Genomic DNA, 72,089 nt, shown 5'->3' with positions numbered 1-72,089 from the left:
GAGAATCTAGGTTAGATTGGATCTCATTGATAACACTTTTAAGTTCTGCCAGATCAGCTCTCATTTCTTCCCTAGAGAATCTGTGTTGCTATTAATGTTTTTCTCCATCCTAGTTATTGTCTATGTAAGTGTTACCCTGAAGTCTTTTTCCAAAATCTTGCTTACATCCAAATCAATTAGTTCTGTGGCAAAGTTCGCAGTCTTTGAGTATTTCCTTTGTTGGGGGTTCCTCCTCTTAGTCATTCCATTGCAGAGGGAATATACAGAGTCCAAATTATTGACCATAACCCAAGCAAGATGCTTCTGTTTTATAGACACCTTAGAGTTGTTGGCTTTTTTTTTTTTTTTTTTTTTTTTTTCAGCCTGTCTTCTGGGGGAGGAGACTCCCATGCTGTAACTCAACCAATTTTGAGCAGAGTTGCTCTGCCCACTGCAGGGGACAGTGAGCTAGGTGATAACTGATTTGGGGGCCTTTTGTTCCCAGGCAGGTTCCCCTGGTGGCTTTCTGCATCTCTTCTGAGAGTCAGAGCAGAAGTGACTATATCCAGACCTCTATCTCATAACAGAGAGGTTACAGCCTGTTCTTTAGTATGGACTCCAGGCCACAATGTCTTTTTTTTTGTCTGTGCTGCTAAAACCCGCATTGTCCTGGGTTGTGTGCTGCATAACAGCACTCCCAGCCCTTACTTCCAGATCCAGGCACATCTCTGCCCTTTGTGTTTCTAAAACTGCCAGCTGTACCCAGTTCACATGTGCAGCCCTGCAGCTTCAGGTTTCAGTCTGGGGGATTGCCCTAAAGTTTTTTCCCCAAGGCTACTGGTCTGTGAGTCTGTGCCCCATTCCCAGTGTGGGAGGCTTTTGTGCGCCCAGGGCACAGGATCCCAGAGGCTCCCTTCCCCTTTCTGGTATCTGTCCACAGAATCATGGCTCACCGCTTCATACCTCAAAGCCAACCACTGGAAATATTCTGTTTGTAGAAATCTAGACATCTCTTCTTATATCTCAGGCTGATTTCATGGATGTTCAGAGTGGTCTGGTAGATATCCTGCTCAATTCATGGGACCAGTTGAAATAGAATCCCCTACTCCTCTACCACCTTGCATTTCTCTCTCACAAAATACTATCTTTTAATGCTATTTCATATTTTATAAGAGAGTCTACATGTGTTATTTTATTCAACTTCAATAATATTCTAGGAACAAAACCAAATTATTTGTGATTTATATATAAAACAAACACCCAAGACAGGTTAAGCAATGTATAAAATAATAACTAATATTTTGTGAATGCTTAATATGTTTCAGACATGTGCTAAGCATTTTATAGACATAAAATATTTTATCACAGATATTTCTCCATATGTTCCCATTTTATAGATGAGGAAACCAAGACTTAGGAATATTAAGTGGTTTAGAGTCACAGTGATTATGAAAGGACAGAGCTAGGCTTCAGGCATCCTCATCAGCATTCAGAGACCAACCTCTCCTGAATACTGTGTTTCCTGATGATCAGTAACTTAGGCCCTTGTGACTCAAACCAATGCCTTTTGTGAATTGGTGCCCTATATTAAAGTATGGTTTTTATTTAAAAACAAATGAACAAACAAACAAAAACTTAACTAATCCTTTGGTGAACAGTAACAATATTTCTTTTAATAGTGATACAATTTTTTTTTTTGAGTTCTAACATTTAGAGCTATGTGTTCAATTGTGAACAATGTGTTATTTCCTTATATGGCCTTTGCTCGGTGCCAGTGTTCTTTTGTTAGTATGAAGATGGAAATATGATTCAGCAGTAAGTGTACTCTGCTAGGAGTCAATTGTTGATCTCTGGGAATGGTAATAACTATAGTGTTGTTTAGTGTATTAAAAAAGAATCTTAAAATTTTAAATACAAGTGAGGAAATGATGTGTTTTCGAGAAAACTAAAGCTAACCTTATACTTGAAAAGCAATTTAATGTGATCAATTTACCTTTGCAACAATACTCTCTAAGCTATAATGTGCTCCCCTGATGGTCTCACAAACTGTACATTTGACATGCAGTTAACAGACTGCTGTTGCTGGTATTCAAATAGCAGAAACCAGAGAGGCTGTACTGGGAATCTACTGTAAGTTTTCTATTCTGGTTGTCAAGCACGTCCTCTAATTGTTTATTCTTTTGACCACCAGAAATTGCCAGCAGAATTCCTTCATTAGTTTTATGCTGTGGCCATGCAACCTTCTTCTACCTGAGTAACAGAATAGGCTTTTTTCTTTCAGTGGAACAATTAGACTTAGAAACAGAAGACAGAAAGGTTCATGCCCTAGTTCTGCCTATAGTAGTTGAGTAATGGGAGAATGCATTAATCTTTCTTTAGGTCACAGTGCTTCTGTGATCACAGTTGAACAAACCGTAGATAGACCAGACAGGCAGAAGAGAGTCCCAGGCATAGAAAGATGCTGTAAGGGAGTTTGTTTATCTGGTTTTCAGTGTTGGGTATCAGAATCGTTCTTGCAGTAATCAGTGACATATACCATGCCTAAAATATAAATATGCCTGGAGATGATCCTTTACCATCTGACTTTAGAATGCCAATAAGAATTGTTTGAAAGTGATTTTGTTCACTCTAAGGGATTAGTGAAATTATTTCTCCCACCTCCTCTCTCCCTCTCAACCAAGATAAATATTCTGTTCCAGTTCAGACAAGATTTCTGAAATTATCCAGGTGTGTTTTCTTATTTGTTTGTTTGTTTGTTTGTTTCATTTTATTTTGTATTCTGTTTCAATTCGTACAGAAGTATATTGTGGACATTTGCTGATTTGCATTTTCAACATCTATCCTTCTTACAACTGATAAAAGACAGTGATTTTGCTTTGGAGGACTTATCCCATTAGATATGGGGCAATGGGACCATTAATCAAGAGACTTTCACTTCTTCAGCCAAAAGGCCCATGATCCAAGATGCTAGAGTCTCTCTCTTTAAAATTTGATTCTTTAATCTGAGAACCAAAAAGAATAAACATGGTCAGAGTTGACTGATCCTGTTGGTTGTGCCCTAAAGAGATTTTTTTTTTTTTCATTAGTTCTCAATTTCAGATTCCTGTACTGCTTTTCCTGAACTATTTGAGCTGGTTTTTAAAAATCAGTTTCTTTAATTCTATGTTCTACCCCATATCCATCCTCTAATGCCTTTAGCCAGCACTGGTTCTGTTGCCTTCCAAAGATTCTAACTATATAAAAATACTTGTTCATCCACATCTACCTACAATTATATATGCCACAAGGGTACCTAAGAGAGTTCTCTTTACATTTGTCTGTCTATCTCTCCCTGCTTCTGTGTTCTGGTTTTGTTCTGTCCCTGCTGCTATTTTGGGGAAGAAGACTATATCAAATTTTTAGGTCTGTACTGAACTAATTCTTACACTGAAAAGAAAGCATAGCTACCATTACTTTTTGTGAATCATCTTGCCTTATACCTCATCCAGGCAGGTTGTCTATTTGTTTCTCTCCTGGAGCTGTGTAGGTTGCAAAGTGCTTGGCACAGTCTGGTTGAGCCATCTTAAATGTTTGGTAACTCTCAATCACTTTAAGGGTTGTGATAAATTGTTAAGGTATTTAAGCCAAGCCTGAAGATGACAAGAGAAGTTCTCTAAAGAGCTGGCAGAGTTGACTGTGCCACTTTAAACTGTTAGATGTTTTGAGCACCTTTGAGTGCATTTTATCCTTGTTGCTGCTGGACAAATAGTATTAGATGGGAAGATTGGCTTACAACTATAGTAGTGCTCTGCACAGACTGCCCAAACATGGGACACTGACATGAGGAGATTCTTAGAAAAAGAAAAAAAAGAGAGAGAGAGAGAGATTGATGCACTGAAGAGAAACTGAGTAATATGAAACTAACAGATCTTTTTTTAAAAATGCCATAGTCCTGGGGATAAAAATATATGTATATAAAAAATATATGTTTATAAAAAATAAAAAATTAAAAAAAAAAAAATGCCATAGTGTATCTATATTGGAAATCAAAAGAGATTCTGAATGCAAACAGAATGATAGAACATAAGTGGAAAGTGGACTATTATTAAAACACTTTCCTTTTAGCCATAGTTGCTCACCCAGGAAGACTCAATAGTCTTAGACTCACACTTGAACACGAATAACATGGATTTATGCACCCATATGTGTGCAATAATTTTCACAGGTGTGCTGGAATAGTTATTGTTCAAACAGTCTAATGTTAACACTCGAAAACTCAGGAATTTCCCTATCTTCTCTGGTAACTTCAAAATTTACCTTATCATTGATATATCAGGTAATAAAAAGGTACTTTTATTCATTCTTGGCCCTCATGATATATTTGGAGGTTTAGGGAAGAAAATCACGTTTTAGAAACACATTTCTTTAATACAGGACAGTTCTTTGTTCTAATTTTGTGTATGGGCTTTCTTTATGTTTTCTTATTTTAAATTATTACTGTATTGTCTGGAAAAGCAAAGAGTAGATAATCTATAATTGACTGAATTTTTCAATCCCTCTCGCATCTTGCAGAAATATCCTCTTGTGTTTAAAATTAAATGTAACAAGTTATTGGGGAACTAAAGTCAGGACTATAACACACACACACACATTGTGTATATATATGAAACACACAAACACACACTAACAAGCTAACAGCTTGTTAAAATAACAGACAAAAGTGAACTTCCTAAAATAAGGACAAAATTTCATAGGGATTCTGTGTTAGGATATGTTTGAGGCTTTATCCAGAAAAATAATACTGAAAATATAGATAATTTTTTTCTACATTTAGCAAAATCTGGGCTATAATTAACATTTATTAATTTGTAAATATAGACTTGCTTCAACAATATATATGTATTTTTTTTTTTACATAACTTTTTAAAAGATTTATTTATTTATTTTAAGAGTAAGAGAGAGCACATAGAGTAAGGGTAAGGGAAGTAGGAGAGGAAGAAGGAAAGAGAATCTCAAGCAGATTCCCCACTGAGTTGGGAGCCCAACTCAGGGCTCAATCTCATGTCCCTGAGATCATGACCTAAACCAAAACCAAGAATCAGATGCTTAACTGACTGAGCCACCTACGTGCCTATTAAGCAAGATATATTTTTTAACATTTAGACAAAATAGTATGATATCTTAAATTCAACTTTGACTTTTGCAGCAACATCATAAAAAGGATCAATTTTTCAAAACATATCAGAGTATCATCATTTTTTCCAAGAGCCACTTTTTATGCTTTAAGATTCAAAGCATTATCTCTTGAAGCACCTCCTTGATATTCTCTTCTTCAGTTGTCTTCAGTGGTTTACTGGCTTAAATCAGCCTGATGTTTCTGTCAGTGGCTCTGCCTGTGATTGCAGCAGTTGCTCCAAGATCACGTGCACTTTGTTACGTACATTTTTATTAAATTTTGTTCTTTTGCAGTTTTGAAATTTTGCATATATCTGGGTTTTGTATTTAGGTGTATTTAACTTTTTACAGTGGAATAAGAACTAATGTTAACCTCAAGCACCATATTTATGCTAATATTAAGAAGGATGGATGCTTGAATGCTTTTCCTTCCTTTGAGAACTAGAAATTATAGAGATTGAGGTAATAAATAGACAATACTCCATTTAAAACATTGAAAAGTCACTCAAGACTTAATTTAGAATTACCCTGAATTATTGAGTAATGCTTGAAATTAGCCAAAGGAATTAAGAGATCATGAACTGAATGAAATTTCCATCATTCTTTGCCATTGTTGATAAATCTCAGTAAAATCACAAATATCTAAATTAGACTTATCATACTAAAGAATTTAAAAATGAAATAGCCAAGTTTATCTGAATTTTTGTTTCTAGCCTTAAGTAGTATCTTAACTTTATGATTTTTCTTTGGGTGCCTTGGCTATTAGTGATTACCTTAAGCTATAGAACCACATGATCCACTTTTTTTTCCCTGTGGACTTTTATGGCATGATGATTTCTAACAACTATTTGGGTAGGATGAAAGAAGAAAATAAATGAACAATCCTTCAGAATTTGTGACACAGATCAGAAACAATAACTTTTCTTTATATTTATTGTTGGCGAATCTTACGTCTAGTAATCACAATTAAATAGTCTTCCTGACTGCTAGTGAAAGGAATGATTTATCTTATACTTGGAGTATTAGTTGTCAGTCACACAATTAATCATACTATGCATTTAGTTTAATAACTGTATTGAATGTAATGAGAGCTTTGTTTTTAAAGTTCTAGATAGCCATGGTCTGCCTATATAATTTCTAATGTAATGGACTGGAGAATGGGATGAGTATCATATGTCACTGATGTCTTTCCTAGAAAGGACACTATTGCCTTTTTCTCTTTTCCTTATTCCACTCGCTTCAACATAAAGTCCACTTTCACATTCCTTTCTCTTTCCTGCATTTTCACTCTTTCCATAATTTGCTCTTTTTCTCTTTGTCTCTTTCATATTAGAATTTGTCTTCAGTTATTGTTACTATTTTAATGATTGTCAATATTCTCTTAGAGTGGGACCATGTATGAGTTGGTCAGATGTAGTCATGTCTAGTACGGCCAGGCACTATGCTCAGTATATTTACATTTTCTCTTACAACACAGGACATGGGTATTAACCCCCATTTTATAGATAACAGGCAGACATGGAGAACTAGACCATAAAGCTAGTGTTAGGGGCACCAGAATTGAATCCAGGCAACCTAGCTGCAGTTATGATATTAACAACTATGCAATGGAGGTTTTCATAGAATAAAGAAAAAGGTTATTGTTAATTCCAAAGGTTTTGCAGTTTAAAAAAATTATAATGATCAGATATGAGCACAATCTTAGAAAATGTCACTTCCCATAGATTTTAGATGGTTAGAAAAGATGGTCAGTTGACCTTCTTGACTTCCTTTGCTCATTGAGAACAGCAGTAAAGGCTTTCATATTTTACTTACTTATTTAATATTAGGAGCCTATATAAACTCTTTATGGGAATTTTCAAACTAGTCATTTCATTTAGGCAGACAAAAGATGCAGCTGAGAAATCTAAATATGTATTTAAATGCAGTGAAATTATAATTTTTTCCCCTAAGTAAGACTTCTATTATTCTTCTGGAATTTCTCTTTTCCAAAGAATGGCCCTTTTGTTGGTGAAACTTTCCTGAGTTATTCATTGACAGCTGCAAAACTGCTTTGCCAAGTTAAAAATAAAATCTGTATTTTGAAAGATGCTTATTTGTTAAACATGAGATGATTTATTTAGTGCCTGTTTATAACAGTTCTAGAAAGATGTAACTTTAGGAATATATTTTTATCTGAAATCACTATTAAGAGATCATTATGTTCTTTCATGTTTAGGATTTTATTCTCTTATTTTTGTACTATCCTCTTCAATTAAGCACTGACAAAATGGTCTTACTTTTTTCTTTTTTGTTTCATTCTCCTCGTATCCTTCTTTACCAACATCTTCTCTTAATTCTCTACTGTCATTTAGATGATGATCAAATGAAAATTATCTATTAGACACCAATTAAGATCTCAAAGTGATGGTTAAACCTTTCAACCTGCCATTTGCCAAGCTTTGCAGTGCTGACTTACACAATTTCATATTTCTTTTCAGAATAAGTCATCTTACTATATATACAGTATAGTATAGTAAAGTAAGATGATGGTAATATTCACCATTACTTTCTTAGAGCTTAAGATAGCATGGGGAGAAAATCAGGAAATTTTTAAGTAGTTATTTAGTATAGAATGAAAAAAATCTATGAATGAAGAAATTAATGAATGAAGTGCTCAACCATTGACCTCACTACGTTCTGCAAAGGTATTTTTGTTTGTTTGAGCTGCTTCTAAGATTTCTTTCCTATTATTTTTTACTCTCTCATCCTTCAGGCTGTAGCTTGAATGATCTTTACACAGCATAATATATGCAAATTGAACATATTTAAGAGTTTTCATTGAAATATAAGCAAATTTTGTTAATTTTCTATGTATTTTTAAAAATTCAGATATAACACTCACTGAATATAATGACATTCTTGACAGAGCACTATATATCTGAGATGGATAAAAACGGAATAGAGAATGTCTAAGATTTGGTCAAACATTTGTCCCTCTGGCAGACTAAGAGGTATATACAACCTTAAATCATGTATAGAACCTCAAAAATAGTTACAACTTTCTTACTACATGTACTTGTCTAGATTTAGAATGGTTGCCACAAGATTAACTTGTTTTGTTTGGAGAATTTGGGTTTATTGAAAAATCACACTGAACTAAAATTTAGGGTAAGTTTGGTCCTGGAGTAGATATAATTGATGAGTTATACCAGCCTTTTCTGGGTTCTGTTTACCCACAAAGTAGCCAAGATAGCATGGACAGATGGTTTCCTGGGTGATAGGGGAAGGAGTGGGAAAGGGAATAAAGGTCAACAGGTCTGATATGGTGATTTCATCAAATAATCAGTCTGTTCTTGAGTCACTGATCTTAGATGGTCAGTATATCTGGGGTGATGAGTAACTCTAAACTGCCCTATGTGTGTGCATTCAGATTTATTGAGCCAGGTGGTATCCTGAAACATCCTGAGTATATAGACCATATAGACCATTATAACCAAAATGGTTGGTCTCTTGAGATTTAAGTAAATCAGATTGTTAGTGTGTTCTTGCCAAGCTAGAGCCAGAGTATGATTGGGTTTGCTGAGTTTATCAGTAAAGGTTGTTATCCTGGCCAGTCATTCTGAACTGATGAGAGTATTGACCATACCAAAGTTTCTCTTACATTCTTCTTGACACCTAGCTGAAATTTTGCTCTTCTACTTAGAATGAAACATTAGGTTAGAGATAGAATTGTTTATATATGAACAGAGACCCAAAAGGGCTCCATATTTGGTCAAGATGACCCCCACTCATCTAACTCCACCACCTAAGATTGGGACAGAAATAGATGTAGCCTAAAATGAAATTGCAGCTATGTCTCAAGTTTTCTGTGTGGTAGGACCTCTTTTCACCCTTCTCATACCTCCTTCCCCCATCTCTGAGCCTATGGCAATGATGTCTACAGATGTGATACTCCTGCTTTTGTGATATGAACATCTAGCATCTTCTACTTCCTTTCCTTGATACTGAGGCTAATGTGATTCAACAGAACCTGTTAAACACAAGTTGCTTGGAATACGAAGCCCCTTAACCTTGGTTCTAATCCGTTCTCTGCATTTTACTGCCTGACTGACTTAGGGAAATAATATAAAATATCTTAAGCTGAGTTTTATCTTTTGTGAAGTGGGGGGTAGGATAGAAACTTTGGGTAAATGGTAGTTTAGATGACTCCTGTGTCTCCTAAGAAGGCATTCCTGAGAACCTTTATGCTGCTGAGCAGCTGGCAGCACATAATAGGGCAGGTAACTCAGATGAGACCAGTCTCTGTCTCATTGCTGGTAGAAAGAGTAGGCATGGGAGAAGAGCCTGAGAGGAAAGCATCCAAGACCCTCCGGATCAGTGTTGCAAGATTCAGCAGATAGCTTGGTCTGAAGAGATCTCGAATCTGGAGTGGTACTGAGGGGTTCACATTGATATATTTGTGTTCCTAATCCTTATGGTACATGAAGAATTAAGAAGAGGCTGAAATATGAAACAAGTTCATTTTTTCCCTTGAGGCAGAAGCCTAAGAGGAACTGGGAGTCTTCTGCTTGTTGACAACCGGGACTGACACCTTGAGGCCTTATATCAGCCAGCTCACAAGAGTTGAGACATTTGCACTTTTATATTTCACTGGAGATCCCTTACTTCAGGTACCCTAAAAGGTACCTGAGACCCAATAAGCAGATAGGTGATAATAAGATATATTCTAACAGGGATCCAGTAGCTATTGAGAGGAAGAATAAACAGAATACCCCGAACAGGTTGTATCTAATGTATCTGAGCTACAATAGAAAAAACATAAAAATGCAAACCAAAACTTAAAAATTATAATTGTGAGGGCACATAGGGAGATTGAGGCAAAACTCACTAAATATTCCTATGCTATATATACTATATAATCAATTCTGGCCAATGAATTATAAACAGTCATTCCTAGACTAAGGCAATGAAGAGCTGATAAACTACTTTCATCTTGCTCATTTCTTGCTACAGTGACCTTGGGGACCCCTTATTCCACATGACAACCCTATAAAGTAGAGGAAGACCATCAGACATTATTGAGTTGCAGCTTGTGGAAGAACAAAAATCCAAAACTGAAACTTCAATTATATTAAGCCATTGAGATTTCTGAGTTTGTCGATTATATGACAGAGCCTAGAGCTTCCCTGGCAAATGCTGACATTCCCTCTTTGCACTGAGTGGTGTTGCTATGTAGCTTATTCTCTTATTTAAGTCATTTGAGAACCAAACAATCAAATCCATAGATAACTGAAGGACATTAATATTTAGGATGGTATGAAAGTTCTCTTGACTCCGAAAGGCAGATTTTATCGAATTGCCTCTCAAACTTTAAAGTACATGTGAATTAACTAAGGATCTTGTTAATTTTCACACTGTGATTCAGTACCTATGAAGCACTCTTAGAGATTCTGAATTTCTAGCAATCTCCCAACAATGCTAATGTTGCTGACCGTTGGGTGACACTTTGAGCAGCAAAGTTTTAGGAGATATGTGGAAAGGTGGTCACACATGGTTTCTCAAAAGCCTGGCAGATAGATAATACTTTGGACTATTATAAGACTTCAGGTGGCAAGACTTAGGCTGGTTTCAATGAAATTGATATGATTAGCCTCATTGTGATCGCTTCTTCCTCTTCTTCTCCCTCCTCTCACTTTTTTTTTTTTTTTTAACAGTTTTAGCAGATGAGAGTAGTTGAAAGCAAGAAGTATAGTCTGAGTTAGAAGCAGAGCATCCCGTTGAACTTGCCCTGTTCCCATATTGGTCTTAGTGCACCGGGGGGGGGGCACATTTTCTGAGTCTGAAGTTCCTCAGGGCAATATCATGAATGAAATATTTAACTTGAAGTATAACTGAACTACCTCTTAGAAATTTTAGGAACCCATTTCAGTATACTCAGCAGTTCAACTAGAGTCAATGAAGTACTTACTGTTAGCTCTGTGAGTATGAATGACTACACAGTCTGGGAAAATTAGATTATTCCATCATTTTTTACCATTTCCTAGTCACAGAGAGTCACCATTATTGCAGCAATACTACTGTATTAATATTTAGTATATTCTTCCACTGTGGCAGACATTTAATTACTAAAATGCATGCCCATTTTTTGGTAATTAGTAAATTACCAAAAATTAGTAAATTAGTAAATAGACAGAAAATTCTCCCTTTCACTTATTTAAAACCTGGTGTTAAGTCCAGAATTAGGAAAATGGTAGTGATCTTTTTATTAGAATGAGTCAAGACTAGCCCCTCTAGTAAAGCCAGGAAAAGATGCAATTTTTTTAAATCCATAGTCTGAAAAATGAAGGGAAATCATTTTTAAGTTCTTTGCTTTGTAGAGAAATACACAGAAATTAATATTGTCAAAAAAATCTAACAAGGAAGCATTTATGGTCTTTTCCTTTTTGAATTTTTTCTACCATTATTCTATGTCTTCTTGAGGATTTTAAAGCATTTTGACATATTTTTGCAAACTTGCTCTCATTACAGTCTACTTATATTCATCAAATCACCAGTGATTTTTGTGAGTTCAACTCACTTTTTACATAGCAGATATCTGTCAGGTCATGGATTTTGCTTTAAATCAGTTAGCTCTGATTCTTGGGTTTTTTTTTTTTTTTTTTTTTTTTTTTTAAATTTTTTATTTTTTATAAACATATATTTTTATCCCCAGGGGTACAGGTCTGTGAATCACCAGGTTTACACACTTCACAGCACTCACCAAATCACATACCCTCCCCAATGTCCATAATCCCACCCCCTTCTCCCAAACCCCCTCCCCCCGGCAACCCTTTGCAACAACATGGATGGAACTAGAGCATATCATGCTTAGCGAAATAAGTCAAGCAGAGAAAGACAACTATCATATGATCTCCCTGATATGAGGAAGTGGTGATACAACATGGAGGCTTAAGTGGGTAGAAGAAGAATAAATGAAACAAGATGGGATTGGGAGGGAGACAAACCATAAGTGACTCTTAATCTCATGATTCTTGGGTTTTTATTCTGTCTGAGATGTCATTATGTGGTATATGAAATTTTTTAAAAATTCTGGAAATTGTCCCATGGACCATGTATATATAAATTTTAAATCACTACACCTGAGTTCAACAAATGTCACATTGGTTTAAGTTTTTTTTTTTTTTAATTAAATTAAATCTGACTGTGAAAGTCTACCTGTGGGGGAGGTAAGAATGTCAAATTTGAATCTGGAGTAGTCCTCCCTTCTACTGAAGCTTGTGCAAGGCTCTAAAATATTTAGAAGATGACCAGAAAATGGGAGGAAAAACAGTTTCTGAGGAATTTTTCTCTTTCTTTTTTCTAAAACCATACAATACATTTGAAAGAGAAAATTTCAAGATGTTCGCACTTCTCTTAGATACAGATATTCTTGAGTAATTAGAGCCTTGGTATTGCCACTATACAGAAATTTCTCTCTGAAATTATGTGACACTTCAAAGTTCTCTGAGTAATAACTGTGGTGAGCATTATGAAGGAATTCTAACCCTCAAAAAACATATTTTCTTTTTAGTATTGGGAAATCTGTTCTTTCCTAAGGATAAGCAGCCTCTACCTCTGTCTTACTAAGTATTTCCCTCTCATTCAGGTAGGAGAGAAATTAAGAGAAGTGACACATAATAGGATATGGTACAAAAATGGAAGGATTATCATTTTTTTTAAGATTTTATTTATTTATTTATTTGAGAGAGAGAGGTAGACAAAGCACTAGCAGGGGTTAGAAGCAGGCTTCCTGCTGAGCAGGGAGCCCGAGGCAGGGCTTCATTCCAGGATTCTGAGATAATGACCTGAAGAACTTCTTACTGCCTAAATTTTTTGGTGAAATTATAGGCAAGGTCCTTATCTGAGAGTGAAAATGGAAGAAAGCATATTAGAAAAGAAAAACATTATAAATTACCATTTAAAAGAATGGTAGAGTAAATAGAGTAGCAATATGTAGAATGATTTCCTGGCAGCACTGTGGTTTCTTGTATCATGTATTCGAAGTGAAACTAGTCATTGTGGTAATAACTTTTTCCCTTATACATTTAATTTCAGAAAGGTGTATACGGTGCTCCTAGTATAATGGAGAGAGGACCAAAGGACTGAAGGGAGTAATTTTGATCACTCACTGACCTTAAAATGTAAGATAGATACGGTAAGAAATTGCTAGGATTAATAGATTAAAGGAGATAAAGGCTAGTTGGATTCATGGTACTAGAAGGAATGACCTGGGGAAAAAGAGATGATGGTCAGATTATGATGTATAACATTGATATATGGAGGACTATAGTATTAGTATGATAAGATTTGGAATAATAATCATTTCTAACTAAGGAAAACTGTTAGAAGAATGAATTATCTAGCACTACATTATCTAATGCAGTAGATACTCAGGACATGTGGTCATTTCAAATAAAAATTATGTTCATCAGAATTAGATACAATTGTTCATACTTGCCCCTAAGTACAATTCTCTACTAAAAGGAACAGGAGATCTTTAAGGAAAAAGCTGATTATAGATCCGGGGCAGGAAAAGCAAATGAAACAAGATGAGCCTAAGGCCTTAGTATCAGAAAAAATACTGTCCACCATGAATGACAGACACAGGTAGATGGAATAGATAGGAAAGATCTCACAACAAACCAGATCTAGTGTCACTCTGATTTCAGCTAAGAAAGGAAAAATGAAGAGGAAGCAATAATCAAAGGTATGAATGAGAAATTCCTAGAACTGATTATAGGATTAGGAAGCCCAAGAAATTCTTACCAGAGAAAGTACAATGAAATCCACATCCATCCATATGATAGTGAAAGTTCAGAGTATCCAAGGTCAGACTATCAAAAATATAAAATGCAGTTAGAAGAAGAGCAGCAGACTCCTCAACATCAACATCACACTCAACATCAATGATGAAACCAGGAGCTAGTGGAAAATTATCCTTTATACATTGAACATAAATAAATATGAACTTAAAAGTTGTCAACCAACAGAGATGCCCACCAAGAATGAAGGTAAAATAAACCCAGTTTTAAAATAACAAAACTGAGAGTTATCACAGCAAACTCCCAATATTGAAAACTCTAAAAAGTGTTTTATCTCTCAGAATGAAATTGACCCCAGTGGGTAGTTTAAGAAACAAGAAAGGAAGAAAAAAAAGAAAACAGTAAAAGTGATAAATATGTGTGTTACACTGAATGAATATTGACTGTGCATAACAATAGCTACAGTGTCTTGAAGGGTTTAATGCCTGTAGGGAAATAAAAGGTGTAACAATCAAAATACATAGATTGAAAAGGAAATAACTAGAGTTAAAGTGGTATATGTTCCTTGCATAGTCAGTGAGGAGGAGAAAAGTATTACCAATTGACCCTAAGTTTTTATAAGTAAAGATGCATGTTTTAATTTCCATAATAATCACAGAAAGACCTAGTAGAGGAAAAGAGAACAATTATAGAAACAATCTTTAATATATTTGGAAGTCAAGAAAGAAAAAGGAGCACAAACAGATGGGATAAAGAGTAAATACATAGCCAGATGTTTATTTAAACTCAAATAGACCATTGTTATATTTCATGTAGGCGGGCAAACTACTTCAGTTGAAATAAAGATTTTGAGATTTTAGGAAACACAAACAATTTTTTTTACAAGAGGCACATAAAAATATAAGGATTCTGTGATGTTGAAAGAAGAAAATCAAGTACTATACACCATGTAAAAACTAAAAGAAAGGTGGTTCTTATATTAGATAAATCAGGCTTTAAAGCAAAAGGCATCATTTAATAGAAGTGAGATTAGATCATAATGATAATAGGTTCAATTCACCAAGAAGATATAATTACTCTAAATTTCCAAATACATAGACAAAAACTGACAAATTCAAATGGAGAAGTACGAAAATCCACAGTCATAGTATGAGATTTTTCCCAAACATCTCTTTTAGAAGTTGGGTGAACAACAAAGTAAAAAACAAGGATATAGAAAATTTGAACAACGTAATTACTACACTTGATCTAGTGAATATTTATAGAGCACCCACCCAACATCTGTACAATGCATAATCTATTACAACACACATGGAACAATTTTTTAAGTGACCATATGAAAGGCCTTCAAGCAAATTTTAACACATTTCAAAAGATTAAATTCATACAGAATATGTTCTATGTCAGAAATCAATAAGAAAAAGAGAACTAGAAGATTCCTCTATATTTGAGTATTAAGTACTAAATTTTGTATATTAAAAATATACTTTGACCTGGATAGTAGCTACTTTTACTTCTATTTTTTGAGTTGATGGCTGATGAAAAATGTTTCGAGTATTAAAAAAATACTCCAGTGAACATTGCACATTAGAATCTGGTTAAATTAATTGTATAATCATTCTCATTTCTGTGGTGGAGATACATTTTCAGGAGGATTTTGCTTAATAAGCAGGAATCCATTTTTAAAGATTTTATTTATTCATTTGACAGGGAGAGAGCGAGATCACAAGCAGGATGAGAGGCAGGCAGAAAGGGGTGAGGTGGGGAAGCAGTCTTGCTTCTAAGCAGAGAGGCTGATGCGGCGCTCGATCCCAGGACCCTGAGATCATGACCTGAGCCTAAGGCAGAGACTCAACCCACTGAGCCACCCACGCACCCCCGAAATCCATTTTTAAAAGCAAAAGATTTATGCAATCTGAAGAGAAACTAGAGTATCAAAATCCATTTTTTAAAAAAATTATTAAATTCATATTTAATAGTCATTAGCAAGTTCTAGGGGTACTGGTTTATTACTATCTTTATTCTGCTTAGGCAACACTGAACTGGCATCTCTACATGGATATAGCACAGGGATTTAAAAGGAAAAAAAAAAGTTCAAATGAGTGCACACACACTTATTTATATGTGTATGTATTGAAGGAAGACCCTAGAATTTCTAGATTAATCTTTTAAACTACCAGAATCTTATTATTTAAATATTCTAATAAACTTATAAAAGATGTTTAAATTTCTATCCTTCCAAATTCTAAGATTCATAGTTTTATCTGTCATTCTATTACACTACATATTCACATCAGTTTGGGGGCCTACAATGGTTTAGTTTTATTTTACTTCTCCTTCTTTTATTCTGTGGTATTTTAATCATTCTTTTTGGTATAATCCTAGATTGAATCAGACAAATTTACAATATATGTAGGTAAAACTGTATATTGGAAATTTTATTTGACTTGCCATCAGTGACAGTGACTTGTAATTAATCCTGAGTCTCAGGTTCTTTTATTAGTCTGTAATCTTTTCAGGACATGTACCCTGATCCTCATGTTTGAAATCACAGCATCAAGTCCAGTAACTAATGAGAATCATCTCTAAGAAATTAAAAATTAAAATTCAATCATTGTATTTTTCCTTTGGGAGGGAAAAAGACTGACTGTAAAATGAGGGAGAAAAAGGAGAGCAGAATGGACACTTTCTGAACTAAATCTCTTGGATCCTATGCTTAGTTTATGGGAGTCTCCTACTTCACAATGCTTGACAGTTACTGCCCCACATTTCTTATGCTTCTTGGGGGATTTCTTTTATATCTGATGTAACTTTCATTTGAAATACCAACATTTAAAGTGCATATATCTTTTAGCATGGAAAACATACATGAAGTAAAGCATGACAGAATCTGTTTCCTTTAAATAAAGAACTTTTTCTTTGGTTACTTCTCAGAAAGGCCTTTTCTAACAAGATAACATTAAAAGGCTTTCATAAATTTCACCAGGCCATTTTAAGAGGTTGCCACAAAAATCAAACTGAAAAACGTGCACACTCCTTCTAAAGTGTTCTTTGCTCAATCAATGAGAAATACCAACTTTTCCTTACCATAGCTCATTCAGGAAAATACCAGTTAATTTTTTTTCCTAAGAAAAAATAATATTCACATTATTTCTATAATTTTAGATCACACCTAAATGATTCAGGCTATTTATGTCCTTGCCAAAATTATTTATTGATTTTGTTGATTTCTGGAAAATTAAAGCACATATGTTAATCACCTTAACTTTGTCTTGTCATTTCTTTTAATTTACTGACTTGCTTATAAGTTTTAAGCTGTATTTCACTGTAAATGATCAGATTGAATATTATTGAAGTAACTAAAACCTCTTTTAATTCCACATTTAATGATGACAGAATAAATGCTTTGAAGATGGGAACGCCTGACCTAGAAATGAATGCAGAACATTCAAAGAGGCTGGAGATATAAGTGTATTAAAATGTCAGGAGAGGACATTCAATTTATAGGAAGACAAAAGGTGATTTTTAAAAAGGTGATTAAATCACATCCTGCTTGGAAAACTAATGTATATTTTATATTCTTATAATACATGCACTAAATATATAGTTTCTCTCATTAAATTTCCTTTTTCTTATTTATACAACTTTAGTTTTAGAAAACATTATTAGAATATAAATACAACTTGTCAATAAGTGTACTCATCTCAATCTCTTTAACAGATAATATAATTAAAATATCCTAGCATCCTAAGGTATATGTAATTTTGCTGTTACTTTAGAGCATATATTAATTTTATGTAAAACAGCCAGCATGTTATTTGGTACATGGTTGCCAGTTTACATTTATTATTTTCCTTATGGGTTCAATAGATCTGAGCTCCATTAACTTTACACAGAAAGTGCAATTGTACAGGCATAGGCATTACCTATAAAGACTTTCACATATGAACGATTCTGCCAGATTTTACAAGGCATGGAAATATCATTGATATGGTTAGTCATGCTAAATAAACTATAGCATATTTTATTTTTATTTTCTATGTTAGGCTTTCTAGGCATTATGATTTTGTCATATTAGAAAAAGTCTGAAAAACAGAAACAAATTCTCCAATTTGGAGAACTCTAAGTTGCCATTGTCCTTCTGATAACCTGGTTTTGGTCAGTGCAATTAGGGATATTCTTAACACCCCATCTCTGCATTGCTAATTATTCCAGAGGCAGTGATTCCTGCATGTGTGGTCACTCCCAGGGGTCAAAGGACTTAATATGTCTCAGAACCAGACTGGTTAGAGTTCAATGATTGACGATGGCCTTTCCATTTGAACCATCAGTTATGGAAGAAAAAGCGACATTTAATCCAGGTTGTACATACTTTGGGAAAAGTTTGGCTCATCCAGTGTGGGAAAAGAAGCAGAAAAAAATGGAATCTGAACACTTAATTTCCCTTCATCTAGTAGACTGACTGATGTACACAGGCATGATTGTGTGGTCTACTCTAAACAGACTGAACATGTCTATATTTGCCCATCCTTGAGGTCTTATTTTAACTTTTTGGTATCAGCCACAATCTCTCAGTCCAAGACTCTATTTTCCTTGGTTCTCAGTACATAATTCCTATTGATCCTGTGTCTTCAGTAGAGGATTTCTCATTCTTCAATAGTCCTTCTCAGTAATATATGTTTCCTGACATCCTGTAGATTTCTGGAACAGTCTCTGGGTGGCACCTTTAAATGGGCAGAGGGAATAGAGTAGTCTATGATTTGGAAGGGATGAGTATCTGATTCTGATATTTGTTTCACTTCATCCTCTCTAGACAAAAACTAAGTACTGTCCCATTAATCCTTTTTCTTCACAAATTTGGAGTTCTATCCTAAATATGCGTACAATATTATGCAGACTGTATGCTTTTCCACACAATGCCTGTCCTAATTTTCATATCCCCACACTGTTTTCCTGTGGGGAAATTTGTTACCTTCTGTCCTTTGGAACAACTACTTTCCCATGTTACTATCTGGTATATGTCAGTATTTACTTTTGATGAACTACTCTGCTTTCACCCTGAAATATCTCAGCTGCTAGCTTGCTCTATACACCAGGGATCTGTCTCCTGGGGTGGGGGGAAGAGTTCTAATTCATATTACTCAGTGAGAAAGTTATTGGAACCTTCTCTTATTAAAATAAGACGCTGTTTCTAGAAGAATGCAGCATTTTGTAATTAAGCCCTTGACAAATTACTTTCTAAGATAAATCCTGTAAAACTGAATAAAATACAACAAATTCAAAATCTTTAATGTGCTCTGAAAAACACCACAACCTAACCTATGTTTAGTTTCCACTAATAAAAACTTCTTTTCTGTTCAATCTTAAAAATAAATAAATACATAAATAAATAAGAGCAGTTTAATGTTCAACATGACTGAGGGGAAAGTACAGGGATTTCCTGTATGTCTTCTACCCACACATATGCATGGTCTCCCTATCATCAGCATTCAACACCAGAGTGGTTCATTTGTTAAAGCTGATGAACCTTCATAGATACATCATTATCACCCGAAGTTTGTAATTTACATTAGTTTCCACTCTTGGTGTTGTACAGTTTATGAATCTGTACAACTGCAAATGTAACTGCAAATGTAAAATGACACGCGTCCATCATTTATGGTATCCTACAGAGTATTTTCATAGGCCTAAAAATCCTCTCTGCTGGTATTCATGCCGCCTTCACCACCCTCTGATCATCATGGATCTTCTTACTGTCTTCACAGATAAACCTTTTCCGAATAACACCACACAGTTGGAATCATGCAGTATGTGGCCTTTTTCACCTTCTTTCACTTAGTAGTATGCATTTACGGCTATTCAATATCTTTTCCTAGCTTGGTAGCTTGTTTATGATTAGGACTGAATCGTATTCCATTGTTTGGACAAACTAGAGTTTATCCATTTGCCTACTGAAGGACATACTGGTTTCTTCTAAATATTGGCAATTATGAATAAAGCTGCTGTATATATCTGTGTGTATTCTATAGTCCCATGATTAGGTCTCTGTATTTTAGTGAGGTATGCCTCTGGAGTGTGTACTTCACAAGATTTTTTTCAGTCTTTTTTCCTCCACCCTTAGGCGGGACAGGATGGCTAGAGTGGGCTGGAGTTGGGTTTTTCCTTTTTCCTATGTGGATGGTTAGAGCTGACTAGAATTCAGTTATTTCCCTGCCCCTAAGTTAGGCTCTGACATGCCCAACAGGTTAGGCTCTGGTTGACTCATTTCCCCTCAGCACAGTCTTTGTTAAGTAGAACTGAGGGCTCTCTAGTGCTTTTCAAAATGGCTCCTTTTCCCCTCCGTCTGCATATGGCAGGAGGGGATTTTTCTTTATATTTGCTGCGGGAAACTGGTTGTGCTCTTAGAGGTAAATCTTTCAAAATTGTGGGACCTCTTTATGACTGGCTTTCTCTCTGGGTTTTTGTTTGTTTGTTGTTTGTTTATTTTGCTTTTTGTTTGTTTTCTTAACTCTCAGAGTTGTCTGCACTGAACCTTGGGTGATTTGTTAAATCAAGTTCAGGTTTTCCTTCCCAAGGCCATTTCTGCTTATGAATTTATGCTATGGTAAAATGTGATTCTTCAGTGTACCTGGGTGGCTCAGTTTGTTAATCAGCTGCCTTGGGCTCAGGTCATGATCTAGGGTCTCGGGATCAAGCCCCATGTTGGGCACCCTGCTCAGCAGAGAGTCTGTTTCTCCCTCTCCTTCTGCCTGATACTCTGCCTACTTGTACTCTCTGTCAAATAAATGAATAAAATCTTAAAAAAAAAAAAGTGTAATTCTTTTTCATTCAACTCTCAAATCTTTCTAATCTTGGGGTCAGCATTTCCCAATGCATCCTCCCTATCTTATGAATCCAAGAAGCATTGCTGGTCTTTCAGTCTGAATCTGTTGAGTTCTTCACTTGTTAGGACAGAGTAGCTATTTCCAAGCTCCTTATATGCAGAACTGGAAAAATAGCCAGTATTATATTTTTATGGCCCCTAAACTCCATATACCATAGTGACTTTATAAAGTATATTCTTTCTTTACCTCCTTTCTCTAATCAGTACACGTCTAAAAACAAGTGATCACTTAAGGTCCAACTCAAATGATACTTCATTCTTAAAACTTCCGTTGATCCTATACTGAAGAAGATAATTTCTCACCAATAAATTCTAGTAAGAATGGCAAACATAACTCTGAATCATTATTTATGTACATATTTGTAGCTTCTGCTAGTAAATGATCTATGTCTATTCATTAATATATCCTCTAGCTCACTATACAGAGTATATTCAATAGATATGTGCTGACTGTATAGATTTTCTCAATTAATTTTCAGACTGAGTTTAAAAAGAGGAGTGAGAAAATTAGAATGCTTTCAACAGTAGCCTGACAGAATCCATGTCAGGCTTTACTTTGTATCTTGTCCTTAAAAGAGGTTGGCATTAAATAATTTTTATTAAAAAAATAAACTTGAAATTTTACAGAATTTTTAATCCACAGAAACATCACAAGATTATAAAGAGGTTTTCTGTATACCTGAACCCAATTTCAGTTCACATTACTGGGGTTTATTAGTCAAAATTCAGTATCCAACTTTGGTATATTACTAAGAACAAAGCTTCAGCCTTTATCTGGATTTTTACCAATTCTTCCATTAATATCCTTGTTCTGTCCCAGAGTTAGATCCAGAAAAATTTGGAATTTTAAATCTCCACTTAAACAGGAGCAACATGGCAAGTGCATCAGGAATATTATGGCTTCAAGGCTGGGAAGTATATAGCTGTGTATGTTGGGTTGGGACTCTATTATAGTCTTCTTGGTTTCTCTAGATAGCTTCCCTATAGAACAGTAAAGCAATTTTCATTTACATTTGGGGTGTGATTCTTCCATATTCTCCTGTATATGAAACTTGAGAACTTTGGGTTTTCCTGTTTGAGTACCATAACTCCTTTTATTTTAATTTTTTAAGTTTAAATCAATAATAATAATAACTAACATTTATTATGCACTGTCTATAGTATCAAGTATGCAATAAATATGGTATATCTCCTGTTCCTACAAATCAATGGTATGTTGCTTCTACGTCTGCATTCAGTTGAATTGGCATGGACTTCTAAAACTCTCATTCAGGGGCATCTGGGTGGCTCAGCCAATGAAGCCTCTGCCTCCCACTCAGGTCATGATCCTGGGTCCTGGGATCAAGCCCTGCTCAGCAGGAACCCTGCATCTCCCTCTCCCTTTGCCCCTCCCACCGCTCATGCTTTCACTCATGAGCTCTCTTTCTCAAATGAATAAATAAAAAATATTTAAAAACAAAAACAAAAACAAAACCTGTCATTCATATACTACCTCCTTCTCCTAGAATTATGTCAAAGTTCTGGGAGCTTACAGACTGTCAGGCTTTTTGGTTGTCAGTTGTCTGTCTCACAAGTTAGTGCTGAGGCATCTGTTCTCTCTAATCACATGGCCCTTTCAGAACTAGGGTCTCTCTACTGCTGTTATAGGCCAGAAAAAATCCATTGTAATGCTGGACACCCACGAGGTGTAGAGATTTCCTCAGGATATTGCAGCCCCTTGAAGTTCATCCAGGACTCACAGGTCTCTCTCTCTCTCCAAATGCAGCTCCGGGAAATAGTTTTACTGTTTATTTCAGAGAAAATTTTCCTCTTGCATATAGCATTTTTAAAAATTTTATTTTATCTTTTTCAGTATTCCAAATTCATTGTTTATGCATCACACCCAGTGCTCCTCATACAATACATGCTCTCCTCAATATCTACCACCAGCTCACCCATCCCTCCACCCCACTAAATGCATATAGCATTTTTTAGGTCTCTCTTTTTCATCCTGTTTTCCAAGTCCCGTTTCTTAAAAATCCTAATGAACTATTTTCTACTGCTTCCCCCATCCTCTATAGAACATACCTCCCTGTGAGATAATGAAGGAACAATCCTGTTGCCCACTTGAACAGGAAGCAGTTGACACTTAGACACAAAACAGTACAATGAGGTAGGTCATTTCTCTCATTTTACAAATGATAAAACTGATGTAAAACCTAATATACTTACCCATTAAATACATGACAGTGAAAGTGAGTAATCCCAGAACACTGAGTTGCAGAGGGCCAACATAAAAAGTCATTAGATAAGTATTCTGAATTAGACTCTATTTAAAATAATGTATGGAGGTGCCTGGGTGGTTCAGTGGGTTAAAGCCTCCGCCTTTGGCTCAGTCATGATCCCAGGGTCCTAGAATTGAGCCCCACATTGGGCTCTCTGCTCAGCAGGGAGCCTGGTTCCTCCTCTCTCTGCCTGCTTTTCTGCCTACTTGTGATCTCTGTCAAATGAATAAGTAAAATCTTTTAAAAAAGTAAAATAAAATAATGGATGATATCACATGTAACATACATACTTTAACACTTAAATTTTAGAGAAAAATTGGTTTCCAAAGCACGGGGTTACACACTATACTTGATGTTGGAATTCTGTGCAGAACACATGTCTTCACTTGAACAGAATGTGGTAACAGATGCCTTTACTTACTTCTAGTGGGAATTGAGAACTTTGATTCATAAATACAAGGCTACTTGCCAGTATACCTAATGAGATTTTATATTCTCCCATTCTGATACTTCTGGTGATCAGACTGTATTACCTTGTTTTATTACCTTGCACACCATGAACTACACTGTCTGCTAAGCTGGAAATGAGGTTATAACTGAGTGGGTCAGTGGTCATTCCCTTCATAAAACATAAGAGGAGAAACATAAAGCAAAAGATATATATATATATATATATATATATATATATAGTTTCATTGATAAATGGGACACATCAATATGGGTACAGTTAAGGACTGAAACTAGACTTATGACACAGGTAAATCAATTTGTAAGTTCACTTAATGATATCTGTAAATGCCATAATTGTTTCCTTTGATGATATCTTTATATCCAAAGCTCTCTGCCTATATTTCAATTATATTTATGAAGGAATTGGGACTAGTTTGGCTTTCTCAAAAGAACTAATCTGTATTCATTAAATGTATTTATTTTACAATTTTTGCATATTTATTCAAATTTGAGGCATTTACCTTTGTAAAAGCATTGTGTTATAAAAAAGATGATGGTAGAAGAAATATCTTGCTATGGAACATAATATGATCTTTTTAAGCTTAGAAATGTTTGTAATTTTTGACCTTATAATTACAAGGTAAGCATTCAAGTTCTATTTATACAAAGTGAAAATTATTTTTACCTAATTTTTTTAAATCTATTTTTTCAAAGATGATTATTTTTTAAAGATTTTACTTATTTATTTGATGGAGAGAGAGACAGCAAGAGAGTGAACACAGCAGAGGGAGTGGGAGAGGGAGAAGCAGGCTTCCTGCCAATCAGGGAACCTGATGTGGGACTCAGTCCCAGAACGCCAGGATCATGACCAGAGCCAAAGGCAGATGCTTAACGACTGAGCCACCCAGGCGCCCTCAAAGATGATTTTTTAAGAACAGTTTTAGTCTCACAGCAAGATTAAGAGGAAGGTACAAACATGGTATATTTCAGTTCCTACAAATCAGCTGTTTACTGTTTCTTAGCCTCCATTCAGCTCAACTGGCATGAAATTCTAAAACAGTCATTTATGTACTCCCTTCTCCTCTTTCTAGAATTATGCCAAAGTTCTTGGGGTTTACATGTCCCCTGTTTTCTTGTCCCCACATGTATGCACAAGTATTTTTCTTCATTATCAGCACCTTCCATCAGAGTGGAACATATGTTACAATTGATGAACCTACCTACATTGACAGATCATTATGATCCACAGCCCATCTACATTAAGTCTCTTATACATTCCATGGGTGTAGATAAATGTATATAATGACGGGTATCTACCATTGTAGTATCATACAGAGTATTTTATATTTCTTTAAAAAAATTTTCTATTGGTCTAATTTCAGCATTTCTATGCATCTGAAAATCACAATATTGAATTCTTTATAAATCAAATCACAACATAGTGATCCATATGCTGTTTCAAAAACAATTTTATTTTTGGTGATACTTAATTTCAATGTATAGATTTACTCTAAATTATGCTATAGTAAATTTTATATATTTATTTTTATTATTATTTTTAAGGGTTCTATTTGTTTATTTGACAAAGAGAGAGACAATGAGAGAGGGAAACCAGCCGGGAGAGAAGGAGAGAGAGAATTAGGCTTCCCACTGAGCAAGGAGCTTGGTAATGGACTCCATCCCAGGACTCTGGGATCATGACCTGAGCTGAAGGCAGATGCTTAACAACTGAACCACCCAAGGTGCTCCTTGTATATTTATTTTTGTTTGTTATTTATTTTAATTGAGTCCTTAAGAAAGGTTTGAAGTTATGAAAATAATATGTCATAGTAAGAATGTCTGTGTAGAAGTCTCAATTTTAAGTCTAGTTGCAGAATGTACATAAGTTTAGCAATTTATTTGTGGAAGAATACTAATTATCTCTGTTATATTTGGAGAATGAGTCAGAGATGAGGTTGAGAATGAGAGATTTTTACTTTTCATCTTACATATTTTAATGTTTAATTTTTTTTATCATGTACAGTTTACTTTTGAAGTGAAATATTAAAGTTTTAGAAAATGCAATAACGTGTTATATTTAAAAATACAAACACATTCACACAAAACATAAAACGGGCAACCTATATACATATACTGGAGAATGAAACTGGATTATATGTCCATATTATGAAACATTACTTTGAATATTTGTGCAGTAACAGCAATATCACTTCTTAGAATCTTTGTATCTCACATAATAGGTATTAATTCTAAATGTGGTATGAATATTAGGAGACAGCAATCTTGGTTGGGTAGCCATGCCCCATGGAAACAAAATAATAGTAATGGAGCTGGGACTTCAGAAACTAGAAGAAAAGTTAGCTGGGGATATATTGATGCAGATTCAAAGCAGCTCTAGCAGTTGGGTGATCTCAGTTGTTTGGTCAGTAGCTGCAACATAATTTCTATCAGTCATTATCGAGATTTATCTACTACATTAAAGAGAAGATAAGATTGATTTGTGTAATTCTGCTATTAGTGACCACCTCATAGGTCTCTGTATAAAATATAATTTGAGGGGCGCCTGGGTGGCTCAGAGGGTTAAGCCCATGCCTTAGGCTCAGGTCATGATCTCAGGGTCCTGGGATCCAGCCCCACATAAGGCTCTCTGCTCAGTGGGGAACCTGCTTCCCGCCCTCTCTCTGCCTGCTGCTCTGCCTACTTGTGATCTCTCTCTCTCTGTTAAATAAATAAATAAAATTTAAAAAAAATATAATTTGACTTCTCTCTGCCCCCCACCCCCTTCCATGGTCCAGAATTATGCCAGGATTATCCAATCACCTGATATCAGAACAGCCTGGAGGGACGTTACTAAGGGAACTTCATAGAAGGGATTTGTGGGTTTAGCAAGTCTGTGACTTGGTTGACCATGGAGTATAATGAGGAAAACAATAAAATTTTTTCAATCTTCAATGACCTTCAATGAGTGCAAACCTATCTGTTCTTAATATCTCATATACTGATTATTTGTTCTGTGAATTTTAAATGCTGGGTTGATTTTCTTTCCATGTTTAGAGCATACATAAAGATATGTTTGCTAAAGCAAGCTACCATACTCTTTTTTTTAAAACAATAAATGGTGATTGTGTAATACTTGATATCTATATATACTTTATAAGAAGTATATCAAATGAATGATTATATGATAATTTATGTATATATGAACTTTATATACAAGTTATGTATCATAATAATGAAGACAAACCAACATGGTTCCAACTTTCTACTTAAGGAACAAATCAGTATTGTTTTAACTCACTATATATATCTCCTTCAATGCATCTTGCTCCTTCAAAGAGATAACTTTATTCTGAAGTTTTAGCTTATCACACGTTTGCTTATAGATTTTAATCTTTTATGTTGGATATCACTAAACAATGTATTTTTCGGTATTAGCAGTTTTTGAACTTTGTCAAAACTGTACCACAGTAAGTGTAGCCTTTTGTGACTTATTTTTTGTGAACTCAACTTATCACTTTCCAAAATTCATCCACGCTGATGTTCACAACTATAGTTCATTAATTTTTCATATGCATGGAGTATTTTATTGTATGAAACTATCCTAACATGTTCATTCAATATCCTTTTGATAGATATTTAGATTGATTCTAGGATTTTGTTATCTTGAATTATAGTATTAAAAACATTTCAGTGATTGCCTGCTAATTCAAAATTCAAAAATTTCTTAGAGTACATGTATAGAAGAGGAATCACTGCTTATAGCATATGTTGTAGTAACAAATTATGCCAAATGTTTTCAAAAGTTGTTTAAACAAATTACACTCTTATCAGCAGTATTCTCCTCCTTCCAGTCTTACAGACACTTGAATTTGTCAAAATAGTTTACCAATCTACTGGGCATGAAAGGTATCTTACTGTAATCTTAACTATCATTTTTGTGTTTCTTATAAGATTGAATCCTTTTTAGGATTTTTCTTGTCTCTTAACATTTCCTTTTACATTAAATACCGATTTAGGTGTTTTCTCTACTTAATTCTATTATTTATGAATTCTTATATATTCTATATGTACAAGAGATACTAATAGTGTATCAAGTTTTATACATTGCAACTCTCTTTTTAATCTTGGCATTATATTTTTATAAACAAACAGTAATAGAATACTGTTAAAAAATAAAGCTCTTCTGCTGAGTGAAATAAGTCAAGCAGAGAGAGTCAATTATCATATGGTTTCACTTCTTTGTGGAGCATAACAAATAGCATGGAGGACATGGGGAGTTAGAGAGGAGAAGGGAGTTGGGGTAAATTGGAAGGGGAGGTGAACCATGGGAGACTATAGACTCTGAAAAACAATCTGAGGGTTTTGAAGGGGCAGGGGGTGGGAGGTCAGGGTACCAGGTGGTGGGTATTATAGAGGGCACGGATTACATGGAGCACTGGGTGTGGTGAATAAATAATGAATACTGTTTTTCTGAAAATAAATTAATTTAATAAAAAAAATAAAGCTCTTCCAATGAAACATACCAACCTCTCTAAAGTTACATTAGACCTCTCCATTTGATTTGTGCTATTATATTTTGCCTTTTTAATTCTACTTATTGTGCTATCTATATTTGGAGTCATATGTTTAATAAAAAGTTAGATTTTTAAGGTGAGTAGCAAAGATAAAAGATACTCACCAAAGTCGATATTCTAGTTTCAGTTTGTTTGTCTTTACTTTAGGGGTCATAGATAAATATTTGGGGGCATGGTTGTTGAGAAGAAATATCTTTTTAATTATGGATTCGTTAATGTAGCATTAGAAAATATTCATTATTATCTTGTTTATATGTGCCTTAATCACATCCATCAGACCATTTCCACATATTATTTAAAAAGCTAAAAAAGGTATTTGTTATTTGTGGGAATCAACAAATTTGCCATTGCTGCTTAGTGAACAAAAAGTGACAGCAATAATATATCAGTTCATCATCATGTGATTAAAATAAAAATAGTCACCCTAAAAGTATTCTGACCAAATAAACAACCAAAATATATGTTTACAAAAAAGTATAAAAGGCGATTTCTCATTGCATAAAATATGGCAACAAACATGATTTTTAGAGACTATTTTAAAAGATGATATCAAGAGTAAATATGTATCTCTCAATGGAAAAAACAATGGGGAAACAAGAGTAGTGGGAAAGAATAGAGAAGTGCTTTAAAAATCAATTTGTGATATTGCCAGTGAATCGGCTGCTTGAGAACCAGCAAGAATAGGATAGTTGAAAGATGGAAGAGACACTCTTTGAGACTATGTTCATTCCCTCTACTGCTGAAAAATAACACTCCCAAGGCTAGCACTGGAAGAGATGCCCAGAAATGCCATTGTTTTAAAAAAGCTGGAGAAAAGTGGTAGAGGCAGGAATAATCTCCTCTGAGCAATATGTTGGCCAAAAATGAGTGGCAAGCAAAGGCAACTAGATAGGAAAACAAAAAAGCTGGACGTCAGCATAACAATAAAACCCAAGAACTGTGAGAACATGTCACTAAAATTATAAGCTTGCTTCCAAATAAATACAATAAAGCAGCACTGAAGGACTGTGCTTTTGCACATAAAAATACTCCCCTTCTTCCATAACTCAGCAGATCTGGATGCTGAGCAAGCTTTTCAACAAATGTATATAGAAAGGCAACAGAAACTTAACCCTTCTTTGCTATCCTCATGTGGTTGATGGACAGGGATCGTCTCATCAGGATGGATCAAAGTAGGAAGCTACAAAAGTGGTGAGCAGGAGGGTAGTCTGGGTGGTGCCCTACAGACCTGTGTTTTAATGCTTTCTCTGTGGATTTTGCAGGAAAGCCAATTCTAATTCTACGTCCTCTGAGGATAGCTCCTTGTCTTGGTGAGTATTGTTCTTGACGAACTCGATCTATTCTGTTTGTTCCTAGCCTATTGAAATTGGATGTATCACTTACAGTCATAGACACCAATTCTTAAGCTGAGATTTGTGAGAAATCTGCCTTATTATCATGCATGAAGTTTCTGGTGGATTCTTACCAGGACACCAATGCCTTCTAAAATCCATATGAGTTTTCCAGTCCTCTTTAGAAAATGCTTATTTTCTAAGCTGTACTCAAAAACTCTAAGAACCAGGTTGTCGGCCCTAACTTCTACCTTCTTTTTGAATAAGCAATAATTATAGCTAACACTCGGAGCACTTACTAATTTTTAGATACTAATTTCTAGATACATTCCTAAACACATTCCTAAAGACTAATTTCTAGATACATTCCTAATATATATTAACTCATTTAATCTTACAAAAGAGGACCTATTGACATGGTCCTCACTGATAGTTATTTTGAAGTAATCCATATTCATTCCTTTGTTTATTTATTATATCCTCCCTTCATTCACTTGTTTAATAAGAATTTACTGAAAATTTCTTTATATGCCAACTAGCATGTGATACTAACATATATCAGTGACTGAAAAGGACCTGATTACTTCCTTTGGGCAGTTTTTATCTAACTGAAATCCCAGAATGTCTCACCTGGGTGTGTGTATACTTCATCTAGTCTTTATGATGGATACCTGCTTACCTCTTTGAGTCACAGGTAGCAAAGGATTCCATGTATTTAAATTTGAGAAAAACCTGAGCCAAACAGAACACAAACAATTTCCAAAGTAGATGACTTTCTGAAGCTTTCAATGTTCTCCAGTATATTGACTATACTTGGACTATCTTGAGTACTACCTTTGCATTAATAACAACCTAAATATATCAACACATCCTTGGCTAAACCCAAATTAAACAAAATATGACTCACTTAACATTTACTAGAGAGGATTATGCTAACTGAAATGTGTCAGAGAAAGACAAATACCCCATTTGATTCCACTCATATATGAAATTTAAGAAATAAAACAAATGAATGTAGAGGGGGAAAAGAGAGAGAAAACAATAAAACCGATTCTGAGCTATAGAGAACAAACTGATGGTTACCAGAGGTGGGGGCGTGGGAGGGATGGGGGATATAGGTGATGGGATTAAGGAGGGCACTTGGGGCGAGCACTCGATGTTTATGGAAGTGTTGAATCAGTAAATTCTACACCTGAAACTAATATTACATTGCATGTTAACTAACTGGAATTTAAATAAAAACTTGGAAGGAAAAATAAACACAAAAATGTCTTACTCTCTGTCCTCTCTCTATATTTTTCAATCAAAATCCAACATTTTTCTGCTCTCATTCTATTTGTTGTTAATTTCATTGCATCTGGGTTTTGTTCATTTTTATCCTGCCATTTTTTTCTTCTATAGGGATTTTCCTCCTAGTGCAGAATCATTGAGTTTCTTTCTTGATATTTCCATTACACACTATCTTAGGGTTTTCTTCAAATCTCCATTCATTTGTTTAACCATAGGTCTTACATGGCTTTATCAGCATTTTGGTTAATGTCCCTTCCTTTGGGAGAAACCATTTGACCTAATGGCTTTGCCCTTTACTACTTACTTCCGTTTATAAGCTCATTTTAAATGTGTTAGCATTTTTACTTGAGCCCAAATTTTAAATTCTAAATTCAGTGACATTAGGCAATGTAAAATGGTTCCTCCTTCTCAGAAGTTTATAACTGCCTGAAAATTTGCCATGTAACCTGTATACATGTAAATATAAGTTAAAATATTTAAAGAAAGTTTAGAGTACATGCCTAGACATCAATCAAATGGAGATAAACTGGGAAGCCTACAAAGATTTGGAGTTTTCTTGTATATAAAAAGAATAAATATACTTCTCTCAGGTAAGAGCTAATAAAGAGTAAATGCACACATTATTTTATAAAAAGTGATTTTGTCTCTGCTTTTATCTTTAGGTACATTGTTACCATGTGGGGTTTTCACAAAGTTTAGGAGAGTGCCAAACATTATATATTAAATTGCAACATAGTAAATCATAATTGTTTCATATGGATTCCTAGCTTCTTAGCTTTGTATGCTTGAGAAGTATGCCCCTTGCCAAAAAGCGAAGAGTCTAGAATTATAAGCTGTGCCACTCTGCATTGAACTGCCCTGTCTGCTGTAGGTGAGTCCTTTTTGCAGCATGGTTAATGTTTCACCACATTCAATGATGATCTCATGCTAATTTAAATGTAGGTGAACTGGTAATGCAAACATTATATTTCTCTTTAAAAACTGAACAAATTTAAAAATAGGAGTATGAACAAAATAGAAGTATGGAAGGTTACATTTGAATAGTAAAGCCAAACTATGTAACAAAACGAGACATGGACTTTTGCACCAATTCATAATAATTACAACATCTTAAACTCATAGAATGCTTTTATCTGGTGAACTCAGAGTGCCCTACATCTGTTCATTCACTTCTGTACAAATAGTTCTGTTTCATTTATTTGGTAATATTATCCTAGCAAGAGCGAAGGGAAGTAACAGAGTAAGTTGAGAGTAATTGCTTACAAAGTGAGATTACAAAATAAAGAGACTTTGACTTATTTTTCTCTTCACAACACCTAGTTAAATTTCTAGCATAGTAAGTGCTCCCAAATGGGTCTCCTAGAATATGCATTTTGATGCCGTAAAAAACTGGGTTTTAACTTTAATCTGACTGCTTATTGTGAGTAGGTCATTTTATATAAATTCTCTGAGTTCCAGTTTACTTATTTGCAAAGTAAGGGAGTACTCTCTTAGTATGTTTGCAAGATTATTAAATAATACATAGAAAGGTCCTAGCTCATTTCCTAGAATTAAAAAGTAATTCTTATTAATTATTGTAAAAAATATGTCATTGATTTAAAGATAATAGATTCTTTGCCCAATTCTAAATCAATGTCACATCTTAAGATTGTTTTATTTCTTTCTCAATAACATTCAGCTGCTATTTGAATGGCACCATAGCCTTAACTTTCTGGTCCAGAGTATTAGACCAACTGAGAATCTGAACAAAGCATGAGACTGATACAGGACAAATTATCACTCTTTGAGGGGATATAGAGTAAATTTGGAACATAGGCTACTGTGAGAAATTAGAAAACTGCACCAGTCACAGCCTTTGAGGGGTGTGTGTGTGTGCACCTGTGTCTGTGTGTGAAGGGAGTGGTGTGAAAGACTGTGAAGGGAGTAGCTCTCAGAAATTTAAAGGGAAATGCTGGGCTGGGCATTTTTACTGCATTCTTACTCAGCAGTTAAGCTACTCTGGAGTTTATTTGTATTATTGTGTGTATTTTGATGTATTGTCCTCCTTTGTACCCATCTTCCTTTTGAGTTCCTTGAGGTCAGGGTCTCCTTTTTACATTTCATATTTCTAGGACCTACCAAAGCCGATAAAAATTGGAAACTCAGCATTTTTCAGTGAAAACAATAAGTACAGGTTGAGGGTTAACTGAAAATTAACAGCCGTCATCTCTCCTGTGAAATCAGGTAACATATATTATTTATATTTCTTGTCTTGTTATTAACAATGCTTTACATTGATTTAGTAGTTTTAAATACTTTTATTCTTCTCTTTAACTAGAGCAGTAGACATAAAACCTCTCGAACTTTGCTTACCCTCACACCCACCGTTTGGCACAATGTTCAGTGTAGAATGCAACTCGGCATACCCAATATTTTGAATGATAATACACATTCATATTCATTTAATTTAATTATCTGGTTTCATAAAAGTAGCTTCCCCAGCTAGAGATAACTGTCCTCCTTTCTTCTAGCCTTTTACTCTGTGCACACACACACATGCACATACATACACATACATGTGTGTGAGTGCACGCATACATGGATACTGCTAACTACAGAATAATGCAATACATGGCCTGTTGAAACCCATGTTTTCTACTAATAATGTGTTACTGACATCTTTCCATGCCAATAAACCTGGTTAAGCAATGGCTGCACAGTATTACTGTAAGGGCCTATTCAGCCAGAGCGGCCCTACCCCGGTTAGACAGCCATTTCGTTGTTTATGCAGTAGAACTTAAATTGACCCTGCCCCTGCCAGGGGAACTTACTTAAAACAAGTCCAGGAAACCAGTCCCAGGTAAGGGCCCAAATACAAGGGTGGGTCAGGTCAGATGGAGATAACAGCCAGAATGCAGGGATGAGTCAGGGCAGGTGGAGACACCCAATCAGTAGAGCGCACATACTGTCTCCCTAGCTACCAAGGAGTGTGGGCCCTGCCTTTTGGGCGCCTTTTGGGCACCAATTCTGACTAAAGTGATAGGCTAGGCTAGTTCTAATAGCTACTATGGGGTGAGTTGTAATTCAATTGGCCACCTGTGTGGGACCTAGCATGACTGTGAAACCCAGTCATTTCTCTGGGTGTTACAATCTCGTTGGCCACCTGTGTGTGGTCAGAACCAATCACATGGCCTTTGCTCTATAAAAGTTAGTCTGTAAGGCAGGGAGGGGTCACCCTCTCTGTAGGAGGCGTGGCCCCAGCCAGTCAGTTTGATTCTTGATGCTTGGCGCAAAATAAAGCTTTGCTTGACCTTCGCTTTGTATCAGTCCTGCTCCTTTGACCATGGACCTATTATTAGGGGACCAACATTATAAGGCTATAAACAATTTTTAAATATGAACTCTTACAAACAAAACATAATGTTTCATTGATATTCAAAATTTCATTTTCATATTTACTGGACAGTTGTAATTATTTTTTGTGAATTGGTTATTTATATCTTCTGCTTAGTTCACAATTGGTTATTTTCAATTTTTTAATGAATTTGTAAGAACTTTTTATATACTGGGTTTATTAAGTCTGTGTCCTTTTTTTTTTTTTCCCCCCTGAGAGAGAGAGAGTTTGGGGGAATGGAAATGGAGAGGAAGAGAGAGAATTTTAGGCAAGCTTCATCCATGCCCAGGATGGAGCCTGATGTGGGGATGGATCTCACAGCTAGATCTTATAGCTGGATCTCACAGCTCATCTCACATGAGATCATAACCTGAGTTGAAATCAAGAGTTGGATGCTTACCTGACTGAGCTACCCAGGTACCTCTTTATACCTGTGTCTTTAACATATATTACAAATATTTCCCTGGTTCTTATTTATCTCTACAAAATATAGATCTGATTATGTCATTCCTTCCAACATGAAATTTTCAATAGTTTCCTATTGCTCTAGGCGTATAAACTCATACTCTTAAACCATGACCATCTCCTTGACCCAAGTTGCCTCTACAACAGTTTCAGGCTTCAGGATTCCCAGCTATAGCTTCTTTGGCAGCCTAAGTAGTCCCTACTCTTCCGTTGGATTTCTGTCCACTGTTGCCTTCTTTGCCATTTTCTTTGTTGCTGTGGATTTACATTTTTTATTATCTCTTTATTATCATTTGAAAAACTTTCATGAACCAGAGAGGGGATTATTCTGTTTGGTAGAGTCAGAAGCCCCTAATATATTTTAAGGTGTAATATATATTAGAGATGTGATAAAGGATCTGTAACTCAAGACTATGTGAGAGCTTATAATATCTCTCCGTTTTTTTTTTAGGGTAAGATAGGGATAAATCATTTTTCATATAGATAGTCTTTAAGCATCTTCTGTGTGATAAGCGAATGAAAGGTAAGTCATGATCCTTGTTCTCAAAAGTTCAGTGTCAAGAGAAGAAGGAAGTTACGTTCATTCAGGTAAAAGAGGGAAAAGTTTATCAGTTTATCTTTAAATATGGATAAGTTATCAGTGATAGAAATAGGAGAGAAGGGCATTCTGAGCTGAAGCATGTCATCAACAGCAAAAGGAAAGTCTTCCCCAAGCAGCCTGTTGCCATATACAAAGAGACATAGTTATCTCTTTATCTATCATCTATCTATTATTGTTTTCTTTCTTTAAGTAGCAGTGATGGATTTGTATCAAGCAATATGGTATATATTTGAAATATTATACTAGCAATCACAATCTATATGGCGTCAAGTGCTTATAGTTAGAAGTATATGCACATTCCAAGGTCCACCACATAGTCTACTGGGTTAGATGTGGTCAATACTTAGCACCATGCCAGTGACTTGGGTCTCATTAACACCATCAAGGCACCAAATAAACCAGCCACAATAAAAAGGTCCATTACCTACAAAATTGTTAAATTGAACATATTTTGTAATTGCTCTTTGTTATTTATTATATACATGAAAGAAATTAAAAAACAACATCTGCTACTTAAAAACAAAAACCTTTGACTATATCAAAATAATTTTCTCTGGGGTATTGTTTGAAAAAAGAGAACTGAATAACATGATCCCCTATAGACTCAATCCCAGTGTTGCAAGAAAGATATGTTTAAACTACCATTTCTGCCCACCTGTGAATTTCCTGATCAGTTATTTCATTTCTCTAATATAATTGCATGACAGAACAAACACAAATTAATGCTACTGCTCCCCCAGTGGAATTCATTTTGAAGTGTTTATAAGCACTACTGAACTAAAAAAAAAAAAAAAAAAAAAAGTAGCAGATGCCTCTATCAAAGTAGTAGTGATGTATTGTTCTATTTCTGTGAGCACACACACAGTGAAAGTGCTTGTCAGTCATGAAAAGGCTTGGACTTCAATGAGATGCATATAAGCCATGTCTGAAACTACAGATCCAAATAGTACAGCTGGAGAACAAGTGTTTGACGCTTAAAAATATTGTGCCTCTAGGACTAATTACGCTTTTGCAAACTTAGTAAAACATTGCTGTTTATTTAAACTTCGGCTGTACAAGATCTCCCTCAAATGAATGGTAGCTATTCTGAAGCCTGCACATAAACATCTATTTTGTGGAGAAACTGGCAATTAAGGATTTGTAATGAATTCTAGTCTTTTTCAATCTCTTTAAAAGAACACTATCGAATCAAAGAAAACAGGATATGAAGGATTCTTTAAAATTCTGCCTTGTCTTTTTCTGATAACTTAAGATACCAAGAGCATAACTTGTTTTTCTATGTGTTGCACATCTATATATTCATTTCTTGTTACAAATAAAAAATAAGTTATAATTCATGATTTTCCAAAAAACTCCACATACAATTAAAAAAAAATTTAAATCTTGCGAGGACTATTCTGGGTAAGTGCAACTATAGATATTTGTTTTGACACCCCAGTGACATGATAAAAATTTGTTTTGTAAGTTCATTGGTTTTAAGATTAATTTAAACTCATTAAAATATTCAGGGAATAATATAAGAGCATATGAAGATATTCCATAAACAGTGGCTTTGTATTTTATATAGAAATACATATTCATGAGTGTAAAGTCCTATATATCTAGGGCTTTTAAGAGCACAGCAGATGATAAAGCTTTGTTGAAATTATGGGTATACCAGTCTTTTGTGATAAACTGGACCAACGTCAAAGAACACAATTATTTGGATTTTAAGGCTCGTATCTTATATAATAACAAATATTAGCCAAATACAAAGTAATAACAAATATTTTAGATAGATGGATTACTGATAATTACATCAAAGGTTTTACCTTGAGAGGGCCAGATATTTCAAGATGAGGAGTTTTGTGTTAATACTGAAACTACTCCTATGAAATCCTTCCTTCCTACACAGAGTGAAAGTGCTGGGAAAGGTCAGGCTGCTCCCTCGGTCTCCAATGGTGTTCTCCCCGTGGATTGCACATGGTGGAAGATCTTTTATTTACTGCAACTGTTGGTGCATTTTTGATATCCTGAGTCATAAAGAATTCATAGAGCAAAGAAAAGCAAACAATTACACAACTAGAAAGGGCTAAAGCCCAAGTGTTGCCTCACACTAGATCCTCCTGCTCTGAATTTCATGAGCATTTAAAGTTAAATTGGAATGCTATGCAAGTTTCAAAGCAATTACTTGGACTCACCTGCATCAACCCATGCCCACAGTGCTTCTATTTCTATAAAAACAAAACAAACAAATGAACAACAACAACAAAAAAATAGAAGTAAAACATTTATAATCACTTTTAGAAAGCAATACTAACAACACTACCACCAACAAGCACATACTATCCGTAAGAAGCAACAATGGAATCATTCCCTGAGGACAGTCTTATTAGTGAATATTATGACTTTCTTTATCTGGCCAAGACAGTAATGCATTAGTGATATTATATTCTGTCCTTTTTTAACTAAATAGGGCACCAATATTTGTGGTTGTGTGGTTGTGGTTGTGTGTGTGTGTGTGTTTTCCCTAGTTGTCATGGTCAAGCTTTTAGGAGCTAAAGGATTAACTTATAAGATAATTTTGTTCTTTCACCTACAAAAAAGGTGTAGGTGGTTGTAGGAGGTTTAAATGTCATTTTGAAAATAGCTGTCCTAATACCTATCATATAGTAACTGTTCCATACATGTTTGCTAAATCTGAAATGTGATTCCCCTTCAGCATATTTCAATCCAGATAAGGTATCTTATCCTATTTCTTCTTGTAGCACTCAGAAGTAATACCACTGACACATTAATGAGAGAAATATAATGACTAAAGTATCACTTTAAAAAAAATGGGGGTGCCTGGTTGATCTCAAGACTGTGAGTTCAAGCCCTGCATTGAGCTCTATGCTGGGTGTGGAGCCTACTTAAAGAAAAAGGGCGGGGGAGGGTTGGTAGAAGCAAGGTTCTGTTGTCTTTTAGTGGATGCTAAGACTGTTCATAAGTAAAATCAGATTTGGTGGGGCCATATGCTATGAGATTTGAGGAAGGATCAGAACAAACCAAATTTAATCCTCCTTTTAGAACAATTTCCTCTACCACAGCATTTACACTACTGCAATTACATCCCGTCTTTATATTTCCAAAAAGATTCCTCAGGTAGAGAAGCACTCTCTAGTTATGTTTATCCTTAGCACATATTTTAGTGTCAAGCACATGAAAGTGATGGCATAAACTTCATGTGAGAGGGATTATTATTGATTATAATGCAGGGGTAAGCATTATTCTGTGGAGGGCAAATAAATAATCAATCAATACTAATTGATATGGTAGACAGAGGAGAAGTTTTCATGGAATGTGTTTATGTGAGCTGAGGACCTGGTCACAGGGAAGGGTAGTTCACGCTGAGGACATTAAATGAGAAGGGAGAGCCAGCTCAACTGGGAATATACAGAAGAGAGTCATGAAAAGGGAATAAAGAAATGTCAAAAATAGTTTACTTCTTATGTACTATGCCAGGAGAGAGCCCTGACTGGGGAAGCTTTTCCTCAGTGGGCTGCCAGCCTATCGGTTTGAGGAGTTCCATGTTCTAACTTCCTTTTGCCAGTGATCTTTCAAAGGACACCCATTCTCTGCTATGGCATCTGCGAAATGCTGGCAATGGAGGTAAGGAACTGTGGTTAAAACAGCACAGACAAAGCCAGGGAGCACGTCAAACTAAGAAGAGGTCTAGTCCACAGGGAGATGGTTGACAGGGTCACAGCTGAAAGGAGCAAACTTTCAGGCCACTGTGGGAATGGGTCATAGATAATGAATTGAAATCAAACTCATTAAAGATATATTTATGTCAATAAAGAAATGAGTGCTGGGTTCTGAGCAGTAAATTACCAGGGAAATAAAAAGCAAAGAGAAATATGCCAAAGATGTCTGAGTTAAACTTGAGAGGGCAGGGCTTTTTTCTTTTTTCTTTCTTTTTTTTTTTTTTTTTTAAGTATGAAACTTTTTTAATTTTAAATTCAATTAGCCAAGATATAGTACATCATTAGTTTTTGATATAATGTTCAATAATTCATTAGTTGAATATAACACTCAATGCTCATCATATCATGCACCCTCTTTAATTCTCATCACCCAGTTACCCCACCCCCCACCCACTGCCCTTTCCACAGCCCTTGGTTTGTTTCCCCGGAGTCAAGAGTCTTATCTGGTTGGTCTTGAGAACACAGTGCCTTCTAACAGGAATTCTTTCTTTGAACTTTTGAGGCAGCCCTGTACCCATATTTCTTTGAATCTCTTCCTTAAAAAATGCTATTGCATCTAATTAGTACAGTCCTTAGTAGCAGTCTGACTTTGACCATGTAACTAACCTAGGGATAAACTGAAGACTAGTTGTAGTAGATTGCAAGAGCTCAGTGTTTAATTTTCAGAAATTTTACAAGTCAATTAAACACAACCATTATTAAAAATTAAATGACATGAACGTAAATATATTATAGTAAAATAAAAGTATTATTTCTTGAATTATGTGCTCACATACTTTAATTTAGTAATATTTGTAATGAAATTATGTGTGTGTGTGTGTGTGTGTGTGTGTACAGTGTGAGTATGTTTGTGTGTGTATTCTTTTTTTTTCCCTCAGAGAGCTGGACTTTGATTGTGAAATGTTTACCACCATGCTACTGAACTAGCCCCTGTGAGCTTTAGTCTGTCATCTGATAAACTTAGATAGTATTGTATCATACCTCTTAGGTAATTGAAAAAACAAAACAATGGAATAATACAATACTTAGTAAATGGTAGATTTTATCATAATCAATTATTATTTTGTGAAACAGTATCTTAGTTTTTCCATAAATTTATATAACTAACTCTTGAATGTGTGGTAAAACATTTTAAATATTTAAGCTACATGGTTAGCTTTCTAATCAGAAATAATGTTTTTACATATTTATTAGGAAGAGTTATTGGTTCTATGAGGAAGCCTGTCAGAAGACTCTCTCCAGAAAAGATAGGTTTTGAGAGTTGCAACCTATTAAATAGTTGCTAAGGCAACCATTGCTTGCTAATAATGTAGTGATAGAAAAGAAAAGGTAATTTGAGGAACAATGCTTCTGAAAATTCAGAGGAGAAATATAGGTGAACAAACCCTCAGTTAGAAATGAAATGACTAGCCATGGGCAGTTTCTTTCTTGAATTAGATAGCAGAGGGAGAGATTAGATGGTATTTAGCAAGGTGGAGAGACAAATAGCATGTTTTGACCCTCTTTTCAATGTTATTGCATTATTTCTCATTGCTAGTTTTTCATGATTTTAAAAGTGATGGAATTAGAGACCCATCATACTAATCTTAAAGCTAGATTCTAGCATTTTGGTAAATGATATTAAAGTAGCCATTGTCATATGTTTGCAGTGGTAAGTATATTTTAAGTCAAAATGTATCTTAGGGATTCGATTTGAAAATCTAAATTGGTACCCTTTCAATAGCAAATGTCACATGTTCACAAGATATGGTACCCTCAAAGGGTTTATTCAGTTAACTGCTTTTTCCATTTTATCAGTATAACAAGATGATTAATTAGTTTGGATGCTCAAGGAAGCCTTTTGTGTGAGAAAAGTATTAAATACACTAACCCTTACTTTTCACATATAATTACTTTGCTCCTTTATTAATATGGCAAGTTAGGTAATATTCCCATCTTTCTAATGATATGACCAAGGAGTCTAAAGATTAAATCCTACTTATTGGTAAATGCTAAAACTTAGATTTTATTCTAAGCCAATTATAATCTTAAACTCAGATTTTTTTCTCATTGTCAACAATACTAATTGTTATTCATAGACTTATATTTAGAAGAATTTGGTTTTACCCTTTTTGGACCAGTTTTATGTTATTTTGCTATGCTAGATTCTTCAGTTTAGTAGATCTCACTTTCAAATAGAGAGATTGCTATTTATAGTGTTTTCCTGATAGAAAAAAAAATCTCATTATCTGAGTTGGATCTAATTAAAAGAGCTCCTGTTTTTCCTAAAACACCATTATTTTAATTTTGGCTCTTGACCTGTTACAAATCACCTTGCAAACAACTAAGAAACACAAAATCAGGCAGATACTAAGATTTAGATCAAACAGATACGATCCATGTGAATCCTTAATTGGCAGTCTTGCATCTGGATATCCTGGACAAAGAAATGAGCAAGTGAAAAGGCTTCTATTTATGAATTTGACAGTATCACATTATGATTGGACATGGATACAGATTGAGGTTGCAAACAGCATTGAAGCAACAGTTGCAAACAATGCTTAAAACACATTTAATACTAATCAAGAAAATAATCCCAGGGGGAGAAAGAAAAAAAAAACAACTTTAAATATTTAAGTAACAGATTGTCAGTTTAAGACTTCACTTTATCTAGCCCCTTTGTTTTCTATCTCGTTGGCTGTTTATTCTACACTGAATCCTCTCAGAGTCATAATCTTCACATATTTTATTTGCAAGTTTACAATTGCCAAGCTATGCATCTTTTTGCAAAAATAAATATGCTTAAAAATCTACACACACATAAGAGGTCAATGTGAAGAATTCATGCTTCATTGCCATTTCATCAAAAACAAATACAATTGATGGATACAATGATATCGGTGTTCATTGAGACTGTTTAAATTAGAAAGATGCTTAAAGGGCAAAGGAAAAAAATGATGAAAAAAATCCTAACTCCCTGAGACTTCACTGAATAATGAGGTCTAACTAGGCATGGAAATTTGCTCATATATTATGCAGCTAATTTAGGAGAGAATGAAGAATGGACTGTTGTAAAAGCTACACATTATTTCCTCTGGAAAAGCTTTAAACAGTTTGCAAAGTCAAATTTTAAATGTTTTTAATTGCAGTCCTTTATTGTTGCCATGTAAGAATGTGGTTGAAGTCTGTTGAGCAGATTGGATCTTAGAGGAGATGAATGCCAGTTAATATAAAAAAGGATCTTTGAACTTACATTTTTAATGCATACATTTCCTCAGTAAATTCTTTGTCTATGGTTGTAAAGCAACCTCTTGTAAATGAGTTTGTACTCTGTTCCTATCTTATTACATATCAAATAGACATAGACAAATCATCCTGATGAGAAGTCACCCTCAGAGCATTTCTACCTATTATTTAAATTTCTGAATATTTATTACTATCTCAAAATTACCATCCTGGGTACCCATGTAAAACATTAATAGTCACATTTTCACTTTATGTTTTACATAATAATTAAATTTCATGTTCTTTCAGGAAACATGCTTTTCAACATTTTTACTAAGTCAGCATTTTATTTGTATTCAATTTATTCGAAAAAAGGAAGAAGGATGGATCTGTTATTTAACCAGCCTCTTCCGTTTACATAGTGCAATTTAAAAGCTCTGAACTCTTTCATTTGTAGTGTTCAGGGCCGTCCATCTATGTCAAATCTCTGCAAACTGTCTCTACATTTCTTAGGAATAATTTCCTTTTGAGAAGTAAAACATACAAACCTAATCCATATCACTCAAAAATACCTGTACACCACACCATAAGTTAGAATGTTGCATTATGTCACCTACATTTGCTAAATTTGAGGGCTGCAATTTAAAAGTACTTTGGGATTTTATTAGTTTCTTCAGTGTACATCTGGAAATTTTAACAATTTTGGCAAAGTCATGACATCAAACTTGACACAATTTGTTTTCCCTGCCCATAGAAATTTGCCAAAGCATTACTTTATATATTTGTTTCTTTATGTAATCATATGACTTATTTTACCAAAATGTGACACAGACACAGTTGTGTATATTCCCTCAGAAAACTTGCTTGCATTGGCTTTTATTATCAAAAAGTTTAGCATTTTTCTTTTGCAGTCCTCCCGACCCTCCTTATAGTTTGTTGATGACAGTCTAGATTCAAATCCAGACCTTTTACTTCAGGTCTTGTTTTCTGTCTATCACATGAGTTTTAATTTTTTGGGAACCAGAATGAAGATCTTTGATCCAAGGTACATCCAGGTGGGGAAATAGGCATTTGCTTACTCATACATCCCTAGGACTTTAAAAATCTCTTCTTTCTGGAGCTCCTACCTATTTTCTGAGCTCCAGTTGCCCCAACTCCTTCATTGTCTAATGGACATATTTATCAGAGTATGCCAGAGGAACTTCCAACTCACTAAATGCATCTCAAACAGTACTTAATGCCTTCACTCCTAAGCAGTCTTTTCTCTCAAACTCCCTACTTAGTTAAATGCTTTCACCATTTAGACAGTCATATAATACATCTTTACTAATCCTTGGGATTAGTAAATCCATGGGAGTACCCCATGTCCCTGAGTTCACACATCTAATGACTTTAAAAGTCTGTAGATATTAAACAAAGGGGATGCCACCAATATCCATCCATCCCAACTCTTTAGCATAGAATTCATTAAATTGTATTAGGTATTGTTGGTCCTTTGCCATATCCATCACACCTTAACTCTTTCAAGGTACTCTGCCTGCTAATACTGGCTTCTGTGTGTGTGAGAATTTCTTACCCTAATATAACAAAAGGCAACTTTGCTGGTGCAGCAGCAGGTTGATACAGGTAGAGAATTAACTCTCTCTGGGAACAGTACTCAGATAATGCCACTTGGGAGCTGGTGAATGCACACAGTCCTAAAAATCTTACCCACATTTTGGTTGGGGTAATTCTGAGCTGTTTTATGACATTTTCCACAGTATCCTGTGAGATTAAGCTCAGTACCCAGTTACTCTGTGTGGTAGCTAATTTTATAATGCAAATACATTGACTGTATTCCCTTCTCTGAATCACTTCCCCACTCCATCCCCATAGATGCCCCTTCCAAGTAAACTACTTGCATTAAAATCCTTGTCCCTGGATCTGCTTCTGGAGAACACACACTAAGAAAAAGGCCCTTCACAGTGAGTATTACAACTTCATTCTTGGCCACTTTCATCTATATACCCATACACTAGTTCAATTTACTATACATCTTTTCCCAAAGTGAGTCTTATCCTGTCAATATATACACATTTATTTATATATTCCCTCCTTTCTCCAAAGTCTTATTTCTCACCTTTTTAAAAATACATTAATCTTTTCAATCCTATTCATAACGTATACATTCTTTGAAGTATTTTTTAAATCCTCATTCAAAATCATATTCCTTTTCTGCTTCTGTAGTAGATTATTAGAAGTTCATTATTCATTACCTTATATGACAGTTAATTTTTGTCTTCGTGTTGCTCCTCCTGGACTCTTTATGAGCTCTTTGATGGAAGTGTTAAAATTCTGAAGTATTTTTCCACAATGCATTATGACTAATGTTAAGTATATCTTAAAGCAGGAATTGGAAAGAAAATGTGGTGTGTTCATTTCCACCTTCAACCTTCTCTAGTCTATGTGCATCAGTGTTCTTCAGCTACCATAACAAAAATACCATAGACTGGGTGGATTAAACAATAGAATTATTTTTTTCTCACAGTTTCAAAGGTTGGAAATCTGGGATCAGGATATCAGCTTGGTTGGGTTTTGTTGAGAGCTCTCTTCCTGGCTTGCAGATGGTCTGCTCTGCTATGTCCTCTCGTGGTGAAGAGAGAATGATCAAGTTCTTTGATGTCTCTCCTTATAAGGGCACTAATCCCGTCCAGAGAACCTCACCATTATTACCTCATTTAATCATAATTACCTTCAAAAGTCCCCATCTCCAAATACTATTGTAGGTAATGGTTTCACCATATGAATTTGGGAGTTAGGGGGAACACAAACATGTAGTCCATACACTAGGGCAGGCTGTTGGAAAACTTAGGCAACTTTGCTTATCAAATGCATGTATATACAAGGTTCATTAATTTTTCTCTACACAGAACTTCTGTCAGTGGATATCAGAGCTTTCATATACAACTGTATAACTGCCACATACAATTCCAGGAGTGCTATTTACATTAACTTGGGATAGGCATGAAGGGTTCTGGAGTTGAATGGATGCTGGGCTTTTCCTCATCCCTTCTCCTACCCTTTTGTCTTTTTCATACATTCCTTAATGCAAACTGTTCAGAATTGTATAGTGGTATACAAGCCTATATGTTCAAATAGATAAATATGGGTTTTGAAATTAGGTTTTACTTACCCGTTATAATCATATTATTAACTCCTTCCAAAATTTGTTCTTTTTCTCTTCCAAACTTCCTAACAGAAATATGTCTTAATTGTCTTGTATAGCTCTAACCCATTCTTTTTAAATGGCTCTGTAATAGTTCATGATGTGCCATATTTTATTCAGCAATTGATGAATATCTATTTGGTTTCTAGTTTTTGCCCTCACATTCAAAGTCTCAATAAACATATTTCTATCCATATCCTTACATGGTTTTTATTCCTTTAGGATATACTGCTAGAAGTAAAATTGCTAGAGTGAATGGTATATCTAGTTTTAACTTTATGGAAGTTGAAATACTGATTCCTCAAAAGGCTAAACAATTTATTTTTCTACCCTCAATATAAAAGACAATCCCTTTCCCTATATTCCTACCAGCAATAAATTTTAAAGCTCTTTTCAAATTCTATGCCAGCCTAATGAGAGTAAAATCATTTCTCATTGTTAATTTAATTTTCATTTCCATGACTACTAGTGAATTTGAACATCTTGTTTTATTTCTGTTAACCATTTGGACTTAGATATGAAATATCTATTTGCAGTTTTGCCCATTTTTTTTCTTTTGGACTATTTTTCTTTATTTCTGATCATTTAGTGTCATAAAGATATTAACTCCTTTATTTATGATCTGAATTAAATATTCTTCTAGACCCATTTTATTTCTATTAAAGTTTTTATATATTTCATTATATAAAGTTTTAAAATCTTTGTATCATCCTATTTCCACGTTTTACAGATTTTATATATTCAGTCTTAACTAAGCAGCATACCATACGTTTGTATATATAGCTTTCTAAGATTTTTTTTTGTCTTTAATTCCAGTGGAATTGTTTCTATATTGGATAAGAGAATGATCTATATATTTTTTTCTTCCAGATGGAAAGTCTGTGTGACAACAGCATTTACTAATGGTGTCATTCTTTCTGTAGTGTATTGAATTAGTTTGTCAATATTAAATTCTCATATGCAGATATTTTAATTTATTTTTTATTCATTAATTTGAACATTTATTAATTCATTCTTTCTGATTTCCTTTGATTTATTTAGTTTTTTCCCCTAATCCTTAACAAGAAGGATACTGATTTCATGAACTTTTGTTCTTCTTTAATAATTGTGGCAATTAAGACTATCTTTCTTATCCTTTTATCTTCTAAATACTGCTTTTGCTTAGGGCTTAGATTTGTTGCAAAGTATTATCCTTTTTTCTTTCTTTTTTTTTTTTTTAAGATTTTTATTTATTTATTTATTGGACAGAGAGAGATCACAAGGAGGCAGAGAGGCAGGCAGAGAGGAGGAAGCAGGCTCCCCGCTGAGCAGAGAGCCAGATGCGGGACTCCATCCCAGCACCCTGGGTTCATGACCTGAGCTGAAGGCAGAGGCTTAACCCACTGAACCACTCAGGTGCCCCCCTTTTTTATTTCTTAATAGATGGTTTAGGATTTTTATTTTTATTTGCTCTGTGACCTAAACATTACTCAGGAGTTGTTTATTAATTTTTATCAAGTTGGTAAGTTTTTTGGCAATTAAAACATACTTCTAGTTTTATTGGCTTAATATTAGAGAAAGTGGTCTTTGAAATTTCTGCATTTTTACTTACAATATCTTCTTAATTATGCCTTTGATCATCAAATTACTCTTTATCCTATTTACTATTTTCAAATTTAATTTTCATCTGTTCAGTATTAATATTACCAATCCTGTTTCTTTTATATAATATTTGTGCATTATCTCCTTTATTTATCAGTATGTAATGATTAGCTATTGATACAAACCACCCAGAAACAGTGGCAAAACACTCCAAAATTTATTAGCTTAAGATCATAATCTACATATTCTTTTTAATGAGACAACTGGGTAGTTCCTCCGTATTGACTGAGTTGCTGTTAGCTGAGGCAGAATAGATGGTTCATATCTTTTGCACACTGTTTTCTCTACTCAAAACTGTTCATCTATTATGGGTTTTGTCAAATGTTTGGGAGTTAGCTGGCTATAGTTTCATCTAGAATGGCCTCAGATGGGACAACTGGGCTTCCTTCCTTGTGGTCTATCACCCTCCAGCACATTAGTCTGAAATTTTTCAGGATGGTGGCAGGCTTCCAAGAGATATTCAGAAATATGCAAGATTGGCACACTGTCACTTCTTTCCATTTCAATCAACCAAAGCAAGTCCCAAGAATAGTTCAGATTCAAGGACTGAGATAAGAGACTCTACTTCTTGGTGGGAGGAGATGCAAAGTTATACAACAAAAAGTACAGAGATAGCATGCTTAGACAAGTGGGACTATTTTTATAGTAATCTGTCATTAAATCTTGATTTATCACTTTGTTTTTTAAGTGTCTACTATAAAACCATATTTATCTTAGTTTTTAATCCAACTTGATAACCTCTGTATTTTGAAACTAATTTTACATTGTTGATTCCTGCTTTTGCAATTCCCCATTTTTTGTGGTTTAGTCAAATTGCCATTAGTTTCATTTCTTCCCTTGTTTATTTGAGAAGTGTTCATACAATTGTTCCTTTTATTAGTAATTGCTTTTGCTTTCCTTACTGTTTTAATTGCAAACATAATATTCTACTATAATTTGTAAATGTGCTGTCAATTATAATTGCATAGTTTTCCCACCAACTCATATAATTCTTCACTCTGCCCTTAATCAAGAGAAAATCTTTAGAATAATCTTACTTCTTCCTTTCTTCCCTTTCTTTCCTCCCCTGTCCAATGAGACAAATATTTGAATTGTTTTTCTCCTTCAATTGTTTAGAATTTATAAATTTTTTTTCTTACAGCTATACTTCTATTTTATTTTATATCTTGACTTACATAAAAAAAAGATCATATCCTATTAATGTAGCTTAAGCTGTTACTGTAGTTATGAAAACTATGCATTACACAACTCTGAAAAGTACATTAAGCTCACATTCATCCTAGATATGCATAGCTAGTTCAACAATATTCCGACATATGCTAGTAAAATGTCTTGAAAAAGGAGCGTCAGTTTTCCATATGGATTTGGGTCAGTGTTGGGCACAATGGGGGTCAAGTATTAAATCAACCAGCCCTAGGTAGGATGTTTACCTTATGACTCTGGGCCACTGTTTTAATTGCAAACATTAATACTGAGATATACTAGAGGTCTGCGGCAAAGGATGTGAAATTATTCTCTAGGATAATGGAAGAATGACTGGAGGCTTGCAGGAGTAGTCCAATTGAGATTAGGAATTACAAATTTAAAATGAGATCAGTCAGCATGGTCATGAGTTTGTCTTTCTTCCTCCTTTCCTCCCTCCCTTTCTTCCTTTTCTTTCCTTGCCTGTCCGTCCGTCCTTCCTTCCTTCCTTCCTTCCTTCCTTCCTTCCTTCTCCAGCCTTTTTCAGATGCAGGCCAGGAGTAAAACAAAAGTTAGATTTAATGAACTGGGATTCCACAGCATAGAACAAAGAATAAAAGAGAGGCAAGGGACTTGAAGTTATATATAAGCAAGTGGTTATAGTGAAGGGGTAACACAAAATTCATATTAAAATAGACAAGCATATGATTGATAGTAAAATGCAAATGTTGTATAAATGTTTAAATAAAATACAAAGTTTGGTGAGACACTTGTTAGAGTTGGTTAGCTTATGTTGTCAAACCAATAAAAATATATTTACTTTAATTGGATGAAAGGTACTTATGGAAAAGTTTGAGAAATTTTGCGAAAGGAAGCATTTTTCAAGCTATAGCTATAGATGGAAATTTAAAATATTCTTTATCACTATATGTGACCTTAATAATAATTCAGATAATATGATTTCATTTCTGATCAATTTCAGTGGATATGTCTGAATATATTTTGAACTAATAAAATTTGTGGAATATTTTTATAACTATGAACTTTTATTGAGGAACATATATTAGTCAAGGGTTTAGTTGTTACTAATAAAAAATATATGCTAATAAAAATGACAACTGAGATAGGTCTACATTTTAAAATACTGATTATACATACAAGAAAAAAGTAAATGTAGCTATCACCTTTTTTAACCCATATATTGAAAACATATTACATTTTTCTCTTTGAAAATTCTATAGATTTTACATAGATTTATTGCTAAATTTGGAAATGGCTGTATAAAACAAAATTTAAAATATGACATGCATAATTATATAGTAAATAGATATAGTTTTAACATATTCTGAATTTGTTTTTATTAAATGGAGTTTTATAGTACAGACCTGCTCTATGATTATCTGTCTTGGGGTAATGTTCTTTCTTATCATCTGACAGAAGGAAAGATGTTGCCTAAAAAATAATCTGGTCTTCATGCACTAAGAAGGTAATTTTTTTAGTTTTCTCAAACACAGTGTGTTTACCAGAGCTGATTACTACAAATGATTTATCAACTTAAAATCTGACAAATTTAGAAAAATAATTATGATACTTAGAGAAATGTTTAGGAAACACTATCATTTTAGGGTCATCAATCAATTTTTTGTAATTAATCCATCACTAATATTTAAATAGGGCCATATAAATAATTTGATCCTGGATCACACTACTGACTTAATAAATTACACATTGATACTTGATATGGGACCATAATTTATTCCTATAAAAAGTATTGAAAATGAGATTAGTAGATAAATGATGTAATAGATCTTTCTTTATGTTGAAAAGTTGTCATTTTGTCATTTAGGGACTTCATACAATAGCCATATTTTTTTTTCTTTTTTCTATACAAATGTTTATATTTTTAAATTTTAAAGAAGATAATAGTAATTAAGTAGTGTTTCAGTATTTAATAAATGTTCTATGAACCATATCCACAAAACAGATGTACTCACTATATTCTATAAAAATATCATATTCTTAAGATAAGATTCTTCCCACATGCTAAAGTTCCAAGTTATCTTTCTTAATAACTTCAGAAAAGAAAAATAGCTTATATATAATTTTGGCAAACTTTAATTTTTAAGCTATATGTTATTGTGCCATTTAACCAGAAAAAAAAAAAAAGTTAAAATGGGTAAGAAGCACAGTTGAAGCTTAACATACATACATACACACATACATATATGTATACCTTTTGTAGTGGTACAATTGTCAACATAGCTAGAACGATTAATTAGTAAGATGTTTGCAGAAGATAATAAAACAGATTTTCTCACTATGCTGTTTATTATAAACTCTATAAGCTTACTAAATATAGAGCCAGAGAAGACCATAGCCTCATTTGATAGTCATTGCTCATTCCACATGCCAACTCTTAGACAACCCCAGGAGGTCACGACTCTCAGCCTAACTCTGGACACTCTTACTATATTTGGGTTGTGCACCTGCCTCAACTTAGCTATTCTATTATAACAACAACAATAGCAACAGCAGTAACAACAACAATAACTATAGTCAACAAACATGATATATGTCCAGAATCACATCTGATCCTTACAACATTCTTAGGACAAAATGCCCAATGTTATACCCATTTTACAGATAAAGAAATTTGGATTAGATAGTTCCAATAATCTATCCAAGGTGCTCAGTAATTAACAGAGTAGAGTGAAGTTTGTACTTCAATCCGTTTAATCAGAGCAGATATTCACGTTTTGACAAATACAGTTCTTCTCCCCAGGTTAGCCAGTGGCATATAGGATGAACTGTTACAATCAGAGAGGGCTAGAGAACATACTAAAGAATTTTATTTCAAAGCAAACAAAAAGTTTGCTGGTGTTTCCGATGAACCTGCAGGATGATACTTTTGAAAAATGCAAACCTCTGGCAAGTATTGACAATTCCCCTCTGTAAACAGATGGGTGAGGCCATACCTAATGCAATGTCAAAAAGGATTTCTTGGGGAAGTAAATTGAGCCAGTTCTGGCATCTTTCAAACTTCAGTGACTAGAACTGTGCTCCTACTGAAAAGGGAGATGAGTTTCTGGTCAGGAATAAACAGTAGATGTGTACTCTGATGAGTTACTAGTAACTAAAATACTTTAGGAATATATGCTATTGTATTGAATTAAGCTGGCATGAAAGAATATATGCTAGATTATATATTGTAATAGCTTGAAATAATCCAAAGGATTGAGTTCTCAAATCTGATTCACAAAACTCAGAGATTTTGCTGAGCATCAAACTCTAATAATAATTTCAGGGATATGGGCAAGTAAGAAGTTAGGATAACATAGAGTTATCCTAGAAATTGAGGGCTTTTCCTTCCTACATCAGTGCATGCTCTATGGTTTAGAATTTGTAAATTCTCCAGGGGAGGTACTCCTATTATTACCTCATGCAGCAGAAGGTGTTTTGTCTTTTAATAGCACAAACTAGATGACATTTTCCAGGGTGCTACACCTTATGAAAACATAAATTCTAGGTTTATTTACTATAAGCAGTGGACGGCCATACATTTTTTGATTAAGAACATGACTTAATAAGTACTCTCCTTTTAGTAAATGTAATTTAGTCTATTTACCCAGAGGTTCAGTTATCATTTTAAAAAGAAGATAAATCAGATCACCTGCTATTATGGACAGGATGGTTGTGACCCCCCCCACACACACACCCATTTTACATATTGAAGCTCTAATCCTCAATGTGGTCACATTTAAAGATGATAACTTTCAGAGCTGAATAGGCTTAGATGAAGTCATGAGGTTGGGGCTCCTATCATGGGATTGGTGTCATTCCAAGGAAAGGAAGGGGATTCAGAGGGTTTTTTATTTGTTTGTTTGTTTGTTTTGTTTTTTCCTTCCCTCAGTTTTTCAAACAGTTTATTAGACTGAACACTTAATTATCGGGATGGAAGGAAATCTCTATAAAAACATGGTTTATGGTGGGCACCTGGGTGACTCAGTGGGTTAAGCCACTGCCTTCAGCTCAGGTCATGATCTGAGGGTCCTGGGATCGAGTCCCGAGTTGGGCTTTCTGCTCAGCAGGGAGCCTGCTTCCCTCTCTCTCTCTCTGCTTGCCTCTCTGCCTCCTTGTGATCTCTCTCTGTCAAAAATAAATAAAATCTTTAAAAAAAAAAAAACATTGTATATGGTAAAATAGAATAGGACAGAATAGTAAATACTGTACATTTTAAGAACGACCAAAGTTAAAAAAAAAAAAAAATGGAATGACCAAAGTTTTGTGAAATGTTTGCTTCAGATGTATGTGTATGTATATGCATATGTACATATATGGTGTATACACAAGGTTGCCATATAAAATGCATTCAGTTCTATGGGTTGCAATTTTAAAAATTTAAAGAACACTAGTTTTCTATTGCTTAATCAACACATAAACTACATTTAAATCTTTCGACTCTGCATGTGTTTACCATTATTGGACACTACCCCTTGGAATTTTTACTGATCAGCCCCCAGGTGTATTCGAGGCCCAAATAAGATTCCAAACAGCCTTTTCTCGGTTGGTGCAGACCACAGCAACACAGCTTGCAATCTTTGCCATTATATACTTTCCATGACTTAGGTCCTACGTTGTTCTTGATACATGAAATCACAAAACTGCCCTTCCCTTCTTTCCTTTAAACCAATCATAAGTTCCAGTAGTGATAATTATGAATAATTTAAATTATCAAACTAATTCAAGGTAAAATATGTATAATACTTTCAACACCACAATCCCTGTGTTCAGCTTCCTTTGTAACAGTAGAGCAGCAATTTGGAATCTGCCTTGAGACTCAATATTACCTATCCTTCCCCACAACTGAAGATTTAGTGATGGGAACAAAATAGAACACATAGACATGATTCTGTCTCAAGAAGACAGTTAGGGTTTCCAAGAATACTCAGTATAAATGATAATGAATTTTGTGAATTTTCAGCTACCATTGGGCATTTCCTCATATTGAGGTTTATACCTGACACAAACTAGGCCCTTGATGTTACACTCTTAGTAGTTCATTATAAAATAAATACACTTGCACAAGAATAAAAAAAAAAAAAAAACTCTTCTAATTTTGTAAGGTCAGATATGGGAAAAATATGGTGTACATGTTCTCTTGGAAGACCAAGAGACTGCAGTGAAAAATCTAAGTAAATATTTGATTTTGATCTCAACCTCATCCTTTGTAAATCAATCTGATACCTGTGGTTTAGATTCGATAGTTTAGAAACTACCTGGGGAACAGACTTATTGATATATTTAGGTAAGTGGAAAAACATGATTATTCTCATGTTCTGAATGTTCTGTGACTGAGATTAATGTTGGAAACTAAGTCTTTGACTTTTATTTTTAATCAATTTTGTAAAAGTTTATTTTACTTGTAATGAAATGTTTTAAGAGTACTCTTGATGAATGTAATCAAGTGCACACACCCTTAAAAGCCCTACCACAATCAAGATATACTTTCATCACCCTTAAAGTTCTCTCATGTCTTTTATAATTAATTGCCCTCACCTCTGGCTCAAGGTCAACACTGATCTGCTTTCTAAGAGTATAGATTAGTATAGCTGTTCTATATTTTCCAACCATTGGAATCATACAGTAGGACTCTTTTGTGTTGATTTATTTCATTCAGTATGTTTTTGAGATTCATCTTCTATTGTTGAAGGTAGTCAGCAGCTTCTTGCTCCTTTTGACTGCTGTCTGCATTCAGTTGTATGTACTAAGTATGATTAGTTTACTGCATCTACTTATTTGTTGAGGTTTCATTGTTTCTAATTTGGGGTTTTATATTTACTTAGATATTTTTGTGGTGCACATATTTTTATTTCTTTCAGGTAAGTACTTAATGGTTGTTAAGTTTATAAGAAATTGCCAAAATATCTTCCAAAGTGCTTGTTCTATTTTACATTTTTTACCAACAAATATTAAGCACTCTGGGTGTTCCATATGCTCACCAATACTTTATGTTGCTTGTTGTTTAATTTTTGTCACTCTAGTTGGTGTGCATTGCTATCTCATTAGGGATTTAATTTGCATTTCATTGAATACTAGTGATGTTAAGCACTATTCATGTCTCATTGGTCATTTCTGTATCTTAAGTGCTTATTTACATTACTATGCTCACTCTCTCTTTTTTTAAGATTTTATTTATTTATTTGACAGAGAGATCACAAGTAGGCAGAGAGGCAGGCTGTGGAGGGGAGGGGAAGCAGGCTCCTTGCTGAGCAGAGAGCCCCACGTGGGACTTGACTCCAGAACCCTCAGATCATGACCTGAGCAGTGGCTTAACCCATTGAACCACACAGGCACCCTCCTATGCTGCTATCTTTAAACTGAATTACTTTTCTTATTATTGAAAGTTCTTTATCTGTTACATACAAATTCTTCATTATATTGCAAATATTTTCTCTCAACCATTTGACTTTATTTTTTTTTTTTAATTATTTTTGGAAGATTAGAAGTTTTTAATTTTGATGAGGCCCAGTTTATCATTTTTTCTTTCATGATTGGTGATTTTGGTGACTCACCAGAAAGCTTTTCACCTAGCCAAAAGATGCAAAGATTTCCTCCTATGTTGCCCTCTGGGAGTTTTATACTCTGCATTGAGCAAGTGTATTGTTGCCATTTTCCAACATTTGCTGACTTTGTGTCTCTGTGTCACATCTTGGTAATTATTGCAATATTCAAAATTTTCATTATTATTACATTTGTTATGGTGATTTGTGGTCAGTGATTACAACTTGCTGAAAGCTCAGGTCATGGTTAAGATTTTTTAGCATTAAAGTGTTTTTAATTAAGGTATGTACACTTTTTTATAGACATAATGCTATTGCACACTTAATAGAGTAGAGTATAATATAATCATAATTTTTATATGCACAGGAAACCAGAAGGTTTATTTGACTCACTTTATTGCAGTATTTATTTTACTGCAGTGGTCTGGAACCAAACCTACAATATCTCTGGGGTATGCCTGTATATGCTTTTAATTTCTTTCTTTTTTTTTTTAACTTTATTATACTGGGTAGAGATTCTAGTAAAATATTGAATATATAGAAATGGTGAGAGTAAAAGTCCTTGACTTGTGCTGATCTTAGATTTGAACATTACCTATTTGAGATAATTGATATTAATAGAATACTACATCCAATAACTGAAGCATTTGTATTATTTTTAATTACACTTGAAAATATCTAGGCCAAAACACCAATCTCAATATATTTCAAAATATTGTAATAACACAGAATATATTTTCTTATCATAATGCAATCAAACAAGAAATAATTTTTTAAAAAACTAGGAAATCAACAAATATTTGATTTTTTTTTTAATTTATTTGACAGACAGAGATCACAAGCACGCAGAGAGGCAGGCAGAGAGAGAGGAAGGAAAGCAGGCTCCTTGCTGAGCAGAGAGCCCAGGACCCTGAGATCATGACCTGAGCCGAAGGCAGAGGGTTAACCCACTGAGCCACCCAGGCGCCCCATATTTGATTATTTTAATAGGTAAGAAAAAAATAACTTGACCAAATTCATACTCACTCATAATAAAAATTTCAGCAAAGTAAAAACAAACCTAAAAAGTCTATTAAGAAATTGAAAACACAGCCTCAGTTTGGAAGAAAATATTTGCAATACATGTATCTGAAAAGGGGCTGATCTCAGAATATAGAGTCCTACCAATCAATAATTAAACTCAAACATCCAATTAAAATAGGAGGGAAAATATCACCAATAAAACCAGACTTTATAAAGATTTCTGAATGCTAAGTCTATGACAAGAGTTTGGCATTGCTAGTCATCAGATAAATGGCTAAAATTGAGGAGAATGACCCTATTAAATACTGATGAGGATGTGGAACAACTGGAACTTTCACACATTGTGGGAGTCTAAACTGATGCAATCTTTTGAATAATTTCTAATATATTTAAATACTCATCTACCCTATAACCCAGTCACTCCACTTTTAAGTGTTTGCTCAAGAGAAAGGCATGCATTAAAGATTTGTGAACTAGAATGTTGGTAACTCCAGGATAGAAACAACCCCAAAATTTAAAAAGGAATAAACCATACTATATCTCTATAATGGAATACTACTCAACAATAATAGGATATAGGTATGACATAATATGATATGATAGTATGATATAGTCATACTATCACTATCACTTTATATTGAGATAAAGAACCGGACTACAGAAAACACATGCTGAGGATTACATACATCTATATATAATGTTGAAGGGCATAGAATACTAATGTATAATGATAGAAATATGAATATTTGTTGCTTGGTTTGCGAAATTGAGTGGAAAGAGGCACAGGAGATTCTGTGGAGTCAGAGGCAAGTTTTTTATCTTGAGCTGATTGATGTTGACACAGGACATTTATTTGTAAATAGTCACTGATATGATCCTTAAGTTTTGTGCACTTTATTGTATGTAATAAAGCTAGTCTTTTTGACGACTTGTATGATTCTAAACAATCTAGCTTCATTTTATCCTTGTATGGTTCATCTCCTAATACTTACCTGCACATTTATTACATCTCATATATACCATCATGTTTTCCTTTGAATGATTTAAGTGTGTTCCAACCTCAGTGTTTTCCTTTATTATTTACTTACACTTTTCTTTTTCTTTTTTAAGATTATCCACTTGGATGACTCTCATGTGTCCTCTAGGTCTTTGCATAAATTCCGACTTCTCAGTGAGGACCCCCATGACAATGACTTTGAAAACAGCAATCTCTCCTTTCCTTTATTTTCCTTTTCTGTTTTATTTTCCTCCAAAGCACTTATCAAATTCTGACCTTTCATAATTTTTCTATATTTGTTTATGAGGCTTCATGAGACCAAGGGAATTTTTGTTTTTCTGTTTATCACTGTTTCTTCAGAGCCTAGAGTAGTGCCTGCCATATATTAGGATTTGATTATTATTGCTTCTGAACGAAATTAATCAGTCTTTCTTCAAATGCCTGGGTAAACATCCATACCTTAAAATGAAGCAATCAAACACCACTACTGTTCTTCATGGCTGTAAACACAGTTGTGGACACAGGGCTTTGTCTTGTTGATGGGCAGTACCCTGCAGCCCTGAGGAGTCAGCCAGCCTCTGCTGGGTTAATGCTATCTTCTCAGAGAGTTTTCTATGTGTTCTATCTCTGGAAAATAAAACTGTTTCTTTTCCTGGAGGATACAAGACTTAGGGCTCTATAGTATGTAATCAGAAGTTGACAAGGATTGAAGAACCTGAGTGGCTCAGTCAGTTAAGAGTCTGAGTCTTGATTTCAACTAAGGTCATGATCCCAGGGTTGTGAGATCCGGTCCCAGTTGGGCTCCATGCTAAGCTGACAAGGATTGTAGGAGATAACTTTTCCATCTCCTTCCTTCAAGCTTACCATCCTTTTTTCCGCTTTCCCTGAAGTACTTGAAGTGTTTGGTTTCTGTGCCTCTTTAGGGTAATGCTGGAGGATACATAAATCGGATCCTAGATAAAACTATCTTCTTATATATTCTTAGATAGAGTGTTTTCCCCAACTTTCTTAATTTAGAAATTTTTCTCTGTTATCTATTTTCTAAAAATTGTTTACACAATACCATCTTCCTCTTATTTGTTGTTGTTAATTATTTTTTTCCCTTTGTCATGATTTCACTGGAATCTAAAATGGAACATAAGATAACCAGGTGTGCTCAATCCATCATCTTAGGTGAAAAGCCATTGTTATATTTTTAATCAGTCAGAAACCAGTCCCAGGGTAATCCTTCACATCTAGGCAGTCTAGCCAATACCTGACATTACTTCCCTTTCCTCTCCAATTATCAGAAGAATGATTTTGTCATATGCTCAAACTAAAGAGTGTATGAGGGAAGTTATTTTGAGTGACTGATCATTGTTTTCCAAAAAATAGACATATTTATTTTAGAACAGTTGAGTCAGAGTACTAAATTCCTCATGTTCTCAGACCAATAGAGTTTGAGTATCATCTCAGTTTGTTTGATAGCAGAGTATCAACCTCTGGTTTCTTACCTGGCCACACTGCAGAGAATCAGCTATTTAGACTTTGGATAAATGTGTAGCTATGGATGACAAGGAGGTATCAGATATATCAAGAATCTGATAAGAAATGTTTTCTAAAATTGTAATTGAATATCCTTATTATTTTTAAAATTGAGAGTTCAGAAACAAATCCATATGTTTGTGATCAAATGATTTTTTTTTAAGATTTTATTTGACAGATCACAAGTAGGCAGAGAGACAGGCAGAGAGAGAGAGGGAAGCAGGCTCCCAAGGAGCAGAGAGCCCAATGTGGGGCTCAATCCCAGGATCCTGAGATCATGACCTGAGCCGAAGACAGAGGTTTAACCTATTGAGCCACCCAGGAGCCCCGAAACCCTCATTTTGACCATATCCTGTTTTTGTTTTTGTTTTTTTAATAAACATGTATATTATTTTAACATACATACTTACACATTAAAAGTTCAGGCTCAAGTGTAACTAGATTTTTGTTTTTTTAACAGAGGGGATGATTTTTATTTACTAGTATGACCACATTGTGTCTTTACAATGCCTCAAAAAATAGAAATACTCATGATGATTTTCTATTTGATAGAATTAGTAGCACATTGTTCCTCTTTGTATTTTTCTATCTTCTTTTATTACTAGTTGTATTATTCTTATAATCCTAAAAAAATAAAAATAAAAATAAAAGTAAAGACCATATCCTATTTTGATAAACCAAATGAAATCTTGTTTTCTTTAGTGGTAAGAACTGAATTATTTTCATTTTGAGCAAATACACAAAAGAAGTGTAAATCAACCCATGAAATATGAGTAGGGAGACTATTTCTCATAACAATTTTTTCAAGTGGGCCATGGACTTGGATAGAAGTTGTTGGGCAAAGGATCAGACTATTCTGACAGGAAATTCATAGCAATAAAGAGACCTCTAACCTTCTCAAATGTTAGCACCTGAGGTATCCCTGTAAGTACAGAGGGGCCATTAAAACTATTTCTTTATAGTAAGTCATATGGGTTGTTCATATATCTGTTGTAGCTAATGTGCTATCTTTGTATAGCACATTATCTCTGTATAGCACATTTATCTTATATTGCTATCCTTGATCTCAAAAGAAGTCAACTTGATTTCAAATCCTGACTCCATTCCTTATTAGCCTATGACCACAGACAGCTTCCATAAACATGTGAATCTTTGGCTATCTGATATGTAAGATCATGGGATATTATTTCAAGGGTAGGTGATAAGATTTTAAGTGACATAAGTCATGTAGAACATTTATTTGTCACAAAATATATGTCTTACAAATTCTAATGATAATATCATCATTATAACTTCAATAGTTCTTCTTATTGTATGGATATAATCATACTCCTATCGTGTTAGGTATCTTGCTTTCAAGGAGAAGAGAAATTACTTATCTATCCCCCAATTTTTCTTCCAGTAGCTAAAGAAAATTCATATTTTGTCTCTTCAAAGGAACACACCATTTTCAAGTACCTTATGACTCTGGGAATGTATCTATTTTTTCTATACATAGTGATTTATTTTCTTTTATTTCTCAACAATCATTAGGAAGCAAAAAATCATATTCATATTTCTAATATGAGTGAATCGATGGGAACAAAGCATTTAGCAAAATAACGTAAAAGGCAACTTAGCAACAGCTCAGCAGGAGAAAGAGATCAATGCCCCAAACCATCCTGTAATATTTTCTGAATGATTGACAAAATATTTCGTTTTAGCCTGCCCTGAGAAATCTTGGCAGTGTGTAAAAATCAGCTATAATATGGCAAATGAGGAAGGAATTGCCAATTGTGTTTGTACTGTGGGCTATTTCCATTCATATACCTACAGTAGCCATCCCGTGAGGGAGTCTTCAGAGCATCTGAGAACAAACATGGACGGACCAACCATCTCCAGGCCATATACCAAACTGTGGAAGTAAAATATTCTTCTTTTTTATAGAATAAAGAAGTGGATTTATTAGGAGAAAGTCACAGTATTCACCAATACTGGATCCCTTTTACAAAAAAGAATCCTCTGAAGGCCCAGTCCCCCATTACTGAATTAAACGTGGGAGCATTCAGAACTAAAACAAAAAACAAGAAACAAAAAACACAATTTGCAACATGTATAAAACAGTGCTAACAGTGTTTTCAGTTTTTCTAAGGGAGACCAGCATTTTGTAACTTTAAAAAGTCATTACAGAAGCACAAAAAGTCTAAAATACCTAAAAAATGAGAAATTCTATTTTTTTTAATTTATAGGCTTTATTTTTTAGCAGTCTTATGTCTTACAGAATTGAGGGGAAATTACTGAGTTTCCAAAGAGTTCCTCACTTCTTCCTACTCCCAGTTTTCCCCCCTTCTTAACATCTTGCATTAGTGTAGTATATTTGTTACAATTACTGAGGCAATATTGATATGTTATTATTAACAAAAGTCGGTAGTTTACACAAGGGTTTGCCGTTTGTGTTATACATTTCATGTACATTCTATACATTTTTGAAAAATGCATAATCATGTGTCTTGATTCACTCATGCTGCTCTACACAGGTTGGCTTACATTCAATGGAAACTTATTTCCCACAGTTTAGTTCTAGAGGCTGAGAAGTCCAAAATCAAGGGGCTAGTACATTTGTGTCTGGTCAAGACCCTCTTCCTGATCCATAGGTGGATGCCTTCTTGCTGTAATCTCACATAGCAGAAGGGGTAAGGAAGCTCTCTGGGACTTTTTATTTATAAGGCACTAATCCCATTCATGACCCTCAGGCCCTAATCATCTCTGAAAGGCCCACCTCCAAATACTATCACATTAGATTAAATTTCAATATGTCAATTTTTGGAGAACACAAACCTTCAGTATAAACCAACACGTATTCACCATTACAGTATCCTATGAAATAGTTTCTCTGCCCTAAAAATCTCCTGTGTTCCACCTGTTTTTCCTCCCCATTGATCTGAACCCCTGGTCTTTTTTACTATACTCCTTCAATACTGTTAGTTATTCTGCATCTTTTATACAGATCAAGTTGTGAGGGACTGACATCTTAGAAATGAGTCGTCCTATCCATGTACATGGAAATCTCTACACTTATTTAGTTCTTTGATTTCTTTCATCAGAGTTTCGTCGTTTTCCTCATCTAGGTCTTGTACATATTTTGTTAGGTTTATACTTCAATATTTAATTTTGGGGTGTTAATGTAAATGGTATTGTGCTTTAAATTTATAATTCTGATTACTCCTTGTATATAAGAAAACAGGTGATTTTTACATATTATTCTTATATCTTGCAACTTTGTTTATCAGCAATTGACTTATTGTTGACTATGATTTCCTTTATAGAAATCTCTCCCTACCTTCCCTGTTTACCTATTATTTACATTTCTATTTTATTACATTAATTAAGACTTTCAGTACAATTTTGAATAAGAGCAGTGAGAGAGGACAATTTTGCTTCGTTTTTCATCTTAGTGAGAAAGCATCTAATTTCTCACTAGTAAGTATGATGTTAGCAGTAGGGTTTTTTTGGTTTTTTTTTTAATGTGTGAATTTTGGTAGATGGTGTCTTTCAAGGAATTGGTCCATTAATCTAGGTTACCAAATCTGTGGACATGGAGTTATTTATAATATTGCTTTATTATATTTTAAATACTCATTTACTATCCTACTCATGTCTTTTTAATAAAAATAATACCAGTCTTGGTTAAAATAGAATTTCTAGCCTCTTCTTTCTCTGAATATATGAAGAAGTTGGCTTTTTAAAAAATTCATGTGTTGTGAGATGCAGAGTCTAGGTCACTGTTGTCATAGGAAGAATGAGTTGGAACAGACAGTCTTTGATATTTGAAGCATACCAGTATTTTATATATTCAAAAATAAAATAAAATAAAGAATATCATAGAAGTAAACTTTAAAAAATTATGTACAAGCAAAACATTATAATATAACTGCACATGAAATTAAGAAATTTCATTATTGAAATGAAACAAAACTTTTTCAAGAAAATGTTGAACACATTTTTGATTGCACACACTATTGATATACAATCTAAAATCAAAATGAACTTCAAAGTCATCTTGAACTTTGCTCAGTAAGTTTTCTTTCTGAGATAGTCAGCTTTTTGGATATTTATTTGCTATTTTTTTTTTTATCAATTTGGGAGTTTTCAGTCATGAGCATTTCAAATATTTCCCCCAGAACTTAATGATCTTATAACTGAAATTTTGTACTCTTGGACCATCAGCTTCTTATTTCCCCTTCCGCTAGCTCTTGGCAATCACCATTCTACTCTCTGGCTCTGAGTTTAACATTTTTAGATTTCACATATAAGTGAGATCATACAGTATTTGTCTTTCTGTGTCTGGCTTATTTCTTTAGCATAACATCCTCCAGGTTCATCCATGTTTTTCCAAGTGTCAGAATTTCTTTCTTTCTTGTGGTTGAATAATATTCCATTTCATAAATAACATATTTTCTTTATCTGTCACTAGACACATCATTTTCTTTTTTTTTTTTATAATTTTTTTTTATTTTTTATAAACATATATTTTTATCCCCAGGGGTACAGGTCTGTGAATCACCAGGTTTACACACTTCACAGCACTCACCAAAACACATACCCTCCCCAATGTCCATAATACCACCCCCTTCTCCCAAACCCCCTCCCCCCAGCAACCCTCAGTTTGTTTTGTGAGATTAAGAGTCACTTATGGTTTTAGACACATCATTTTCATGCCTTAGCAATTGTGAATAGTACTGCAGTGATCATATGAATGCAGATATCTGTTGAAAATATTTTAAAATTTTTAGTTATATTTTTTCAAGAACCTCCATAGTTTTTTCATAATGGCTGTACCAATCTACATACCTGCCAACAGTGTTTAAAAGCTTCCTTTTCTCCAAGTCCTCGCCAACACATATCTATTGTCTTTTTGTTAATAACTATTTGAGCAGGTGTGAGACAAATATCTCATTCTAATTTTGATTTGCATTTTGCTAATGACATCTTTCCTTGATTTCAGATTACATTTTGTCATTTCTTTTATGACTATGAAAGAGATCAGATCTGAGCATCATAAAGATAAATTGCAGAGTTTCTGGATTGTGTTAAAATCTGCTGGGGCACCTGGGTAGCTCAGTGGGTTAAAGCCTCTGCCTTCAGCTCAGGCCCCACATCAGGCTCTCTGCTCAGCAGGGAGCCTGCTTCCCTCTCTGCCTGCCTCTCTGCCTATCTCTGTCTGTGAAATAAATAAAATCTTAAAAAAAAAAAAAGATCTGCTAAAGAGTGATTTTTCTTTAATCCAACTTGCCCATACTCAAATTCCAAACTCTGACTCCCATTCAGTTATCAGCAGGTAAATCATCTTTGTACTTCTTTGATATTCCAACTCCTGCTTGTTACCATGCTCCCCAGGGTCTCTGCCAAAGAATAGTTGAGGTTCTAGTTAATGAATTTGAAGTACTAATTAATTAAGACACTGGTTAATCTATCATGACTGGTTAATCTATCATGACTAAAAATCTCAGAGATTAATTTTTATCAAACCCGTCTCCTTGTATTTTTGCCACAAATCTAACATGCTTTCCTCAGCTTCATTTGCATTTTGGTATGGGTATCTGATGATAGTTAACGATGTATGAATAGGAATGATATGTGCTATTTCCTTCATACCCTATAATAACCTCCCTTTTCTAATCTTCCCATTATTTTCTCAGTTTATAGCTGAGTGCATAGAACAGAGAGCCTAGAGCTGAATATAGCCAGAGGGGTGGAAGTATCCTGAGGAGAGTCCAAGTAGAATGCATTCATCAACCAGGAATACCCACATTGGATTATTATGTGAATAAATATTAAAATCTTACTGAGTTAAACTTTAGAATTATGGGATTAATTTCTTTCAGTCCCTGGCATTACTTTGAAACTAGAATTAATACTCATGTTAATTGAATCTAGAATTAATACAGATATTAATTCTGGATAAAATATATCAAAGTAAGTGAGAAAGTCAACAAAGAGGAAAAATGGAGACGTATAGAGGTTCTTTTAAGGCAGATAAAAAAGACAACAAAGTAGTAGAATAAGGGTTTAATGTATACCTGCTTCTTGTTTTCTTCAAAATATTAGTAACAGTTAGAAATTATTTTAAACATTTTTCTCTATCCAACCTTGTAGTAATCTCCAGGGATTCATAAAGTTATTGTTATGGCATACTAGAAAATACTCTGTTAAGTAAACCAATAAATGGTGAGTTTTACTAAATTCATATTTATTTTATCTCTAATATTTCTTAAACTTAAGCCCTTCTCTTTATATGCACTATCATATTTTTTCCCCTTTTAAATCCCTCAGTACTTCTAACCTCGGATTCTGAATAGAATTTCCACCTGCAGGTTTTTCTCTTCTTCTCTACCACCCACCTGCTTCTAGAGGGTTAGTCCTAAAACTCAACATTCATATAACTACTCTCCTATTTCAACTTCACTGGGCCATCATTGTCTACAACTTCAAGTGGAAGTTTCATGTCTGGGCATGTAAAGGTTCTATTTCTTTCCTATTCCTTCTTACCTCTCTCTGGAAGTTCATGTCTGACATTGTTTGGTCTGGGCATAGGATGCTATTTTCAGATAGTATCTGAACATTTTTACCACTGAATGCATTTCCTTTGTTTCTTTACTTTGCCTTTAAAGTTTCTCTTCATACCTCACTTGTAGTAAAAGGCACACCTGATAAACATGGCCCATAAAGCCTGGAAATGCAAGTTATACTTATAAATAAGGAATCAGAATAAAAATGTCAAGTGTGCCAAAATCGTAAAGCTTGCAAGGGGAAGGGCCCATCATTAATCTAGGTCTTCTGATCATAAGTCTTGTTGTCATTCAAGCATAGAAAAAAACAAGCCATCATATAAAATCTTTGGTTCTTTATAATTGATTTGTGCAACCATTTTTTTACAAATATTTTGTACAAATACTTTTTGTAAATATTTCTAAATTAATCTTAGCCTCAGAGTCCTATAAAATGGAATCACAGGATACCTACATTACAGTTGTTTCAAAGATTAGGTGAAAAAATTATTAATCAAAGTTTTTGTTCTGACTCCAAGAGGCTAGAAGTATAAAATAGCAGAAATTCCTTCCACAAATCTTTATATGTATCAAAAGATTTCAAAACTACTGCTTGAGTTTTGAAGAAAGAAGAATTTAAATATTATTTACTGAGCCCATACCCTATGCCCTGAAGTCAGTTGGTTAAATTTAATTATCACAACAACACTTTGAGAAAACTATCATCATTCCCACTGTTGCCTAAGATGTGATGCAGTGCCCGGGATTTCGCCATCTGCTTGAAGTGCTGTCTAGAACTAAACCCCACAGCTGCCAGACTCCTTAGGGCACTGCCTCAGATGAAGAGAGTTGCCTCATCCAAGGTTGCAAGGCCTTCACTGCTCACATCAAATGACCTCAGTTTGGGATTATCAACAGCCATCTCTCTCTCTCTCCAGCTCCATAAACTACCAAGCATCACACTATGTTCACAACATACTATAGTGTCAGCTGAGATGTCTGTGGATATTATATCACAGCCGAATTCCTCTTTCTGCCCGCTGCTGCTTCCTTTCCTTCTCTTTCACACATACTGGGGCCAAGAACACTCCCTAATGAACCACCTTCACGCTTATAGCTGCTTTGGAGTCCGCTTTGTCACAGCATGACTCAGAGGAGAGAGGAGAAAACATCCTGGTAGCTACAGAAATTTTCACACAGTGTCAAAAACCAAATGTCCTAGTGCTGTGCCTTTCTTGTGCTCTTTGCAGTGCTTTGTGGAAATTCTTGGTCACTATCAAACAGTAACTAACAAATTCTGAGTTGATCATGTGATTCACCAGTCAGGGAATTTTAGCCTGTGTGTATGCTCTGTAATTTTTGGCACATGATCACTTGTGGGCATCATTATTCACTGGTTTAAGATTGGATGCTGTCTTGTAGCCAAACTTAGGTCCCAATCCATCACTGAGCAATATATTTTTCCTCTACTCTCTTGGGACTAAGCCAGAGTTCAAAGAGATAGGACTGGAGGACTATCAGCTGTACTTTAAGATATCTTCATACAACACCCATTTTGTTTGTAAAGTTTCTCTCTCTCTCGTGTTTTTTGTTTGTTTGTTTGTTTTTTGGGGGTGGGAGTCACTTTTTCTCTGTCTTTGGCTTTCTTTGTTTCCACCCCTATGACCACCGGGACAGAGAACTTTAATTGACATTTTTAGTGGATCTATATCTCCATTTGTTACAAAATCCCTTTGGTCATTTGCTGCATATTCCCATCCCCATTGTCTAATAGCTACCAATAGATCATCAATGCAATAAATATAATTGGATGTGTTTATGAACAGTTTATGTGTTAACAGAACATTATGCCAAAAAGATATTCACAGGATCAGACTAAGTTAAATGCAGATAAGAGTGTTCATTCGGGGCACAAAGCCATTTTGTCCTTCTAGTATAATGTAATAAACGATAGAAAAATTTTCCAACCAGAAGTCTTCTTTATTCCCCATAAAAACATTCCTAAATTGTCCTTCAACCAGAACTAATATATATAATAAAAAATTCAGTGGCAATGAAGTTGGCAACTGTGTCTTAATGAATATGTGCTGGGGAAAAAATATGCTTAATTGACAGCCCTGGAAACACAAGCACCATTGCTCCAGGAACAGATACAGCGTAAAATGTTCCTTCTCATATTGCGTCCCTCTGGACAGGCGGTTTTTGACATAGGAAAAGGCAATTAAATATGTTTAGCTTGTGCATGTCTGAGAACAAGGCATGGGCTAAGTTCCCATAAAGAGAGGTATTAGGTTTGTTTTATTTTTAAAAGTTTTTTTTTTTCCCCCTTTCTTTCTTTCTTGGCAATGGAATCTCTGAACTGAGAGATTGGTTTTCCTAAAGGTGTCACTCAACCAGAGAGTGTTTCTCAGCCTGCAAAAATTCGAAGTACTCTTATTGATGGAATAAGTAAGAATACAGGGCAAATGGTCTCACCCATTTAAATTGGCATAATAATCTTAGCTTCAAAAATCACAACCACTCCATTCCTCCCCAAAGATTCTTGTGACAAGTCATCTGGTTTATAATCCAGACAGGCAGATGAGGGCTAGAGTTCAAGATAAATTTTCATTTCTCTAGAAGATGGAAATAAAGCCAAAAGAGTAGGTGCTAAATGGAAGAATTATTCAGCACACTGACCAGGAAGAGGGATTGGAAAGTTATCATGAAAGAATCATTGAAACTATCAGTGCGCAGCAGTAGAAAAGGAAAGTAAACAAGATAATAAGTGATGTTGGTAACAAGAGAGAAAAAAAATGATCAGGTATCATTCCCTTATACTGCAGCTTTTCATCCTTTCCATAGTAATCTAATAGACCTGTTGTTTCTGTGTTCAGACAAAAATTGCTGTGGGGCAGACAGGTAATACGATGTCCACCACTAGAATAATTATACCTTATATAGTTTTGAGAGGAAAGGGGTAGGTTTGCCTTACAGATGGAGATCAATTAGAAAAAAGAGAATAATGCTAGGTAAGATTATTTATTGTGTCCATGCGCTAGAAAATAAACTGATACATAGAATGATAAAATATACTGAACAGGTTAAACAACATTATATGGTAAACAGTTCAACATAATATTCTCATTTTGGAGACAAAAAAAGAGCTCAAAGAGATTAGTGGCAGGTTTACAGAACTAGTAATTTTCATCAGGATATTTTGAGATTTTTTAAAGTAAATAATGACGTGTAGATGTTATACACCATATGCATTTCATAGATGAGAAAAATTGAATTGGTACCAAACCGTTATTTTAGTTGCAATAAGAGTTTATGCTCTTTTATCCTTGGAAACGTGGCTGAGACATTAGAAACAGACAAGACAAAACCATACAATCTCACTTAGATGTGCAATCTAAAAAAACTAAAGAAGTTTTCAAAGGCTCTTGGATCAGGTCAAAAGTATTCAGGAATCAGTTTAAAGAGAATCTACTAGCGATAATAAGGAAAATCTTAAGTATTAAAAAACAGTAATAATAGGACGCCTGGGTGGCTCAGTGGGTTAAAAAACAGTAATAAGTACAATAGATTAAAGTGCATCAAGGATGTTTAAATCTACGCTTGCATAATATAAAACATTAAAAACCTAATCTGTCACTACTGGAATATTTTACTGAGTTTAGCTATTATTGTGAAAACTAGTCAATAAATTAGAAAATTTGTTTATTTATCCTGCCTTTTCTATACATTCTCCACTCCTGAGCAGTTCAATAGCAGATGAGGGAAGTCTCTGTTTATAGAAGTTTTCCAGCTAATAGGTTAATGGAGGAATATTAAAAAGAATACATCGGGGCACCTGGGTGGCTCAGTGGGTTAAGCCACTGCCTTCGGCTCAGGTCATGATCTCAGGGTCCTGGGATCAAGTCCCACATCGGGCTCTCTGCTCAGCAGGGAGCCTGCTTCCCTTCTCTCTCTCTGCCTGCCTCTCTGCCTACTTGTGATCTCTCTCTGTCAAATAAATAAATAAATAATCTTTAAATAATAATAATAATAATAATAATAATAATAATAAAAAGAATACATCATTTTGTCCTCCTCATAGAACCAAAGTATCTGGGTATTAAACATCAGTAACTCCTAACATACCATAAAGAGAAACATTCAAGAATCCTTGTATTAGAGGGACACAAACTCTGAAAAATCATCTTATCATAAAATTCTGAACTTGAGGGGTACCTGTGTGGCTCAGTTGGTTACGTGACTGCCTATCGTCTGGTCATGATCCCAGGGTCCCAGTATGGAGCCGCGTGTTGGGTTCCCTGTCAGGGGGAAGTCTGCATCTTCCTCTCCCTTTCTCCCTCCTCATGCTCTCTCTCTCAAATAAATAAATAAAATCTTAAAAATACTTTTTGAACTTGATTCTGATCATAGCATATATTCAACTGCCAGGAAATACCAAAGGTAATAGAATTAGAGATACAATTAGCAAATCCAGTCTTTAGGAAATTCTACAGGAAAAATAAAAATGAGCAATTTCCTCAATTTATAATTTATCAGGAAAACCAAGAGAATGATGCATATTAAAACTAAAAAACTAAAACCTTAAAATTATAATTCACTGCACAGGAAATATCGTAAATAATATGATAATGTATGATGACAGATGATAAATAGAACCTATTGTGGGGATTATTTTGTAATGTATAAAAATATTGAATCATTATGATATATGCCTGAAACTAAGAGCATATTGTATATCAATTATACTTTAATAAGAAGTCTTGAAATTAATTGTGTTTATCTTATTTGTACTATAATTTAAGTGAACTATATCCACCCACCCATACTTACACTTACACACATAGGTGTATATGCATGTATTATATACATGTATGTATTCTGTGTGTGGCATGTGTGTGTAGTGTAGACATATATCTTCTATCTATGTCTCTATCATCATCTATTATATCTCTGTATGGAGCGTGAGAAAGAGAATAAAGAGACAAAGAATATGAAGAATACACAAAGAGAAATATGACATTTATGACATAATTGGATTTGAAAAAGGGGCTGGCTGTATAATGATAAAGGAGGAATTACTGTTCCAGGTTTTTAGGTGTGGCAATGGTGTTTTTTACTTTAAAAAGTCATTATCAGATGGATAGATGATAGATAAAAAGACAGACAGAATATATGGATCAAATAATATGGTATGTGGGAGGTAGGGGGAGTGAATGGGCTTTCAGCAGTTTTTATCTGGTGTTGGTTTTGTCTCCGAGGGGACATATGGCAAGGTCTGGAGATATTTTTAATTGTCATGACTGGGAAGCAAGTACTACTGCCATCAAATGTAGAGAACAAGGATCCTATTAAACATGCTAAAACACACAGGATAGTCTTTTCCCCTCTCATCCACACATAAAGAATTACTAAGTTTAAAATGTCAATACCACTAATGTTAAGAAACCACAGGTTATAGATGAAAACTTTAGTTTACTTTTGCATATGCTTAAACATTACCATAATAAAACATAAAAGTAAAATTAAAAGTACATGAGTTTTTTGGGGGGGTTTCATTTGGTCAGATAATGATGATTGAGAAGATGTTCAAATGTTACCAAAGAAATACTCCTCAGGAGAATTCAGTCACAGAAATATGCCAGTCATGGAGTCAATTTAAGATGATATACTTATCAAGCTGTAAAAAATGTCTTTATTTCTTAGAGAAGATTCAAGCCAAAAACTTATATATATATATATATATATATATATATATATATATATATATAACTTATATATTAAAGAAACTTAGCTAAAATAAGAGAAGCAGGAGAACCTATAAGTAAACCTAATAAATGAAAATATGAAATTTAAAATAAGACGTTTGAGGGAGTAATGATTCATTTAATAAAATATGTTTTTAAAAGGGATTCACTGTACCATTTCTCTAAATAAAGCTCTCTACTGCATTGATTTGAATCGATTTACACATATTTGACTAAAATGAGTATTTTCTGGAACTTCCATGGGGTGTTAATAAAGTGTGACAAAAACACTAGGTTTAAAATGTGCTCAGTTATGTGCTTAAAATGTTCAGTAAGAAAACACTTTGGACACCTATGAGAAAATCCTCTAGTTAGAAGCTGATTTATGGTTGATCCTATAGTCATGTATTACGTTTAAAATGCAAAATGTAGTCAATTAAATTTCTTCCATATCAGTTAAAGACCCTGGAAGAGAGGCATAGTCTAGAAAATTTAGTGAGACAAGAGCAGTAAGAAAAAACTCAACTTTTACTTATTTGCCAATGTCTTAGAAAAGAAGTAGGTGGCATAAGTCATGTTTCTGTATTCTGTTCTGATAAAGGATGATATGGATGAGTAAAAGGGGAGTTCCTACCTTTTTCCTAAAAGGAAATTTGGCATACTATTGTTTTTTTAAGAGATTTAATGGAAGGTCACCATGATAGCAATGACTAATAGGATTTCTTCCGTGACACTTTGCTCTGATAAGACATAATTCAAGCAAAAACAAGTTCTTTGAACAGTATCTTAGGGTACCATGCTATCAGTGAAATCAGCAAATGAAAGTTATTTATCCATCTAACAAATGTTTACCAAGCACTTCTATGTGTCAGGAACAGTTGATCTTTTCAGAACTCACAGTGAGAGAGAGAAAATAAACCATTAAAAATACTAAATGTGAGGTAATCATAAATTTTCTTAAGCATATTAACCTATTAGGACAAATAAGTAGTAAAAGGAATGAGAAAGCCACTGAGCATAATGATGTTAAGGGAATGGCTATCTGAGAAACTGATATTTTAGTTAGGAGAGGAAAAGGCCATAAAAGAGACAAACTTTCAGGTGGATGGCAAGAGTGAAGCCGTGTAGGAGGAATTACTCTGTCATGCACTAACTACAAGGGTAAATAGGCCCATGTGTCCTGAGCATTGTGAGAGATGTGGAAAGCAATGGGTTGAGGAGTAGTTAGGGGCTTTGGAATTGTTCTAAGTATTATGGGAACTATTGAAGTATTGAGAGCAGGAGGGCAACATAATCTGATTTGGGTTTAAAAGGATCACTGGACTGCTGTGTAGAGGATGTACTTTATTGAGGTGAGATTATGAGCTCAATGGAGTAGTCCAAGGAAGATGGGGTGGTTCCCTGGATCAGTACAGTGGCAATAGTAGCATCAAAAAATGGTTATTCAGGTTATTGTTTGATGGTTAATACGGAAATATTTGCCTATAAATTGAATACTATGTTTAGAAGGAAAAGAAGAATTAAAGAGGATTATTATTTTTTTAGTCAATCCACCTGAAGGAACAATGGAATTTATTGAGGAAACTATGGAAGGAAAGCTTTAGATGGAG

General features: G+C 34.5%; 1 long non-coding RNA gene across 1 annotated transcript; it reads right to left on the bottom strand.

The window, feature by feature from the left end:
* Window positions 1-14,666: 14,666 nt before the first annotated feature.
* Window positions 14,667-49,080, bottom strand: LOC131809037 (uncharacterized). The gene is made up of 3 exons (XR_009345040.1): window positions 44,332-49,080; window positions 36,959-37,159; window positions 14,667-18,640 (listed from the first exon to the last, which is right to left on the bottom strand). It is a non-coding gene; the product is annotated as an uncharacterized LOC131809037 (long non-coding RNA).
* Between the last annotated feature and the right edge of the window lie 23,009 nt (window positions 49,081-72,089).

The sequence above is a fragment of the Mustela lutreola genome, chromosome 10 (genome assembly GCF_030435805.1).
Source record: "Mustela lutreola isolate mMusLut2 chromosome 10, mMusLut2.pri, whole genome shotgun sequence".
Lineage (NCBI taxonomy): Eukaryota > Metazoa > Chordata > Mammalia > Carnivora > Mustelidae > Mustela > Mustela lutreola.
The sequence above is the reverse complement of the archived record's forward strand: the minus strand, read 5'-3'. Positions and strand labels throughout refer to the sequence as shown.